We start from the raw sequence: 63,107 nt of genomic DNA, 5'->3' as shown, positions 1-63,107 counted from the left end.
CTCTCTCTCCCTTCATCGCTGAAATCATCTCTGAAATCAGTAAAAATATATTTAAAAAATAAAACTGAGTTTTTCTATTTTAAAATGTTTTGGGATAGTCAGGCCCACAAAAAATGACTTAAATTGGGAATTTTATTTCTCCTAGCTGGGGCACAATCCTTATATACCCTATGTCAGACACTCTTGATCCCCAACCCAATGGCCCTTTCTCTTGCCTCCAGAACCAATTTTGTCCAGGTTCAAAGGGTTTCCACAACCTAAGGGGCGGAATCTTGATTCTTTTAAGGCAATTACAATAATTCTATTCTCTCTGTGCATGGGACAACCCTCAACCAAACCACAATGGCCAGGGCAGGAATTCCATTCTCTGTGTCAAGAAGTGATTTAGAAATGGGCATTTAATGTCTTGTAGTAAGCAAGTAGGTAAAGTGCACCCAGGCGCCTCTGTGAAAAAGGAACACCTTGCCCTAACTGGTTTGGTTCAGTGGATAGAGCAATCGGCCTGTGTACTGAAGGGTCCCAGGTTCGATTCTGGTCAAGGGCATGTACCTTGGTTGCGGGCACATCCCCAGTAGGGGGTGTGCAGGAGGCAGCTGATCGATGTTTCTCTCTCATCGATGTTTCTAACTCTCTATCCCTCTCCTGTCCTCTCTGTAAAAAGCCAATAAAATATATATTTTTTTAAAATTAAAAAAAAAAAAATAAGGAACACCTTAGAGAGACACAGAATAATACACAATCTCTCCTCTTCTGGTCTTTGGACACTGTTGTGCACGTAGATGCCTGGAAATGTTGCCACAGCCTTGCTACACCAAAAAGGGTCCATCCTTGGGGGTGGGAATGGCTGCGGGGGGGGGGGGGGGGCGGACATGTAACACTTTAAACAATAAAGAATTTAAATTTAAAAAGAAAAGTCCATCCTGAGGACCAAAACTCGCAGCAGAAGATGGGTGGGCAGAAAAACATGGAAAGAACGAACCTGGGTCCCTGCGCACACCGCTGAGCTGCCGAATTCACCAGTCTCAGAATTGTCCTGCCCCGACTTCTTGTGAAATCTATTTTCCTTACTGTTTAAGACCAATTTAATTGCTCTTTAAAAAAACAAAACACAAAACTCTGAAGAATCCACAAATTCCAGTGAGTTCTTGATGACTATAAAGACCTTGTTATTCTCAAACTGGAGGCAGAGATTTTGCAAACTACACAAATAGTTGTAGCTGTACAGACGCACCCTAGTTCTGCTTCACGCTCTCCTGACCATCGAACAGTCCGAAAGAGAATGTGCAGATTTGCTTTTTTTGCATTGGTAGCCATGTTGAGAAATGTGATGAGTCCGCATTTGCTTCTTTAGTAGGATTTAAAGGCTGTAACATTCCTTTGCAACTCTTCACCCTTAGCTCCCTAAAACTCTTCTTTGAATGTGAATGTGTTTTCCAACTTTCCAACAAAGAGGCAAAGCCCATGGTAGGAACTGGGTGTGTTTCTTTTCTACTTGTGCCCCACCCCTGTGCAGACCCACTCACTTGTACCATGAGTATACAGGTGTCAACTCCTACAACTCTGAAGAAAGCTTTCTTCTAAATGCCACCCTTCTGTAATAAATAAACAAGTACAAAGTTAGGGACAATAAGATGGATTTATTTAAAAAGAAGACTACAAAATTTGACATGAAGAGAGATAAAAAAGACCCACAGAATTTCAATTGATAAATACAAAAATGATTGGCTATAAACAATGTAAAAATACATTTCCCAGTCCCAAAACAGAATATAAGTACAGCAATTATAAAATTGTTATGTTGTAAGCATTTCCCTTATGATTTTTAAAAACCATTCTAAACAGTTTATTTGTATAAAATATAACAATTTTATCATAGGTGTTAATTATTTTAACCTTGAGTTGAGTCTGCCTTTTCCTGTACGTAACCGTGGTTTTGGTCTCAAGTTCTCCTTGAACTTTTTTATTTACCACAATGGTCTTTTTACTCCTAATTTCTTCTACAATAGAAGATGGAGGCTAATCAGTCATAAGTCCCATAAAAATCAATGTGAGGAAAGGTTCCAGAGAGACCAAAAATGCCAGTGAATATATTATCCTTCTGAAAAGGCAAAGATTAAGTGGTCCCATGCCAAGAAAACAAATAGAAGTGAACCGTCACAACAACCAGGGCTTAAGCTTATGCCAGCTCTATGTGTGAAGCCAGCTGAGGACAAGGCCACCAAACCCAATGCAGGGGTGGGGACCCCGAGGTAGTGCAGATGGTTTGCTGTCAACTCTAGCTGGATTGAGGTGATATTTACAATGGCAATGGTACAGTAGTTTGATGTGAAATTTCAGAACTTGCCTACCATAAGCTGGCTATTTTTGAACCAGTCTTTATTCTTGAGACCAAGCCCCGGGCTATTTCTCCTCCCTTAGATGGCACACCCAGCAACATCAGCATCCATGACTGGTTTCCTTATCTCCCAAGCAGGTATTGGTGACATTGCCACTAGCATCCAAACTCTGATTCAAATAGGTAAGTGCTGCGTCACTAAGCCAGAGCAGAAGCTGTGCCTGGCCGTCAGGACTAATTTTTGAGAACCACATTAGCCACATTTATGTAGCTAAAACCTGTCTACAACAGGCAGATGAGAAGTTAAGAAAGGATGGGATCATTAAACGGCCTCATTGGAAACACGATTCCACTTTTTCAGGCAGAAAACCTAGGATGCCTAGCCGGGGGAACCTCCACCAAAGTCCTTCAGGACCTGACGCACAGGCTCAGCACCTTAACACCAAAGTCTTGAGTTAAAAATCTAGGAGGAGGACAAGAAAGATCTAGTCTGGGACCCAACAGCCGACAATTCTTCCCGATTATCAGAACTGGTTTGAAGTGTCTCTTGAGAATAGTAAGACTACTCCCTACACCATCAACAGTATTAACCTGGGCAAGATTCCCTAGATGTTCACTTTAAGGTCTCCTCCAAAGGGAAACTAGAGCAGTGCCTCTGTGGGAACAAAACCTTAAGGACCGTGCTAACACTCTAGGCAATAAAAGAGCCCAAGATCCTGGGCCCCCGAAAGGCACTGCCAGCAAGGAAGAGCCGGAGGCCCACCTCTGCTTGACGGGGAAGCAGTGTGCAGACCACCCTGGTCCGGAGACAGAAACGCGAGCATCTCAAACAGATGGAAAATCACAGGCTGGGTTTTTAAAACGGAAACTGGCTCCACAGAACACACCGAGGAGGACCTGCAGAACTGCTTCGATTTCAGTAGAAATAATCATGTGCCAATAGGAGAACGAACCCTCTCTCACTCACAGTATGAACTCACCTCTGCAGACACTTGGTAAGTGGCTGAAGCCTGCTCTTATAATTTCACTGTATTGCACAAAAAGTATGCCTTTATCATCTTTGGTCCTTAGGTGTGATATCAGTTTCTTCCATTTTTCTATGTGTTACATAAAAATCTTTTTTTTTTCCGCTTGATATCAATAACCACCAAAGTGCAGTATAAATATTGGGTTATTCATATAAAATACCAACATCTCCCATACGCTTTCTATTAGGCAACAAAAGAGCTTCTAACAATTGTCTTAAAATGTTACAATATAATTTTAAGGCCAAGGAAGATACCGTAAAGCCTAAGTATTATATTTTAAGGGAAAAACCAAGACCAATATTTAAAATTTAAATATACATTAAATTTTATCTAATCATCAAAAAACAACCTCATAGCTAAGTAAATTAACTTAAAAATGAAACAATATCTAAATGGATTAACTTAATCATGCTGTTTATGTAGCTATAAAGAATCATTTGAAAGCTAAGCCTAGTAACAATGACAGAATAATTTATCATCAGTGAGCTGTGATTTAAAGAAACTGCCCTCCCCACCCCAACCCCCAAATAATAGACTTCACAATACAAGTTTCAAATGTTATTAAAAAAAAACAAAAAAAAAAACCCTCTGGCCTGACTTGTGGTGACTGACATACTGTCCAATATTGACAACATTGCCTTCTGACGCTTCCCCTTGCTCTTCAAAAGTGGTTTAGCAATTACACAGATAGTACACGTGCTTCTGCCCGGGCTCGGGTACCACGCAGTCGCCGCCTTCCGTAACACCTGCTCCCTAGAGTCTTTAAGCATTAAGTGGTTCGGTGAGGGCCTCTGCCCTAACAGTGGCCTCAGGTTTTCTCTTCTGGGACTCCTGTCGTTTCTCATACGCCATAATGCCAAAGTCAGCCAGGAACATAAAACTTGCTAGAAATCCAAACACCTGAGGAGGAAAAAGTGGCAAAAATTAGATGAGGAATTTTATAATATACTCTCACATTGCCTACTTGGCTTTGAGAGAGTTTCATACGAGCAAGATGATTTCATCAACTTTATCTTAACTTCAGTGGTAAAGAAATGTTTAAGGTCACCAAAAAATGGAAAGAAGTTACCAAAAAAATAAAATAAAATTCCAGAATAATAGCTATTAATCAAAACCTCACAAATGCCCTGTCTTATAAAGTACATGTTCACTTGTGGGGTGCCAATCTATGAAAGTAAGGTTAATAGATGAAAAACAAAATCCTATAAAATGATACAAACACGGGATTATCAGTAATAGTTAAATGGACCCACAGATGAGATAAGGGACATAAGTGAGTAGGCAGCTGAGACAGTAAAAATGGAAAAAAATTATTAATGACAAAAAAACCCAGAAATTCTATTTTGAAGAAATAGAATTATCTACAAAATATATTTTCCAGTTAATTGTCACACTCTAATGACACAGCAACATGATGCCACTATTTACTTCCTCTTCCTTAAACCACTTCCTCATTATTGTACTTCTCGGATCGACATTCCGAGAATTCTGTCAAGAGACAGAAGACCTGGTTCAAATTTAGCTCTTCACTAGCAAAACGACGAGGGAAATGGGAGCCAAGTGCTCTATGAGAACGAGAAAATTGGCATAGGTAATGGCTAACGTCCCTTCCAACCCTAGCACCCCGTCTCCATGTGCTCTTCTCGCCTGATGGCATCTGCCCCCTCACTGGACTGGCTGATGCAGGACTAAAGGTAGACAGATGTCACTTTGTCTGTGAGGCCATCCCTGATCCCGGAGAGCTCCCGTCCATGCAGGGCCCTCTATGCTGTAGCATCCAGGTAGGTGACCTTCCAGCTCTTTTGCTGACATAATTCACACACACACAATTTTTAATGGATTCCCTCATTTAATTCTACAAAATGTTTCAGAATTTAAATAGTGCAAAAGGTAATTTTCAGCACATTATAAATAATGTTTTTAAACTGCCAGTCACTCTTGATCCAATGAAATCTAAATAATGTAACAATTTGACATATCATCTAATTTAAATAAATAAGCTCATTTTTAATAGCTGGGAATTTTATGCCATGCTTTTCCCCCCTAAACTCAACTTTTCCTCAACTTCCATTTCACTTCCTCCACAGGATTTATAGTAACACTAGAGGCCTGTTGCACAAACAGATTCGTGCAATAGGCCTTCCCTTCCCTTGGCTGCTGGCACCAGTTTTCCTCTGGCACCCGGGACCCAGGCCTTCACTCTGGCTGGGCTCTGGCCAGAGCCTCCCCCCACCGCCAGCCGTAAGGCCTTGCAGCTCCACTTGGCGCCAGGGCCATGAGGCCTCAAGGCTCCACTGGTCCCGGGGCCGTGAGGCCTCGCTGCTCAGCCAGCTTCGGGCCATTTGGTTTCGCTCCACCACTTGGAGCCTAGGTATGCAAATTAACCGCCATCTTTGTTGGTGGTTAATTTGCATATAGCCCTGATTAGCCAATGGGAAGCGTAGCAAAGGTACGGTCAATTACCCTTTTTGTCTTTTATTAGATAGGATATTTCTGTCCTTGAAAATATTTTCTTGACCATCCTATCCTCTTCCTCCCCTAAAAAAATATGTATATAAACTGAAATTGGCCATAAGGTTCTATTAAAACGTTTGGTTTTCTCTTTAATTGGTTCATGTCTTCATGGATAAATATTATTACTGCTAGAATGAGTCACAATGCTGCAATAATTTTGTTTTGTTTTTACCCATGTAAAGTGCTAAGAAACCGTGAATAGGTAGATATAGCCATGCAATTCTTGAACTCCTTTTAGTTGTTCTATCATAAAAAGTAGTTTTAATTATCTATTAGCTGACTACTCAATTACAATTTCAGTTTTTTCATGAACGAAGTATTAATTGGAAACTGTTCACATTCAGAGCTCTGGTACCAATTCAGGTCCATGATCCTTGAGCTGCAATTCTGAAATTCAGAAACAAAGCTCAACGTTTTCATGATTTGCTCGGCTCAAGATTAACACGGGGTAGAACTATTTACGATCTTTACCTGTTCCTTTTACTGTAAATATTCACATGCTTCAGAAATATTAACATGCTGGATTACAGGATATGTCTCAGGTCCTCTGAAGGTATTGTGGAATAAAGTTTATGTACAGCAATCTCTTTCTAAAGTCCAAAATATTCTGAATTCTAAAAAAAAAAATCTGCTTCCCCCTGCCAAGGATTTCATATAAAAATCTTATCTCTTTTATTAGGCTCAACTTTTGGATCATTTCTCCTGTGTAGTCTCTACACCTGGCATGCAGTGTTTTTGTTGAACCAAAAAGTGGAGAATAAGATAATAAAGTCGATTCTACCACTTGCATTAGCAGTAACATTCATATGTGGAGTAAATGGGTTTTTTATTAACAAAACTCAAGTTCTAAAGACAGGTTCTAGGCTCTTCAGGCTGTCATATTTAAAGCTATCCTTATTTACTGTTAGGTCTCCTATTCAAAATTACAATAAAAAATAAGTTAAAAGACAAACTACTCTCCCATACTGTATAACTTGTCAAGTACTTTCCAGATTCCGTATTTCTAATGAAATGAAAATAAGCAAAGATATAAATACAAGGTACTTACAATTGCAGCAATTTCAGCTGAGGTTTGGTCATGTGTGGAAACGAAAATGATGGACGCCAACAAAAACAGACATCCTATCCCCACAGTAATGTAAAAATCCTGTACATACATATAAAACACATAAGGAATACAGTAAGGTTAGGTTGACAGAAACAAATATTTTAATTTTTTACTCTCAAAAAAATTTAGAGATTTATTTTCCTTCACACAACCCAAATTTACATACTTTGAGATTTCTAACTTTTCAATAAACACCCTGTAAAGGAACATCATGTATGCTTTGGACAGGGCATATTCAGAGAATAATTACAAAATAATCTTTTTATGAAACAGTTCCCCAAAGGAGGGGTGTGTGTGTGTGTGTCCCTGAGTTTACCTTGACGCCCCCGTAGGGATCGTGCAGGAGGCAGCCAACGGATGTTTCTCTCTCATCCATGGTTCTCTCTATTCCTTCCCTTCCTCTCTCTTTAAAATCAATTTTAAAAATTTATCAAAGCCAAAGGACTTATTAAATCCTATATCTTACTTCCAGCAAAAGAAAGCATTTTTATTTCCTTTCAACGTATTATGTGCTAGGACGGCCTGAGAGGACTTTGGTGCTTTGAAAGCACTTTGGAAAAGAGAGACTCAAAAGAACTACCCATCGTTAACTAAAATCATGTCAATAGTAGGTTTTTTAGCCACTTAAACTTTCTGTAATAACATATTGTTTTCAATTATTCCAAGTGGGTAGGTAATCCAAAATGAGCTTGTATGATGGACTACCCACTACCATAAAAGCTTCCATATCTCATCACAATGAAGCTTACAACAATGGGGTTCTTCAGGGATTTCCAAGTGCTCTCTCAGCATCACCTCATAAGGCTCTCTCTCTCTCATATGCCAACTGAAAAATGTTTGACATACATACTTGATTCAGAGAAGAAATATACATGATAACCACTCCAAAGTGCTTAATCTGATACTTTGATTTTTCGAAAAGGCAATCTCCACTAAACCTAATATCGATAAAACTATCCAACAGAGAATTCCGATACCACTGTCAATTTGTTCACTTAACATTTATAAAAAATTAAAGAGGTTTTCTCTTTGCTTCTAAAAGAGGTGTTTTTCTGGGGCAGGGGGTTGAGATGGGAACTAAGGGGTCAATGGGAGAAAAAGGGGGACATATGTAATACTTTAAACAATAAAGTACTTTTAAAATACTTTTAAAAATAAGAGGTGTTTTTCTGCAGTTCTTTGTTATTTCTATCCCCTTGAATATTATTTCAAATCTACAAACATATATAAAACCCTATTCACTAATATTTGGATTACATTCAAAGAGGTATTTAAACAAGACAGCCATTTTGAGACAGAATAATGAACTATTCAATAAGCATGGGTTCTAGAGCCAGACTATCTAAGGTCAAATCCCAGTTACACTGCTTCCCAGCTATATGGCTTTGAATTAGTTACTTAACATCTGTGTGCCTTTGTTTTTTCATCTGCAAATGGAGGAAGTTACAGTATCTTCTTCAGTAGATGATTCTAAAGATTAGTGTTAATTCACTGGAAGTGCTTAGATCAGTGCCAGGCACATAGTGAATGTCCCATAGAAGCTGGCTATTGTTATTCTCCATAGAATCTGACCCACAATAGCATGGGACACAAAAAATTCTTTCTTGGTAAAAGATTACCCTTCCGCCCTAGACACACACTCAAAACGTTTTCTCTAGAACAGAAAACCTCCCTTACATAAAAATATATTTAAAGCCCTGACCGGTTTGGTTCAGTGGCTAGAGCGTAGGCCTGTGGACTGAAGGGTCCCAGGTTCGATTCCGGTCGGGAGCATGTGCCTTGGCTGCGGGCATGTCCCCAGTGGAGGGTGTACGGGGGGCAGCTGATGGATGTTTCTCTCTCATGGATGTTTCTAACTCTCTATCCCTCTCCCTTCCTCTCTGTAAAAAAATCAATAAAATATATTTTTTAAAATAAAAAAGATATATTTAAAATTTAAGTACATTAATATGCATACAGTAAAAGTGATTTTTAAACCATTGAAGCAAACATGAAATCCTTACATAGTTAGGTAAAAATCAGAATGTAACTCAATGATTACCTATTAAATTTTGGAGAAGAGAGAATCAAAAGAACTACCCAACATTAACTAAATAATCATGTCAAGAGTAGGTTTTTTAGCCACTTAAACTTTCTGTAATAACATATTTTAAATTTTAAAAATCACCTATTAAAAGAAACAAAAGATAGTAAAATATTTACAAAAGCTGTTTTAAGATAAAACAATTGAATTTTTTATTCCCTAGTATTAAGTCAGTATTTACTAGAAAATAATTTCTATAATCAAGTTTGATGTAATAAATATTTTACATTTAGTTTAGTTAGATCATTACACTAAATGGAAAACATACTATTGTTTCTTGTCAAAAAGATTAATGTTCTTAAATACTACTGATACAGCACTAAAGTAAAAACTGACATTTCTAAAAAGATTCTTATGGATAGTGATACTGTTTTGCTGTTGAGAGATAAGAAATGAAAAAGATGCGGGGTGTGTGTTTATGTTTTTATTGATTATAGAAAGGAAGGGAGAGGGAGAGAGATAAAAACATTAATAATGAGAGAGAATCATTGATCAGCTGCCTCCTGCACGCCCCCTACTGGGGATCGAGCTTGCAATGGGTCAGGGCACTTGACCGGGAATTGAACAGTGACCTCCTGGTTCATATGTTGACACTCAACCACTGGGCTACACTGGTCGGGTGATGTTTTTAATCTTTAATGTTTAAAATATAGATTTATACAAACAGCAAATCAATCAGCTAAGATATTAGTGAACTTTTCTCTTGTCCAACTCTCATATCTGTACTAAACATATCATAAACAAAAATTCTAAGGTATTCTCTGCATCCTCTTTTTAATATGTATTTCATGAAATGAATGGTGCCACTGTCATTGTTATATAGAAACTCCTGTGGTGATATCTGCCCTGACAGCATCTAAAGTTCCTAGAGCCACGCTGGACAGATAGTTCCGTTGGTTAGAGCACCTTCCCAATCCACCAAGGTGTGGGTTCTATCCCTAGTCAGAGTACACACAAGAATTAACCAATGAATTCATGAATAAGTGGAGCAAAAAAATCATTTCTCTCTCTCACTCAAAATATGTCAAAAGAAAAGTCTCATTAAAAAAAAAAAAGTTGCTATGCTAGGTAGGGCCTTGGTTCTAGTAAGATTCTGCTTAGGCCACATAATAGAATGCAGAGTGTGAGAGCTTTACTGGGGTCAAATCTCAATTTATTTCTACTGTAGCTATGTAATTTTGGTCAAGTTGCTAAACCACCTGCACCTATTAGTAAGTTTCCTCAAAGTAAAATGGAGCATTAAGGTGTGAGGACTCTAAACCACGTAGCATAGAAAGTGCCTGGCACTGACAGCAGCTACGATCAGGTAAGATGACAAAACAATCATAGACTGGTCATACCAAGAACTGTGTGTAGGCGCTCATCAAAGACTTGCTGGATTTGACTCAGACTCTACCTGTAGTTTTTCAAAGTTATTTTTTAACTGTTTGGTACAACTTTCTAAAAAAAAATTAAATCTAAAATAATTATTTGAAAAGAAGGTAATAGACTCCTACGGCACAAAATATGAGATACAAAAAGGTATATAGAAAAAACTAAATATCTTAGGTGTATAATCAACATATGACCCAATGCTTGCTTCTCATTAATTTAAACAAAAACATAATCATACTGCTTTGTATTTATTCTGTTATCTCTTATCTTTAATAGTTACAAATTTATCCTAATTTTTATTTCTCTCAGAGATGTGAATTCTTTCATATGTACAATTAATTCTTTTTTTTTTAATATTTTTTTTTAATTGATTTTTTACAGAGAGGAAGGGAGAGGAATAGAGAGTTAGAAACATCGATGAGAGAGAAACATCGATCAGCTGCCTTCTGCACACCCCCTACTGGGAATGTGCCGGCAACCAAGGTACATGCCCTTGACAGGAATCAAACCTGGGACCTTTCAGTCCGCAGGCCGATGCTCTATCCACTGAGCCAAACCAGTCAGGGCACAATTAATTCTTAATGAACCACTACTGATGATTCAAATGCTACTGCAGAAGTAAATTACTCAATTCTTTCTTTCTTTAATGCAGTACCTATGAGAATTAGCTCATCTGTCATCTCACAAATCCTTATATTATACCCAAATAAAAACACAGGGTCAGCAGACTAAGTCTTTAGAAAGTTCTGCATCTCTAATAAAAACCTTCTTAATTCACTTATAGACTTTTCCCCATAATAAAATCAAAAGAGCCCGGCGAGTGTGTCTCAGTGGTTGAGCGTTGACCCATGAACCAGGAGGTCACAGTTTGATTCTCAGTCAAGGCACATACCCAGGTTGTGGGCTCGATCCCAAGTAAGGAGCGTGCAAGAGGCAGCTGATCAATTCTCCAATTCTCTTTCATCATTGTTATTTCTTTCTCTTTCTCTTCCTCTTCCTCTTCCTCTTTCTCTTTCTCTTTCTCTTTCTCTTTCTCTTTCTCTTCTCTCTCTCTCCCTGAAATCAATAAAAATATTAATTATATATATGTGTGTGTGTGTGTGTGTGTGTGTACGCACACACACACACACACACACACATATATATAATGTGAATTAGGTTAAACCACCAGTCATTGTAAACTATGGGAAGTGTTTGTCACTTTCATTCTAATTTCACTTTCCCCTCCTATCATCCCATTTGGCAGGGAAAACTGAGTTCTCATGTTACTGAAGTTTGGAAGCGTTACTACTTTGTAAAATAAAACTATACCAAGATTCCAAAACAGCTATGTTGTTAGTACAGAGATTATATGTTTCATGCTTACCGAGGACTTGACTTTTCCAGCATCGACTCTGTCATAAACTGGAGTGCAGTACACTATCAGCATAAGGAGACAAAGGAGAAAGGCACTGCTGCTTACAAATTCAAAAAAGTAAAGTCCTCCGCACAAAGTGCACTGTGATACAACTTCTTCACAGATAAAGGCCAGCAAAGACAGCAACTGCAAAAGAAACACATTTCACTTTAGGCAGTGGTTCTCAACCTTCCTAATGCCGCGACCCTTTAATACAGTTCCTCATGTTGTGGTGACCCCCAACCATAAAATTATTTTCGGTGCTACTTCATAACTGTAATTTTGCTACTGTTATGAATCGTCATGTAAATATCTGATATGCAGGATGTATTTTCATTGTTCACGACCCACAGGTTGAGAACTGCTGCTAGTGTTTTCAGAGAAACCTTCAGTGTTCAGAAAACACCATCTGTTCACTCAAATATTTATCAAGTGGAGACCATGGCAAACAAGCTTACTGAATGGCTGATCTACACAGAACTTAGTCTGGTTGCTTTGAAGGGAAGATAGGTACACAAATGATTAATCAATTACCACGTGCTACAGAATATGGGAAATATAGGGTGTTGCTATAAAAACACACAGAAGTCCAGCCCAGGTGGCTGAGTGTCACCCTGTGCACCGAAAGGTTGCTGGTTCAATTCCCAGTCAGGGCACATACCTGGGATTGATCCCTAGTCAGGGCACCTACGCCAAGACAATGGATCGATGTTTCTTTCCCACATGGATGTTTCTCTCTCCCTTCCTCTCCCTTCCATGTCCTCCAGTGAGGATTTAAAAAAAAAATTAAAACACACAGACGAGCCATTAAACTTGGGAGGCCAGCAAAGGCTTCCTGAAGGAAAGCTGAGACCTGAAGGGCAGTTGAGTCCATTTGAGGGGTTAAAGACAGCAGAGAAGTTCCAGGCAGAGAAGCAAGACATACAAAGACTTAAGAGGTGAGAGAGCATAGCACCCTCCTTCCCCAATGCACACACATATATCCCACCAACCACAACTCCACTGTGAAGGTGAGTTGAGTCACCATGACTAAAGTGTCCAGTCTGAAGGAAGAAGATAGCAGCACAAAAATGATTAAATGAGACAAGAGGTAAGCAGAGGCCAGATCTAAATGTCCTCTTTAGTTTAAGGGATTTAAAGCAACGGATAACATGATCAGATTCTTGCTTTTAGTAGTTCTCACTAGCTGCAATATAGAGATAGGGCTGGAGACAGGACAAAACTTGGGCAGACATCTAGTCAGGAAACTCATGTGTGACATTCAGGAAGAGAGAGCACCCAGGGTAACTAGCAGTAGTAATGGAGAAGAAGAATGGCTAATCACTGGAAAATGCAGTAGAAGCCCTTATTAAACAGGATGAATAACAAGAGAGTAGGAAACAAGATAATACTGAAACATATGTACTGAAACATTTGAACTTAATATAAAACAGCACACTTATTCACCAATCATTTGAAGTGGGCCTTGTCTCTGATCTTGAGCCTACAAAATTGGAATTCCACATCATGTTTTTTGCATCAATCCCTTTCATCATTTATGACTACCACTCCCAGACTGATGGTATTTGAAGTGGAGCAAGATCTTGGACATTGATAATCAGAGTACAGAATCTTTCCAGAGTTGGACCAGCCTTTCACAGTTGTCTTGCTCTTAATTCCACAGCAAATATTTTAGTAACTTATTTTTCTGTCTTTCCAAAGCATACTTTAAAATATACTTTTATCGATTTCAGAGAGAAAGGGAGAGAGAGAGAGAGAGAGAGAGAGAGAGAGAAACATCAGTGATGAGCGAGAATCATTGACCAGCTGTCTCCTACTGGGGACCCAGACCGCAACCCGGGCATGTGCCCCTGACCAGAATTGAACCCAGGACACTTCAGTCTGACCATAAAAATTATAAGCAGTACAAACCATTATGGGAATAACATTAAGTCAACTGATGGCAGAGGTTAAGAGTAAAGAGAGCCCCAGCCAATGTGGCTCAGCTGGTTGGGCATCGTCCGTGCACTGAAAGGTTGCCAGTTTGATTCCGTCAGGGCGCATGCCGGGGTTGGGGGCTCCATACTCAGTTGGCGCGCATACAGGAGGCAGGTGATCAATGTTTCTCTCTCCCTCTCTCTTCCTCTCCCTAAACAAAATTTTTTAAAAATAACAATTAACACAGAGTGAAGAGTGATCCAGATGGGCTTACTGGCCATGGCTGTCTGGGATAGACAGGCATGGGTCAGAATGATTTCTTGCACTGAATGACGAATGGTTAACTCTGGTTGATTTGGCAACTCAATTAAATGGCAGTGGGTTTTAACAGTGCTCCCACTGTTGTACATTAGTATTAACATACTGATGCTTTCACTGCAGGAAGAAGGGTTTTGTTTTTCTTTTTAAGAGGCAAGGCTGTTGGGAAGAGAATAAATTCCATTTTAATTATGCTGTGTATGAGGGCTCTGTACAAGAGCTAGGATATATAGCTCAGAAGAGAGGTGTGAGGTGGAGATAAAGATGTGGGGCCTTGGCCAGTAGCTGAGTTGGTTAGAGTATCGTCCCAATACGCCAATGTTAAGGGCTCCATCCCTGGTGAGGGTACACACAAGAAGCAACCAATAATACCTAAATAAGGGAAATGACAAATTGATCTCTCTCTTTTTCTCACTCTCAAAAAAAAAAAAAAGTAAGATGTGGGAGTCAGCCAGTGAGATCACCTAGAATTAGGAGAACTCTGAAGAACCCAAAGATTTAAGGGATATGCAGAGGGGGAGACTCCAACAAAGGAGGAGGAGTCCAAGAGGTAATAGACCAAGAAAGAAGTATTTCTTTGAAGAGAAAGGAATCCAGAGGGCTGAATGCTACTTAGGAGTCAGGTAAGAACAAAACTGAAACACTTATCTTAGACTGAGCTGCAAGAAGGTTGCTGATGACATCAGCAAGACAACTTCAGTGTAGTCATACCGGAAGCTTAGGCTGCAGTACTGCATAGTGGGAAGTAAGGGGAAGTCAAGGCAGTGGAATACAGACAGCACAGGCAAGATGTGTGGTTTCAAGAGTGGCCAGATAGGGCAGTAGTAGATGAGGTCAAAGGGAAGGGAATTACAAGATGGGAGAGAACTGGGTGTGTTTAAATGCTTTTTCAGAAGAAATCAGTAAGATTGGTGTGTCTAAAGACAAGAAGAAAAAAGGCTCTTCAAAGGCAGGATTCAGAGCTCAGGTGTGGGACTAGCTCAGGGGTGGGCAAACTTTTTGACTCGAGGGCCACAATGGGTTCTTAAACTGGACCGGAGGGCCGGAACAAAAGCATGGATGGAGTGTTTGTGTGAACTAATATAAAGTCAAAGTAAACATCATTACATAAAAGGGTACTGTCTTTTTTTTTTTTAGTTTTATTCATTTCAAACGGGCTGGATCCGGCCCGCGGGCCGTACTTTGCCCACGGCTGGACTAGCTCCTCTCCAGAAATAAGAGCGAAGAAAGTGAAGGGAGTTTTACTTGGGCTGTTTGTGTGGGTTTTGAGGAAGCTGAGGGAGTTTCCTCCTGAGCTTTAAAACTATCAAAATAACTGATGACCCAAGTAGATGCCTATTGGGAAATGCCATCTCACCCAAGTCAGGACAATAGAAGCAACCAGATGTATTAAGGGCAACAAAACTGCTACCAGAGTGAACAGATACATTTCATAGTGTATAATAAAAATTTCACCCTATAAAACATTTCCATACAAAAGAAGTCAATGGTACAGCTACTCTGGAAAACAGTTTAGCAGTTTCTTTAAAAAACGAAGCATGCAACTGCCATGAACCCAGCAATTGTATTTCTGCATTCTGCATCCAACCAAGAGAAATGAAAACTTATGTTCGTGCAAAAATTGATACATGAAGGTTCATAACAATTTTATTCACAATAGCTCCAAACTAGAAACAATCCAGATGTCCTTCAATGGTTAAGCAAACTGTGGTAGGTACATCCACACTACAGAATACTACTTAGCAACAAAAAGGAACAAGTTTGACATATACCACAACCTAGATCAGTGGTCGGCAAACTCATTAGTCAACAGAGCCAAATATCAATAGTACAACGATTGAAATTTCTTTTGAGAGCCAAATATTTTAAACTTAAACTACATAGGTAGGTACACTGTTATTAACTTATTTAGGGTACTCCTAAGGTTTAGGAAGAGCCACACTCAAGGGGCCAAAGAGCCGCATGTGGCTCGCGAGCCGCAGTTTGCCGACCATGGACCTAGATGAATCTCCAGAGAATTATGCAAAGTGAAAAAAAATCCAATTTCAAAAGGTTATAGACTGAATGATTCTGTTTATAGCATTCCTCAAAAAACAAAGATTATAGAGATGGAGAACAAATTAGTGGTGCCCAGGGAAGAGAAGGGTGGTGTGGCTAAAGCAGAAGCATGAGGGAACCCCGTGGTGACGGGCAGTTCTGGATCTTGATTGCAGCAGTGCTTACAGGAAGCTACACACGAGATAAAACTGCATGAGAGTAACGCGCGCGCACACACACGCACACACACACGCACAAATACAGGAACTCCCTGTACATTTTTGGCAAGTTCCTGTGAATCTATAGTTACTTCAAAATAAAAGTTTTTTTAAAGAAGGTCAAATTTAAATTGGTATCTAAGCGTCTAAGGCAGCGGTTCTCAACCTGTGGGTTGCGACCCCTTTGGCGGTCGAACGACCCTTTCACAGGGGTCGCCTAAGACCATCCTGCATATCAGATATTTACATTACGATTCATAACAGTAGCAACATTACAGTTATGAAGTAGCAACAAAAATAATTTTATGGTTGGGTCACAATATGAAGAACTGTATTTAAAGGGCCAGAAGGTTGAGAACCACTGGCCTAAGGGATTTCCCCCTTCTACTGAGCAATACAAAATTCATCTATCCCCACAACTTCAAAGAATCTATAGAAAGACAAAAATAGATCCTACTGCTATATTTCCTGTCGTGAAGCATAAAACCATCCAGTATATCCCAAACAACTTCCTTCATACAGACGTTAGGTGAGGTATTTCCAATCACTAAACCACAGGATATAAAGGCCACACCAAGACAAACACCAGAAGGTCATTGTGTAAAGGTACTTCCTTAGTCTACTGGAATTAGTTACAGGATGAGTCTTTACATGTCTAGAGTATAATAAAATACTAATATTTTATGCCCTACTCTTGCCTCTATCTTAGGAGTTTTAGGAGTTTCTCTATGAGGAGTTTGCAAAATACACCTCAGTTGTATAAAAGCCAATTAATTATGAGAAGATAGCCTAAAACTCTAATTGGGGTTTTAGAATAGTTGAAGCATGTTTATTACAATAACTAGATTATCAGGAACACTCATCTGTGCAGGCTGACCAAAAAAGAAATCTTTTCTGTAGTATCAATACAGACTGCTGATCTAAGTCTTAGGAAGGAAAGGGCAGGATCCAGCTTGGCCAGAAGCAACCAGTGTCAAGTAATTACAAGTCCTGTTCCAAACTTATTATCAGAAGTCTTTCTTACTAAACCTAAGCCTCAGAGCAGTATTAAGAGTCGGGTTCTGCATGGGTGTCCTAAGAGACTGAAGGGGTACAATATCAAGTTTGGGCGTTTACTAGTGCCAGTTCCCATGTGAAGGCCAAGGAATTAGCACTATGAGCTATATTCAGTTTGAAATGTACTCCTGACTCCCCATCTCTAATGCTATTAAGCTTCCTTGATATCCCCCACAGCACTATACAGTGTGTAGTACAAAATGAAATGATCATTTCACAATATGTACAAGTAATGAATCATTATGTTGGACACCTGAAGCAAATATCATGTTACATTTCAATTATAGCTCAATAAAAATATAAAAAATAAAGTATATTTGAGTATTATGTATGCAGCACTATAATATGCATAGGAACATGTGATGACAGAGCAATCAGACCAATGTACAAGACAATAAGAACACGATATATTTTGTATTTCACAACTGAGTGTTCATTATATCTAAGTTCAGGAAATATCAGGAAAATGTTCACCTGGACTAAGTAGTTCAAGAAGGTTGGGTAGAAAAGCAAGACTCAGACCAGAGCCAAGAGACACACAGGGTCCAGGAGGGGGATAAACAAGAACAGATTCAGGAAAGCAAGAATTTGCCCAGCCAGTGTGGCTCAGTGCTTGAGCATCGACCTAGGAGCCAGGAGGTCACGGCTGATTCCCAGTCAGGGCACATGCCTGGGTTGTGGGCTCGATCCCCAGTAGGGGGAGTGCAGGAGGCAGCCAGTCGATCAATGATTCTCTCTCATCATTGATGTTTCTGTGTCTCTCTCCCTCTCCCTTACTCTCTGATATCAATATATATATATATATATATATATATATATATATATATATATATATATATATATATATATATATATAAAGAATTATCATGGCAAGCCCCAAAGGATAATAAGGCAACTGACCTAACTGGATGGGGAGTGTTGAGAAAAAAGGTTAAGGTGTTGGGTGTGGTTATGTGAAAATCATACCAGGGAGCATGGACTTCTAGATAAAGACAACTGGGGCTGCCTGCCTGGTTTAGCTGGATAGAAAACGAAAGGAACAGAGACTGGGTGGGGGCCTGAAGGAACACCAGACAAGCAAGTCAACAGGACATTTTGCACTTCTTAGGAAAACTCTTTTGAAAAGCAGTGATGCTGGGTGTTGTGAGAGTGTGAGGGGTGTAGTGTGGCTTGTTTTATTTTAGTCATATTTTTAGTTGATGTTTTTTGTAAGCAGACAATTATTTTAATTTTTTTTAAAAAGTGAGAGTTAAGGGAAGGAAGAATTTCTAAAAGTGGGTCGTCACCAACACTAAATACCAAAGTGGTTAAGGACAGTAAAAAGAAATAAGATCACTGAATTGGACAAGGAAATAGTGGTGAATGCAACCCGTAAGTTAAAAGGCTCAATTAGTATTGTCTGGTGAATTGTTTTGCTCTGAACAAAGTATTGCTTACTACATAGGAAGCTAACCCCCTAACGACAGGACACTAATGCTGCTCCTTCTAATGACATAAAATTTTACCCAAATATATTGAAGGGAATTATCAAGCTTTGGGAGCTGGGAGGGCCTTTGCAGAGCATGTAGTCTCCCACCCTCATGTTTACAAATGATGGAATTAATCTCTGACAGGTTAAGTCCCAAGTTAGCCTGGCACAGACAAGAACCCAGGTCTCCTGACTCCTACTCTGTACTTGTTCCCCCCATAAAACACTATTAAGTTCATTTAACGACTAAGTATGTTTGTGTAGGTTTTCCCTGTAAGGTTGGTTTTTTGAGGTTACATAGTCTTACGTATTTCCCCTTTTGCTGTTAAATCACACATTAAAACCAATTTCCCAGGGTCAGCACATCTGGGAAGTCTTCGTGACTAAAATATGGCCTTACAGTTCTAGTGATTTAAACATTCAGATAATTACTACCCTGTGACTCTCTCCATTTCAATTTCACTACCTTTCCTGAAACTTCAAGTCTTCCTTAAAATTAACAGTCATTGCATTAAATATTAATTCTCCATCACTTTGTTTAAAGTGGGTTACGAAAAAATTTCTTATAAAAAGAGCTTTTTAATGTTTGCCACTAATTATAAAACTCCATGTACAAAATTATGTTAATTTGTGAATTAATGAACTTGTAGTCAACATGCAAGGTTCAAGTAAACAAATCTGTCAGCCTGAAGTTAAGCTAGGCTTCCCTTGCCTTCGGCCAGGTGGGGAACCAGCCCGGGGCCACATAGGCTCTCGAAATCATTAGGTCTGGCCCTGCCAAGGCAACCGACAGTGGGACTCGAAATTCAATAAATCTAGGAGTTTTATGCATAGCAACACAAATTTATATTACGTGAATTATATTAAGTGAATGATGTTAGAAATATCCAAATGGGCCCCAACTGGTTTGGCTCCGTGGATAGAGCATCAGCCTGCGGACTGAAAGGTCCCAGGTTCGATTCTGGTCAAGGGCATTTACCTTGGTTGTGGGCACATCCCCAGTAGGGAGTGTGCAGGAGGCAGCTGAATTGGTGTTTCTCTCTCATCAATGTCTCTAACTCTCTATCCCTCTCCCTTCCTCTCTGTAAAAAATCAATAAAATATATTTTAAAAAAAAAAAAAGAAATATCCAAATGGCCCTTGGCAGAAAAAAGGTTCCCCACCCCTGCCTTACGCAAACTTTTACTCTGACAAAGGTTCAAAGGTAAAATTTGTTGACATTATGGATCTTCCTCAGGTAAAAATGGAGCATTTTAATTGAGTACATACCATTTTCACATTTAAATAATGAAAAGAGCACCAATATAAGATAAATTGCTTCTATTTAATAAATTTAAATCACTGGTGAATTCCCAATCCAATTGCTTGCTTGAAGAGTCATTATAATCACAGTACTGTACAGCCCTCAGGACATTCAACTGGTACCATAAACACAATGTCAGCTTGTTGCAGAGAGAATATTACACATATTTAGATCACTGCACCAGCTAGCTAGACAGGAATTAGGTTGTCAAAGGCCAATTCACCCCTTGAAACAAAAACAAACTCCTTCAAAAGTAACAACAACCAAAAACCTCACAAAAAAAATACTAGTACATGGGCATAAGGATCAATCTAAGGGTAGAGTAACCTGGTAATAAACTGAATGCATCAATTTATGTCTGCAATGACTCCTTATATTGAATTCCTAGCTGAACCTTTATTCTTCCTTCAGCTCTGGAGGATGCTTATGTTTTGAACAAGCCTTTGAAAAAATTAAGGTCATACCTGAATGATAGACAAAGCTGTACAACTCCAACTCAGAGTTACATGCATATAACTCAAGAGCTCGTCACATTCTGCTGTCTCTGAACTCCCCTTTTGAGTTTGCAGGCTCCACTCTCTGCCCCTTTGGGGTTCAGTTCTGTACCAGCATGCCCCACAGAGCCTCAGAAATTTGTAAAAAAAATCTTAAGGAGTGGAAAGAATCTCAAAGGAAATCCATTTCAATCTCCTAGGACTCTAATCTAGGATTCCTAAGTAAACGGGCTCTGGCTTTTAAGTTTTAAGCAAGGTTCCTTTCTCTTTGAGGTCTTTGAGAATCTGATAAGAAGTATGGGTTCAGAATCACATGCCCAAACACAAAAATGCACTACATTTTGACTAAAATGTCATGGGGCATGCAGGTCCCTTGTTAAAGTACCTCCTCTTCTGATTATGAATTTCTCCATTACAGTGCTTGGTTATTGGAACTCTGAAATTCTATTTCAAAATTTTTTTTTTAAATCCTCACCCAAGGATATTCTTCCATTGATCTTTAGAGAAAGTGGAAGAGAGAGGGAGACAGGGAGAAACATCTATGTGAGAGAAACACATAGATTGGTTGCCTCCTGCACGTGCCCCCCCAACCCCACCCCCAGCAGGGAAAGAGCCTGCAACTAAGGTACACGCCCTTGACTGGAATCGAACCTGGGACCCTTGGGTCCGTAGGCCGACGCTCTATCCACTGAGCCAAACTGGCTAGGGCATGAAATTCTATTTAATTTTTTAAAATAAATCATCCTATATAATTAAAAGGCTCATATGCAAATTGTCCCCACGGGCGGGAGTTCCACCGACTGGGAGTTAGACCACCAGGGGGCGGCACGGAACATGGTGGGCTTTGGTGCAGCCCTGGCAGCCGGCGGCAGTGGAGGCGCTGCCAGCCCCGATGGGCGCCGACGAGAGTGGGACCACAGTGGGATGGTGAAGCAGGTGAGCGGGCAGCGCCAGGCCAAGGCAGGTGTGAGCCGGGGCCCTGATCGCCCCGCCGGTCGTCCCACAGATCGGCCCTGATTGCCGGCCAGGCCTAGGGACCCTACCTGTGCATGAATTCCGTGCACTGGACCTCTAGTCTAAAATAAAACAACCTAAACACAGAATTTGAGTTAAGGCAAATAAGACTTTGCCTGCTGCCCCAGGCTGGATGACAGTTTTAATTTACTTGGGACTTTCTGTGTGACTCCTATAATGTACTGTTGGGAAGAGATAAGACATTATTAAAACAAACAAAGCAGGAACAAAAAGACAACCATAAGAATGAAATTAAGAAATATTGTTTAAAATGTATATTAAAGAAAGCATTCTTACAATATTACAAGTTCCCCATAAACAAACTAACAGAGTTCTAAAGAGACCTTAGTTTTTATTCTTTTCCTCTTTCTCCTTATGGATAATGGAGAACACGCAGGAATCGTCTAACAACCTGGCAAGGCAAATTCATCTTCCCCTCTTCTGTTAAATCCAGGTTAAATCTATCACCAAAATTTCTAGCTGTATTCTATTCCGAAGATACACAACTATAGTTTGTTACACTATAAATACGGTAGTGAAAAACTTTACTTGAGCTTTGTTATTTCTGATTAGGAAGGGAAAAAAAATAAAGGCAACTGAAAATAGATTTAATAATGGGCAACAGATGAGTATCGATGATGTCTTTTAAGCAGGAAGAATGCTTCAGATTAGTATTAATTCTTTTCTGCTCTAAAGAGTTCTACTCAAGTAGCTCTACTGCACAGAAACAGCTGAAATCTGAAAGTCATGTGAGAGCTGACAAGAGGAAAGCAGAAGGAAGCACTTCTGGGTAGGACTGAATAGCTGATGCAAGAAATAGGGAGCCCTGGGGCTTGAAGAACCTAAAAGGCCTACGAAGGAGGCTGGAGAGACAGAGCCAGAACCTCTAGGGATCCATAGGCCAAGCTACCACTTGCCTCTAAGTCTACGTGATTTCCCAATTACTGTAGTGCCCATTTCCTGCTATCCTATTCAATAAAAATAGGTCACCTGACTTCTAAGAACATAAGCTCTGGTTATCTGCGTTCTAAGAATTTAAGTTCCTCCCAAAGAAACTAATGGCTATTTTTACTTCGGATGGTTTTAGGAAAAACAACACCACACAAACCAACCTGTAAACATTCTAAGCAGCCTGATTTTCTGTCTTGCAGAAAACGTTGCTCATCGTTGGTTAAAACAAGACACAGGAGCTCAAAGTATGTAAACGGAATTGAAATTTAAATCGCAAAGGTGTTTTGATATTTTCGCTAATAGGTTTAAGGTACCTTCGCTGCCTACAGTAAAGTAAAATGCGATGAAATGGAAAACACGGTGCCCTAGTCCTGCTACCCGCCCTCAAACACAAAAAGCTGTCCTTTTGACTTTGTACTTCGTTCACACACAAAACTTTTGACAGGCAGCTTACGGAACACACACATCTCAGTGCCAGTGCGTGGCCACCACATTAAACTGACCCCATGGGCTCGCCCCAGGAAAACCGCAAGCACCAGGGAAAGATAAAAAAAAGCACTTTGTAGTCTAAATACAGGTCCTTTGGGAGATAACGCAGAGGAACAACAGCGGGGAGGAGAGACGAAGGTGGCTACAGAGTAAATGAGATAGTCCAAGTTACTTCTATCACCAAAATTTCCAGCTGTATTCTATTCTGAACATACACGACTATAGTTTGTTAAACTATAAGCAAGGTAATGAAAACTTTTACTTGAACTTTGCTATTTCTGATTAGGAAGAAAAAAAATAAAGGCAACTGAAAACAGATTTAATGGGCAGCAGATGAATATCGATGACGCCTTGTAAGCAGTAAGAACGCTTCCGATTAATATTAATTCTTTCCTGGACCCACCTAACTCGTTCAGCGGCCCTGCATCGCCGTCGGGGGCCCACCTAGGGACCAGGGGCCGCCCAGCGGGGGGTGGGGGGGTGGCGGCCGAAGGAACCGGGGTGTGGAAACGGCCGCTTCCTGAACCACCAGGATGAGAGGCGGCCGGGCCTCCCCAGCCCACAGGCCGAGGGCCCCGGGCCGAGCCCCTCCCCGCCCGGCTCGCCCACCCCGGCCGGGACTTACCAGCTGCAAGCCCTTGAGCACGCGCCGCGGCAGCCGGAGCCGGCCCAGGTTGCAGCAGGCGGCGAGGCCGCTCCGGGCGCCCCTGGCCGGGCCCGGGTCCTCCTCGGTGGTGGGGCGGTACACGGCTCCGTTCTCCATCGCCCAAGCCGGGAACACAGCGATCACAGCGGTGGCGGCGCGGACTTCACCGACTCCAGGCGTCCCAGGGCGGAGCCGTCACTTCCTGGGCCTCCGCACATCCGGCGGGCTCCGCCCCCTTTCCCGAGCCCCGCCCCCGTCGCCGCTGGGCCTTTCCCACCTCATCAAGCGCCGGGTAAAGATCTGGGGATCCCCGGCTGGGTTGCTCAGCTGAGAGCATCGGCTCCACAGGCCAAGGTTGTGGGTTCGATCCCCAGTTGGGAATGTACAAGAATCAACCAATGGCCGAAACCGGTTTGGCTCAGTGGATAGAGCGTCGGCCTGCGGACTGAAAGGTCCCAGGTTCGATTCTGGTCAAGGGCATGTACCTGGGTTGCGGGCACATCCCCAGTAGGAGATGTGCAGGAGGCAGCTGATCAATGTTTCTCTCTCATCGATGTTTCTAACTCTCTATCTCTCTCCCTTCCTCTCTGTAAAAAATCAATAAAATATATTAAAAAAAAAAAAGAATCAACCAATGAATGCATAAATAAGTGGAACAAATCAATGTTTCTTTCAGTCTCTCTCTAAAATCAATTAAATAATACAAATAAACAAAAGATCGGGGGAGAAAAATAAAAAGATCTTGGGAGAGGCTTTCACAGGAATAGCAGGTACACAGGTCCTAAGAACCAAATGAGCTTGGCTCATTCTGAAACCAAAGACTAAGCCAGGGAGAAGAGGAGATGAAATTGGAGATGTGGGCAAAGGCCAGATAATGTAGGGGCCTATCGGGGACCCTAAAGGGCAAGTGAAGAAGTTGAATTTGAGTTTAAGTGAAACGGGTTGTCTGGAAGGACTTTGAGGCATGTTACCTTCTGCATCTCTTAATTTATTTTAGGTTTATTCATCAACATCATTTAGTTTAATTTTTCTTGTTCAGCTGCTGCAGTCACATGTTAATTTTCTGTGAACTTATGGAAACTCATCAAGGAATGTAATTATATTTTAGCACCTGAAACTGATTAAATTACATGAGAGGCACACATATTTTCTCCATGTTAATATAATGTAGGTACTATCATTACTTCCATTTTACGGATGAAAAAAGTGAAGCCAAAAGTCTGAGGATCACATCCCAGATCAAACATCCAGGGGCAGTGGGGATGAAAGCCTAGGTACTTGGAATCTTGTGGTTAACAATTAAGCCAGCAAACCTCAACTTCGAACGCATCCTTCCATTAGGGACTCGAAATCCATGGAAGAGGGGAGGGGTAACTGCTGCCACCTGCCTCCACATTTATCTTCTCTCCCAAACCTCCCTTTCTTCTTCCAGAAACAAAACAAAAGCTCTCATTCAAATGAATAGAGACAAGTAGACATTACTTTGCAGGGGTTGTCTGCAGACAGCCAAAACTATCCTTCTGTCTTTGATTAAATGCATTCTAAATGTGCTGTGAGGCCAAGCAGTCACTGACTCTGTCCAATAAAATGAGGCCACTGTGTTTTCACCAAGGCTACAAGGATTCAGTCCTGTTGTTCTTCAAGTCATCACCATCCCAAATGAGACACTACTGATATCTGAAATTTACTTTGAAATTTATTTTAAAAAAATCAGATGGGTTGATGAATACAAATAGATAAAAGGATAGACTTGTGGTAAAGCAATAGCTTTTCTGTGAGTTTGAACATTGTCAAAATAAAACATCGAAAGAAAGTTATAAAGAAAAGAACACTTTGAGACCGAAGAGAAGATAAGCAAAGTCTCTCAACCCTTTTGGTTTGTTTAAGGTACACTAGGGCAATTCTTATAGGGGTCTCTGCTTTTGTTTGAATTTAGAAGAGGATAAAAATTTAGCCTGTGATTCACAAACTTCAGGGTGTATAAGAATCATCTGGGAGTTTAACTAAAAAGATTCTTAGAAATCCAGCCTGGCCATTGTGGTTCAGTGGTTGAGCGTTGACCTATGAACCAGGAGGTCACGGTTCGATACTCGGTCAGGGCACATGCCCAAGTTGCTGGCTCATTCCCCAGTGTGAGATGCAAAGGAGACAGCCAATCCATTACTCTCTCTCTCTCTCTCATCATTGATGCTTCTATCTTTCCCTCTTCCTTCCTCTCTGAAATCAGTAAAAATATATTTTAAAAAAGATAGAAAGAAACCCAATTCCAAAGGGTCTGAATTTGGGTAGGGCTTGAAACTCTTTTGTAACAAGCTCTCCAGATGATATTCGTGAGAAATCCATTCATATGAAGGAACACTCTATTTTAATGTGATCGGAATGAAAGTCAGTAGGTAGGAGACAGCAGATGTGCCATAACTTCCTTTGCCTTGATTGGTTTGGGGTACCCAAAATTTAGACACTAATATCCCTCCCAGTTTAAAAAAAAGTATGCATCACTTATTTTTTTTAATAAAATAAAAGGCCAAATAAAGAATGTAGGGCTTCATGAACAAACACTTGTATCAAGGAGCCCTTTTGATGGATGTGTCCATGCAGAAAACTAACATCTTCACTAATGAATAAACAACAATGAATAATTAAATGCTGGGACTTGCCACAGTGAAATGAGAAATCTTGTTTATAGAGAAAAGGTATATCAAATAGAAGAAAGATTCACTTAAGTTTTGAAGAACATTCATTTTTCTCCTTTAATATTAAATAACTAATATTGTTAAGTGCGAGAAAGAAAAGTCACAAAAAGCTTAGGAAAATATATTATGGTGAGATTTTATACATTCAAAAAATAATTTGGTACTACTTTTTCAGTTGAGATTTTAATTTTTCAATGGCTCATACTCAAAAATTTCACTGGCTCTTAGCAATATTAGCACAGATAGGTAACAATGTGGATACAAAATTGGGTCCTAAAGACTGTCGTACAATGAGACCATAGAAACTTCTATAAAGGACTATGTCTCAAAATAGAAAGTGATAGGTACCATAAGAGAGATACCAACTAAATGTTTTGGGAATTCACTGCAGAGAGGAATGACTTAGGATAAGAGGATCAGCATGAGTGGGGAAGAGCTTCAAACTGGGAGTTAAGGAATGGTTTGGACATGCAGAAACCGGAAGGGGTATTACAGGCAGAGGGGCAACATGAAGGAAGGTACTGAAAGTGCATATAGGCACAGATTATGGAGATTATTATTAAGGACAAGTAGGGAAGATCTGCTTAGGGTCAAACTTTGGAAGGCTTTCCTTTGCAGTTGAACAAGAAGGGTTTTGTGTAGGAAAGTGAAATGGCCCAAGATCTTCCTTGGGGATATTTTCCAGCAGACTTGTGTAGACTGATTACAAAGAGCCAGGTAGGGTTGTAAAAATTCAGGAAAGGGGGCATAGGGGTTTAATTTAGGCTTTAGTCATGGAAACAGAGGGGATGGTTCCAAGAAAAGCTATGGGTGATAAAATTAGTGAGCTTAGACTAGTTTGTTTGATCTGAATCACATGGCAGGCCTGTGAAACCATAGATTTCTGGACCTCACCCCCCGAGTTTCTGACTCAATAGATCTCTGATGGAACCTGGAAAATTGCATTTCTAACAAGTTCCCAAGTGCTGCTGGATTTGAGAACCACTGCTCTGGTATGACATAGGACATCGAAATAGCACTCAGTAATCCTTCACCTTAATCCCAGGTTTGAATCATATGTCTTAATAAAAGGAAGATGCAGAACGAAGATTAGGACTCACTGAGGTTGCAGTGCCAGAGGGCTTCAAGGGGAGTCCTCGGTTAATAATTTCAAATATGCACCCGGAGCATTGGAGGAGATGAAGCATGTGGGCCATACAAACGTGAAAGGGATGAACTTACAGAAAGAGGATTTAGGCTAGAACTTTGTGGGTGTGGGACAGAGGTGAAGAGGGGACAGAGAAATAAGAGTGTTTAGAGGGCTGGAGAAACAGCACACAAGGTAGTAGGCTTTTCAGTAGTCTACTAGTAATTACACTAATACATTTAGAGTAGATAGCTGAGTATGGGGGGGGGGGGCGGGGGCGGGGCGAGGGTTCCATGGAAAATAATCTCACAGATCGATCTGATCATGAATTCCTAACTGGACAGGTCATGGTGGGTAGTCATGCCACAGGCATATAACCTTTTAGTAAAAGGTTTATCTTTCTCTTACCCAAACCATGTCCATTGTATCTGTGCACCTGGGTTAACACATCTTTGAAACAACCACCCTCAAGAGAGCATATCATCTTAACTAACCTGTAATCCAATCCCCACCTTACTTTCTCCCACTTTCACGTCATCTTCGTTGTCCCCTCAATTTCAAATGCATAACAGAAGCTGCAAAGTTGTTATTCTCCAGAGCATTTGAGATCTTGCTCCTGCCTATTTGACCCAAATAAACTCATTTTCTCCACACTGGTTTGGATGTTGTTTTTTGGTTGTTTTTTAAAGATTTTTTTAAAATTGATTTTTGAGAGAGAGAAAGAAGGGGGAGGGAGAGAAACATCAATGGGCTGCCTCTTACAGGCCCCCTTATGGGGATAGGGAGAAGTAAGCCCAAAACCTGTGCATGTGCCCTGACCAGGAATCAAACCAGCAATCTTTCAAGTGCATGGGACTACACCAAACCACTGACAACTGAGCCACACCAGCCAGGGCAGGTTTGGACATTTTTTACATTGACAGTATGCCTGCCTCAATAATTTACTCATGGGACTAGTATTTAAATACTGGTATTGAAATTACCTGTATGTAAAATAAAATTCCTCCCCTGGCGGCAATAAACACATTTTTGTAAGACTTTTCCGTTTAGAAAGCACCCCCCATCCTCCATCTCATTTATGTTCACTTATAACTTCAGAGAGCTGAAGGAGAACACGGGATGTGTGATGTAAGGCAAAGAAAAAGTCTTGGTTTCTTTATCAACATTTCCAAACAACTCAGAGTGGACAAGGGTGCCAGAGAAACAAAGAGAACTTTGGATCAGAATTTTTCCAGGGGTTACAGTTTACCAAAGCTCCTCTCCTAACTAAATTAGCCTTGAGGATAAGCAAACAAAATTATCCATCTCATTTCATTTATACCACCAGAGGGCCACAATGGTAAAGGAATGTTCATAATGCCTTTTGTTCTAGGGTTTCTGCACTCGATGCGCGATCATTCCTGAGTAGTATTTGGGAGTAGGGAAAGACTATGAATCACTTAGTCTCCTTGCTTCTATGTTAGTTGTCATTTAGTCCAGTCTCATTATGTGTGAGAGATGTAATGAAGAAAGGTGGGATCTTCTGATTTCTTGGGGAAGTGAGGGTGGGGCCCAGTTTGGTATCTGGGTGACAGGGAATCCTGTCACCAGGCAACCCTAACACAAAGCCTTGTCATTTCTATATATAGAAAAGTCTTCAATTTTCCCTCAGTTGATTAAATATTATTTTTTGAAATGTGAAACATTGACAAAGGGTCCAAAAGTGAAAAAACATACAAAGAGGTACACACAAAGAAAACTTACCTACGGCTTTGGACAGTGGTTGGTTGGTGGGTGAGAGTTCTGATGAGGCACAAAGGGAACAACGGGGGTGCCAGTAATGTTGTTTTTCTTGATCATGGTGTTGGTTATATGTGATCACTGTGTGGTATTTCAAGCTATACTCCTGTAACTTCTACTTCTCTGTAATGTATACTTCAAAAAAAAAGCTTAAATTTCCTTGCAAAATTGGGACATAGGTTTTAGCTTAAATATGGTAAACACAAGGTTTTACATTAGTTAAAACGGAATCTCATATAAGGAACAATTACAGTTATTTCAAGTAACAACTCAATTATTAATTTCAAGGATTTTCTAATACAACTCCAATGTCATACAGAAAAAATGAGTTGGTCTAAACATGCAAACACAGCAGCCATAGCAAAGCAGAGCTCGATACACAGTCTACAATTTTCTTTCCTTCATTAGTTTCACTTAATCAAGTACTAGTTTAGAAATATTGGTCTTTACAACACCATGATTGTACAACCCTTTCTGGACTAAAGATTTTATCAATGGCATTTTTCATCTCATGCTTATCATGCATATGTTTTCCCATGCCCTGAACAAACTAAATTTTTTCCATATTGAAACAAATTATTACCCTCATATATTTTTAGCATTTATACTCGACTATTAGGAGCCAAATACTATTATAAAACTAAAAAGATTTTAAGGTTCTAATGAAAAGTATTATGTAAGCTGGTAGACGTTTTATCCTTCAACATTTTGTTGGAAAAAAAATCTTTGGAATATGTATTTTAAAGTACTAACAAAGCCCAATTTAAAGTATAGTAACCACATTTTCCAATTATCTGAAATGACTCAATAGGTCAAATGCACAAGTGTTCTTTAGGTGAACTTCAATAAAATGAAATTGTTCTTATGTTCTAAAACAAGCACTGAAAACTAAATATTGAATAGAACTACTAACAGGTGTTCTGACCTCTAAGAGAGTAGCTATGTGTCAGTGCATTGGCCAAGCTTTTAAAAACAGCTTCTGTGCATTAATTAATGATAAAAGGCTGTATTTTTATCTACTAGGAATGCTGACACAGGATTCTGCAGATCAAGACATGTGGGGAAGATGTGTTGATCAAAGTAAACTCCCAATTTAAGCAAACTTACCAGGATACTGAATCTCATGTATTCAGTCTCTTAGAAACAGGTAGAAAAATCAGAATACTTAATAATCCTATTTAGTCAAACACTTTAAAAAAACAAATTTAAATATAAGAGAATGCAACAAGGTATTTGAACCTGAATGCAGAGAATAAATACTTTATTAACTGATTACAATTGAAAGTCACAAACAAAAAAGGGGTGTATTAAGGCAGAGCCATATATATATACATATATATATGACATACATATATATGACATATATATATAGACAAATCCAAAGACTGTTACCGCTTTACATTAATAACCTCTGCATTTTTCTTTTACACATTTAGGCAGTGTGCTTTCTTTTCTTCTCACAGAAATGAATCTTGACCAATATTTTAAATTGTATTTTGATAACAACTTATAGGATCATTGATTTAGACAATGACTAGTGTATCAAATGCTATCTGATAGTTTTCTCAGCATATTCCATTTGTGGTGGTATATTTATGTTGGTGTGGAAAATTTGATAATCATCTTCTTTTTTCCAGTAAAACTAACACATAATTTTAAAAAATGATTTTGGATAGTCTTAACTAAAATAAGCTTGGACTTCCAAGTCAGTCAAATGCCCAAAGCATATTGTTTTCTGCCCTTCCCTAAACCTTCCTGTATGTTTTAAGTAGCCTTTAGAATATGATCACATGGTTTAATTTCAGATCTATAAATTTTGAGGTTTTCAAAATCCAAACTTACTTCCTTATGCAAAGTGGCAATGCAAATAGCAATCCTACATAGTGAAGAATCATTTTTCTTCTGTATAGCTTCCTTTTATAAAAATGGGCAACCACAAAAAAAAAAAAAAAAGATAAGTTTAGTCCATCTGACAAAGCACTGCAGCTCCCTAATTCCACTCTTGAAGGAAAAGGCAGAGGCAAGTTTACATTATCCCAGAAAACTGAATAAATGGCTTTATTTGGTATCTTCAAGAAGCTTCTCCTTCCGTAGGGGATGTTGGTGATGTAGGAGAAACTGTGACTGGTTTTCGTGTAATTCTGTCCAGTTCCGCATGAACATCTGATAGGACAGGCTTCTGGCCTACATTGAAGAAAAAGAAATGCGATTTAGATATAAGTAATAGTATCTTTTATAGCAATGTCTCTTCATTCAAGAAACTGCCAAAGGTTTCATTAATTTTATCTAGCATACTAAAGTAAAAAATATATATAAACGAAGCCACTTTAAAATGGAGTCAGAGCTCTGGTCCCAGAGGATGCCTCCAACCTTTGAAATATTAAAATAGGGCAAAATAACCTTTGACTGGGCCTAAAGCAGCACTGTATCCCAAACAACTGTGTGCAAAGACAACAAGAAATCAGATTGTTATAGCTACAGACTGAAAATTAAAAACATTCTTTAGAATTAGCATCCCTATGTTAGCTTATCTGTACTTATAGAATTGCCTTCTTCTAGAAGCTGACATAATTGAGCAGTTGATGGAATTGTTCCCCTTCCCTTTCTCATAAATATTCCTGATCCCCCTGGCCTTTGTCTCCTAAAACTATTTAGGTTCCTGCCTGAATTAGTGCTTCCTGAATAGCTATTCTATGTGACACGGCACCAGAGTTAAGTGAGGGTTTTTCAAAATGCTGACACGCTGAGCTCAAAAGGTTCGCCATCACTGTCCTAGACCCTGGAATCTTCAGAAACACTGGGACTGTTCTAATAAAAAAGATGGACAATAACAAATATTGAAGAGAATGTGGAGAAATTGGGACCCTCATACCTTGCTTTGGGCAATGTACGTTCATAGCAGTATTATTCATAACTAGAGGCCCAATGCACGAAATTCGTGCATGGGTTGGGTGCCTAGGCCTGGTCGATGATCAGGGCAGATTTGTGGGGGGATCAGCAGGGTGCTCAGGGGGGGCCCACCCGATGGCACCCGCCTTGGCTGGCCTGGGGCCTGCAGGCTGGGAACAGCTCCTACGTTGAGCATCTGCCCCTGGTGGTCAGTGCACGTCATAGGGACCGGTCGTTCCACTGTTTGGTTGATTTGTATATTAGGCTTTTATTATATAGATAGCCCCAAAGTGGTAATAATATAAATGTCCATCAACTGATGAATGGATAAATAAAGTGTGACATATCCATACAATGGAATTTTATTCAGCAGTAAAAAAGAAATAAAATATTGAAATATTGAAACATAAAAGAACCTTGAAAACATTATGTTAAAGAAGCCATATTCATATGAAATCTCCTGATCAGCAAGTCCACAGAAGCAGAAATCAGATTAGTGTTACCTAGGACTTGGGGCTCCAGGGGAGGGAAGGAATAACTGCTAATAGGTTGGAGGTTTCTTTCTGGGGAGATGAAAATATTCTAAAATCAGATTATAGTGATGGTTTGCATAACTCTAACTATACGAACACTACTGAACTGTACACTTTAAAAGAGTGAGTTTCACTTCACAGTATGTAAATTATATCTCCATAAAACTGTTTTATAAAAAAAAAAAAAAAAAAAAGCTCCAGTAACTATACCTGACTTTTTGGCAGATGGTGGTAAACCACTGCTTCCACCTCCAGCCCCAGTTCCAGGGCTGCCACCACCAACACTGGGGCCTCCTGGAGAACCAGTCTTTTTACTCAGCAAACTATTGAAGAAATTGGCCAGGACACCTTCACTTGTAGCTCCAGCTATAGAACAAAAAACAAAAACATCAGGTTTTTCTACAAATTATTATTTTAGTAATCACACATAGAAAACGAATAATAGGCTTGAAATTTAAGAGCTGTATGTTCCAAATTCAGGTCTAGTTTGATCTTAGAGGCTGGGTAACTTCTCTGATCTACTCATATAGAACAAAATATAAATAACCTTTAAAAATGCAAGATAATTATTTAAAAATTAGAATGTTATTTTAAAAAGGCCAAAGGCCTATTAAACAGATATTAGTTGCTATATATCTCGGCTTTGAAAGGGGTACTTAAAAATATAACGTTGAAAAATATCTGCCCCAAGTACTATAAAAAGTTATCTAATTCTCCTATATGATTATGCATAGTTTTTCATGTTATTTGCAGGTAACCTATTATAAAAATATGAATTTCTTCAATAACCTACCATAGGAGAATAATTAAATAAACACAAAGCTATCATAAAGCTTCCATCATAGAAATAACATATTAAGACTATACTGTAAAATGGTTTTCAGTCTAACTATGAGATTATATCTATAGAGACAAAGATTAGAAGCTATTGCACAAAAACCACTATGGTAAAAGGGGATTTTAGGTAGATTTCTTTCTACTGAAAACATATTGTGTTGTTTTCTCCAAGAAAAAAAGAAATGTACCTTTCATGTTTGGATCAATTTTTTTTGACCCAGCAGGGATGGGTGACACGCTGGCAACATTGGATGACACTGATCTGTTTGGTGTTCGAGGGGAGCCTCCTGGGACTCTTGGTGAAGCATCCTATGTAATAGGAAAGCCATAATTATAAAAACGAGAAACTTTCAACTTCACAAAAGTTCTTATTATAAACTAGGGGCCCGATGCACGAAATTCGTGCAAGGGCCTTGGCCCCAGTCCCTGCCCACCACCGCTGCTGCCGCAGCGGGGGGGCCTCTCCCGTGGCTCCCGCCCACTGCGGCTTTGTCCAGATGGAAGAACATCCAGAAAGATGTGTGGTCTAATTAGCAAATTACGCTTTTATTATTATAGAAGATAGAAATTACTTTGCAACTGTACCCCATCTGTTCTTTTACACTGCAAACCACTGACAAAAACATTTAGCAATCGTGTCCTCTGTTAAGGACAGAAAAAAGACCTGTCTTTTTCTTTGCTGTGGCCTTCCACAATTTATGAAAAGCACCTGGTAATTAAATCCCAATGTTTTTAGCTCCTCTGATTCAAACAGCCCCTCTGTTCAAACTGCAAGACAAGATAAGCTACTCTCAAGGCTACATTCTTGCATTCCCCCTTCTCCATGCTGTTTTTACAATTCAGGTATAATTCACACCAAGGAGTCTCTAGTTAGTAGACAGTTCCCTCGCTCTCCTCCCCTTCAAACAAGCCTCTTTTGAACTCTTCATAACTTTTGCTCTAAGCATGCTTTACAGCAGTAGTTCCCAACGTGGGGCACATGCTCTACAGGGGGACAATTTGACTGTTAAGGGGGGCAATTTGAGAATGAATTATTAACAGTGAATTTTTTGCATATCTTATGGTTCTAGGGGCCTCATATATAGTATATAAATATATATTGGAACATATTTATGCATTTCAGTTCTCTATGTTTTGAAACTTTATTTGCTATTTTTTCATATCACTTCATATTATTATTTGTTTTTAACAATTTCTTAGTGATTTCTTCCTCGGTACTTCAACTGTCCTTTCATTCTTTTATTTTTTTCTTTCATGGGTGCCATGTTCTTTGGAAGCTTGTTTAGACCAAGTTAATGGCCTTTTAGGCTTCTTCCACGTTAACAGGAGTTCACTTTTTGAATAATAAGAATTATATGTCACGGGGGGGGCAGCAGGAGTTTAGAGATGCTTAGGTGGGGCATGGCCAAAAAGGTTGAGAACCACCGTTTTACAGGCTTGGGGAAAAATCAGATAAGACACCTCCCTAAAACATCTGTCCCCATCTCCTAAAAAACAAACTATATTTTCAAGACAACCTCCTTGATGTCTACTCAACTTCAACCCAAAATCCTCCTCCCTTTCTTGACACCTAGCAACAGCAGCCATTACTATTTAAAAGGGGAAGGTGCTTTTTGTTTCTTGCCTGTATTGATTAGCAATGCACCAGGCCTTTCCCTTCTGGGAAAGTAAAATAAATTTCCTCTCTGCATCTCCTTTTGGTTGTAAATTCCTTCACTGGCCAAACCCTAACATCTTCATTATTAGAAAATACCAGAGACCCATCACATTTTAGAATACTAATTTTCCCTTCAATGGAAAAAGAAAACGTATTGAGTACTGAAGGGTGGTTACTGGCATAAGTTTGAGAGTCAGATCTGGGTTCCAATGTGGACTTACAGCCTACCAGCTGCATAATGTTAGGGAAGCCAATGTCCTTCAAAGCTTCCATTTCCCCCAGTACAAAATGGGGCTAATAATAGTTCCTGCCTCATAGGGCTGTTGTGAGGATTTATAAAATAACACATAAAAATGGTTCAAAACTGATGCATGACAAACACTGCAAAATAGATCTTTACCATTTAAGTCATCTAAAAGGGAGCAAAATTTATCTTTAAAAAATCTCACAAATTCCAGAAGAATTCTTAATTCATGTTTATATTAAAGCACACCCATATGAGACATGTATATGCTTTAAAAAATAAAGAACTAAAGCAGTATGCACTGCATTTTAATAGTTTTGTCAAAATCTGTAATACTGACCACAGGCCGCCCAGCTGCAGTTGGTGGTTGCTTTGCTAAAAGGGTCTGAAAAACACAAAAGAATTCTAGGTTAGATACTCATATAACATGTACTAGTATGATTGTATTTTCTTCTACTTCTTTTTTTAATCCTCACCCGAGGATATTTTTTCATTGATTTTAGAGAGAGTGGAAGAGAGAGGGAAAGACAGAGAGAAGCATTGATGTGAGAGAAGCACATCTATTGGTTGCCTCCTGCACACCCCCTGACCAGGGCCCGGGCCGGGGAGGAGCCTGCAACCCAGTTACGTGCCCTTGACCAGAATCGAACCCGGGACCCTTTAGTCCGCAGGCCAACGCTAATCCACTGAGCCAAACTGGCTAGGGCTGTATTGTATTTTTAAAGAAACTACATAGAATAACAGTTTATCCAGTAACCACACTAAGTCTGTTTATGATGTAATTTCATACCTGTAGCTTCATAAGAAATACTTGGTCATCTTCTGCCATAATTTCCTTCTCATGGACAAACTGAAATGAGCAATGAGCAATGCATAAATGAGCAAGTCTGGAAGCAGGGATATTTGCAACTTATTTTTCCTAATTATACAGCAGACAGAAGAGCCATCACATTCTTATTTCAGGGAAACCAGGAGCAAGTTTTCATGCACACATGGTCTATTTTCCACCAGTTGCCAGAGTGATCCTTTTAAAAGGTTAGATCAGATTACATCACTCCTCTACTCAAACACCCCCTCCAAGCACTTTCCATCCCACTAAGAATGAAATCCAAAGTCCTTTCTGCAGCCCCAGTGAGGCCCCAAAGACCTTAACTCTGCCTTTCATCTCCTAACCCCTTGGGCATTCCTGCCTCAGGCATGTGCACTTCCAGTTCCCTTTGCCTTCACCACGCTCCCCTCTTACCGCAGACATTCCCTAACCATTTTAACAACAGCATGCCTCTGGTCCCTGTCCTGTTTCTCCCCTCTGCTTCACTTGCATAGCACTTCTGACCACTTGAGAGATGGCCCATGTATTGGTTTACTGTTACATCACACCCTCCTAGTTAACACCTAGTGCCTAAACAATGGCTCAATAAAAACAACTAAAACAAATCCCAATTTGTTGGTAAAAGAAAAACTGGGGAAAACCATTGCTTTTTGATGTGTGCATTTCTTTAATAGACAGCCAAACCAAATACCACATCAACTGATTTTTCATTTGACATTACTTTTCTTTTTTTGATTACCCACAAACAGAAGACAGCTGCCAAATGTAAATGGATTCTTAAGTAAGACTCTTAATGTATGTTAGATCAAAATTACTTTTTCTTGAAATATACAAATTCAAAGTTAGTGAGAAGTACTATATACAACTTTTCAGAAATGTCTATAATACCTAACTATAGAACACCATGAACTGCTTAACATGAAATTAAGATATATGAAGAAAAGTACCTTCTGGAACCCAATTTAATGGTCATAAGAGTGATATGTAATAGTCAAGACTAAATCTGAACTCTAGGTTAGAAAGTTCACAGCTTCTACCAATTCAAACTATTCAAGATCTACATCTCACTCATACTAATCTCTGATTTCCATTAAAATATGAACTCTGAACTAATATTTTCTAATATAAACATGCCAAAGGCTAAGTCATGACTCAGTAACTGAATAGCTGATTTATGTTCTGATAAAACAGATCTTTATTTTGAATGATACATTACCAACACCCAAATTACACTTGGAAACCCAAATTACACTTTTATCTTTCTACCTTACAATCTTAAAATTATGAACTTCCCCGTCAGTTTAAATGCATAAGTATTGAGATTATGTGTGTATATACTAAAACTGTTACCTTTCGAACAGGTGGTTTAGTTATAATGTCTTCAAAATTATCTTCTGCTTTTAATGTTTGAAAATTTTCGTGTAATATTCCTATTTTCTTATCATTATCCCACCCCGCTGGACTGGAAAGAAACACACATGAGAAATTTTCAAGCATTTATATAGTTATTCTTTTCATTTAAGCCATGATCAGATTAAAAGGAACATTTTATGAAAATAAATTTGACCAATTATGGAAAACCAATCAGCTTTTTAAATTATAGGGCTCAAGTTACAGTTTACTAAATCACCTCCCAATTTTATTCAGATAACTTTTTAAAATCATGTCTCAATTATATATTGGATGCTTTATGTTATATCATAACCAATTAAAGAGTAAGCAGATATACTGATATATACACTCAATAGATAGCAATAACATGGCCTTTCGAAGAGGGCTCAGGCCAGCAGTAAATCTAAAAGACAATGATAAATAGGTCAAGGAAGGTTACAAATAAAACAGTCTAGGGACAGATTCTCACCTACTCATCATGGAAAGGTCTCTACTGGTCTCACCTCAAAACTGAAAATGATGACTCACCATCAAACTGTAGCAACAATACATGATAAAATAATATATTTAAGAGCATACTTACATAAATACTGCATCTTTTTCCACCACAACAGCAGGAATCTTATACGGAAATCCATATAGTTTCTGAACGATGTATTTATATACTAAATCTGTATTTTTGTTTTCTTTTACTGAAGTGTAAATAAGTGCTGCACCATCTGAATAGAACCATTAAAGAAATTTCTGGACAAATTCCACAAATAGGTCATAAAGTTCTTGTTCTCAGCCTAACATTCACAGCTACATGATTTATTCGTTTCAAAAATAATTTCTAAAGGTGTATTATATATGGTCATCGAAGATTTCAAAAGTATAAAATACTTAAATGCAGGCTAAAAGGCAAATAAAACATTTTATAATAAGCTATAATAAAATAAAACCAAAAGTCTCATTAGTCCAAAAAAGAAAAGGTAAATTTAGTAATACTGACACTACTACTACCTATATTTAAAGCACATGAAGAGGCAATTTCTTTTTTAAACTTCATGGAGGGGTATTATTTATCAACAACCGTTTTGTTTGCCTTTTCAACAAAAATGGTTTGCACAAGTACCTCTTACGATTTTTACTAGTTCCAAGGAATGAGGACTTTGGGGACACAGCTCCAGAGACCCACAAAAAAGAGAAGATGAACCAATAGGTATTACCAGGAAGTTTTCAGAAATGATCCAAGGTAAAGTAGATTTCATGGCTAAAACTTGAGCTAAGACAATCTCACATGATATATTAATTAAAGCAGATCATAACTTTTACCCAAACAACATAAATCAAAAGAGGCCTGTGAAAAAAAGGGTCAGTGTGACTACTGACAATGCGGTCAGAGAGGCTATCAGAAACTCTATGACCACTGGCCATGATGTCCTGAAAGAGATGGTAACTTATGCCAGAGGAAATGCTGGGAGTGGGCTGACTTCTGATCTGAGACATTCATATTTGCTAGGACATGAACCTGAAAGTGGTATTGCTAAATACTACTTAACATAAATCTTGGTAGAAATAAATATCATAGTCTTAAGTAAAAGCTTAATTGTGTAAATTTTTCATTAATGATCTTCCTCATGTGAATCCATTTATAATTTGAAAGATGTCTACAGCTGAAAAATTTGCATTGCAATTAAAATTTTAAAAATAAAGATGATTTTGAACTGTTGCCCTCACTCACAGACACACACACACACCTCACTATTAAGTCAACTAGCTCTACTAAAAGGTCTGTAATTATCTCGGTGGACAGCTTACTTCCTGATCACATTTCTGTATGTACATTTTCAAATAGAGCATTAATACATCTTAAAAGAGACTGTTCTCAAATTTTGTAATCTTCAAAGATAAAAAGGGCTTTATATACCTACTTCAATTACTTTCACTTTTTGTTCTCTTTTTAAAGACTCTTTATATAGACTAATGCCCTTTAATTCAACCTGACTCAACCATTATGTGACATGAGAAAGGGCCACGGAGAAAACAAAGTACTGAAGGAAAAAGGAAAGGGAAACTACCAGGGTTGAGTGATCTTATTCATTATTCAGCTAGGTTTTCTATTAAGTGGTCCTTAAATTAAATGTCCATTAACGAAAATGAAAAACTACTGATACTATAAATACATGTATATTATTTATTATTCTTACCTACTCCTATTATCATTTCTTCACTTTTCAGACCCAAAAGCTTTGGTTGCGGAATGAAACCACAAACTATCTGGTGCACAACTCTCTCCTTTTGGTGCACTCAAGCTGTGGTGAAGTTTTTGACAGTAAATTCTCTTAAAAACATTCACTCCTAACCCTCACTTTATCCTCCTTTTAGTTGTACATGTTATTAATTGGCTCATCTAATCCTTGTAACCTAGACAAGATTCCTTATGATAGGTTTTCTAACCTTGTGATCATCAAAATCACCAGAAAGCTTTTCAAAAGTATAGATTCTCGCCCTAACCAGTTTGGCTCAGTGGACAGAGTGCTGGCCTGCGAACTGAAGGGTCCCAGGTTCGATTCCGGTCAAGGGCATGTACCTTGGTTGCAGGCACATCCCAGTAGGAGGTGTGCAGGAGGCAGCTCATCGATGTTTCTCTCTCATCGATGTTTCTAACTCTCTATCCCTCTCTCTTCCTCTCTGTAAAAAATCAATAAAATGTATTTTTTAAAAAAGTACAGATTCTCTAGCTGACCTTGTAATGTTCCCAATTAGTAAGTCTTAGATGGCACAGCCAGATTTTGAAACCACTACTTTAGATATGTGGAGATAACATACCAAACATATTAAAAGTAAGAACAAACGAACCTAAATGTTGATCTTGCCCCACCACCCACCCAATAAATGAATACCACTTTGGGGGGGCGGGGGGGCAACTGGTTTCATTTATTCAGACTCTAAAACAGAATGTCAATAGTGTAATGGCCAGCTAAAAGATTATTAATTATACTAAGAGTATTGAATTATTCTATTTATAACTGGGAATTGAACTTTAAAAAAAAGATAATAATACATACTAGGGTTCATAACAGTTTCATCTCAGCATTTTAGGATATAAACACATTGGTGGTATAAATACAACTTTTTAATCAGAATGATTACAATGCATACTCATTAAAACTTTCCAAATAAGACTAATATTTATTTTTCTTTAGTACTTTAAACACAGCAAATCAAATTTATATACTTTAATATTTGCTTTTATATCTCAAAATACCCAGATATAAATGATTTGAGAACTAAAATGATATTTCCAGCCAGAGGCAGAAGGAATAAAGCTTATGGAATTTCTAAAGTCCCATCAATTTAATTCCTTTCCTTAAAAACAAACAAACAAACAGGTAAGGTACATTAAGGTACATTGCACTAATCAATATATTAAAAGGATACACTGTAAACAAAACTTCCGGATATGTGACTGAATAAAATCAAAATGTTCATCTTTGTAGTCATGTTCTTTCTCCAATACACTAATGGCATCACACTGTTGGGTTAAAATAATTTAAAAAAACAATATGTTAACTTTAATCAAGTTTAAATACAATGATTTAAACAGTTCAATTTTGGGTGGGGGAATATCACAAAACTACCACTTTGAACAGTAGCACCTAAAATAGCAATTACTCCTATTTGTCTAGAGACATTTAGTTGGAATCTTAAGACTAATAAATAATTTTATTTCTTTAAAAAAAAGCACTGAATTCAAAGCTATACTGAATGTGGCGAAAACACTATAGAGAAAGTTTTAGTACAGAACAAGACAAGTTTATAATACTTGTTAATTCAACTACTTATGTCCTAGAACAAAGTTTTTAAGATCTAAAATCTATTCTAGTTCTATAAAACACTATGTTCCCAGGGAGTCTGCATCTCTCACTATTTCCTCTTTGTTCCTCTGTTTATCTGATAACTCTGTTGACCTTCATTTCTCCTCTGGTGCCTTTTCACTCTCACCACAATTTCACCAATAGCAAAAAAGGGGGGGATTACAGGCTATTTTTTAAATGTCACCTGTACAATCAATGAAACAAATTCTAAATTCTACTTGCTACAGAAAAATGTTACAGAAAAAAAGGCATGTTCAAATATTTCACCAAAACCTTTCTGTATTGAAGGTATAAAATCTAAAAATAAACACTCAATAATGCTCATTATACCTAATATTAGTTTGGGGTCAAATTTGACATGTAAAGAAATCTTTAAATGAAATAAGAGGGTCTGGACCTAAGGCAAGAAGCTTAGTCTCTCTGAATCTCAATGTCTAGTTTTTAAGCCCAGTGGAACTACCATTCTTCATCCACTCCAGCACACACATTCTCCCATCCCCCTACATATTTTAAAAGCTCTTAAACTGAAGAACATCTGATGGTGCTTTAGATTCTGTGAAATATAGTAGATGATCTCTTCTGGCTTGAAAGTTTTATGCATCTATGACATTAATGATTCAGGTTCCTTTAAGCTTAACAGTTTTCTCCTTTGAAAATTTATGAAGCAAGTTGTTGTATAATTGGCAGGAAAATATCTGCCAGTAAACAACTCTTTGCCAAACATAACAAAAACAAACCACACACAAGAGGACCCTAGTGTGACAGTTTAAAAATCGTTTTAAAGAAAAGATATGAGTAACAATTAACTAAAGCAGGATCATCATTTGAAAAGTAGATAACAGACGTGATTTAAATGCTACCCTTCCCCAATTGTTATTGATAAATTTTGTAGTTTTTAAAGTAAAATTTAAGGTAGATTAAAATTTTTTAAATTATTTTTATCCCAAAGATGAATAAATTCCATACCCTCCTTCAATTATATTTGCAAATTTTATGTATTACAAAAAAAAATAATAATTTTACATCTCGAAAGGGTTTATTTGTTCTGTCATTTTCTTAACTATTCCATGACTTACAGACAATAAAGGCATACTACTTAGGACCAAATGGTGAGAAGATTAAACTTTATATATAAATAATTTTTAAAGGAAATTTGACTTTATTATAAAGTGTATATAATGACAGATTAAATGAACAGAATTTTGATTTTAGCAATCCTCTCAGAACCTCTTTAATAAATAAGTAAAAAGCCCCTGATAACTGCATATTAACTTTACATAATGAGTGCTTAAAAGCCTGTTTTATTTTAGGTGTTAAAAGTAGATGTTTAAAAGTCTATTTTATTTTAAGTATATAATCTTCTGATATTAGGATATTAGTATTCCAATATTTAATGTGCAAATTTATAAAAATTAATAATTAACTTATCATCTTACCTGTCTTTATTTCTTTAAACTGACTGTATAATAAAGTCTAATTGGAATTTGAAAAATGATATTCAATCACAAAGAGAATATCCAAAGTAACGTTTTCTTTCAAAGAAACTATGATCAAGATCATAAAACCAACATGTAAATATCATTCAATTATTTTAAACTATTATTTATATTTAAGAAAAATTATCTAGGAAAAATAATGTGTCGACTCCAAAAGGGGTCTGGGAAACAGAACAGTTGTTCATCCTGGGTTAATATCAGTAACAGAATCTCTAGGAAGCAAACTAACCTTTGTGCAAACTACTAGTACTGGAATGCCCAAGTTGTGTGTAAGTGTATCCGCACCCAGGGGTAAAACCACACTGTCGTCTTTGTCTTCCTGTGACATGGTATTTCTTCTCTGAGGAGAAGCTGGGAAATCTTCTCCTGGCTCTACATATTCTTGAAAGTCTCTAATCACTGAAAATCAAAGTAAATAATTTAATACATAGTTTAGAAATTGCTTTATTTCAGCAGGTAGCTTTTTCTACCATAATCTAAATATATATTTTACTAGAGTTTATACTTGGTCTTGTGTAAAAGAAACAAAAAGGGTTTGTGAAAACTATTTCAAGGACAGTACAGATACACTGATCCCACATTAATTATTAGGAGGCAGAGTACAAGACTGACTGGCTCCAAAGAGTGGGATTCAACATAGGCTTGGTTTAGTTTGTGCAAATTACTTCAGGCAAGTCACAATCTAGCTTTGTCTATCTTCTCTAATTCACAAATACTAAAAAAGGATAAAAGAAAAATATATGTGTGAGAAAGGGGGAATTCCACAATTTAAATGACAATCCTAGATGATTTTCTAAATATTAGCTTCCTTCTCTAAACTCTTTAATCAGATCTTCTCCTTTTTACATAGGTGCAATCTTGGGCCACATTCATTCTTTAACCCTGGTGAGAATTAATGAGGTGTTATCAGCACTGATAAATTTTTACAACTCATTTGCAAGGTTGTCAAAATCTTCACTTAAAACAAGGTGAATGTATCAAGAGCCTAAACAATATATACTTTGACTCAGTAATTATTCTTTGAGGAATTCTCAAAGAAACCACCAAAACCGGTTTGCCTCAGTGGATAGAGCGTCGGCCTGCGGACTGAAAAGTCCCGGGTTCGATTCCGGTCAAGGGCATGTACCTGGGCTGCGGGCACATCCCCCATGGGAGATGTGCAGGAGGCAGCTGGTCGATGTTTCTCTCCCATCGATGTTTCTAACTATCTATCTCTCTCCCTTCCTCTCTGTAAAAAATCAATAAAATATATTTAAAAAAAAAAAGAAACCACCAGTGATTCCTATATAAGACTGGGATTCCCATATAAGACTGCTTCTCATGTTTAAAAGCAAAACAAATCTGGAAACAAATTATCCACAGCATAGGATTAAAACAGTATATGAGGGAATATTATACAGAGATATAAAGGAAGAAAATATCTTAAACTTACATGGTGTCAAGGAAGAGGGAATCCTGAACACTTGAGTGCAATTCCTCCAAGAACAAAGGGACATGCATTTACCCTTAGCAACTTTGGTAGCTACTACCCTTCAAATCAAAGGCTGAAATCTAACAGTGCTTCTCAAGTTTTTAGCGTGCACTCGAGTTTCTGATTTAGTAGTCTGGGGTGCGGCCTAAGAATGTGTATTTTCTGACTAGCTCCTGGCTGTACTGATACTGATGCTGGTAGTCCTGGGACCACTGCTGTAGTATAAATTTGAAGAGGGGGGGATGAAAACGCAAGGCAATGGCCAACAGGAAAGAAAGGTATAGATTAAGAACAGCTGGACATCTTTTTCAATGATTTAGGACATATATTCTCTTAAGTTTTCTGTTTCCTTGCATATAAATTACAGTAAGTGTCAATTCTCCCCAAAAAGTTATCATGAACTAACAATAACAAAGAAAAGCAGTATTCCATCTGTATATTTTCTTAAGCATAGTACAACATTGACAAAAGAAGCGCTATTGGTGAAATTCAGAACTGTGGAAACTGGTTTACAGTTGGAAATGACCCACATCATTTTCATAATTTCCATGAAAACTTCCAATTTACATGGGCATGTACAAAATATATTATGTACTTTGTGAATAAAACTAGCTTAACATCTTTATACAGGGTATCCCCCCCAAAAAATATATATTCACTTTGAATAATTGTAAAGGCAGTGTTTATTAAAATACATTTCATTTTCAAGATGTAATAGAATCTACAGATACTGTGTATATACTTTTTTTGGAACACCCTATATTTAGGTTAACATCTTTTTGGACATATTTCATTTTGACAAGGTTGATAAGATTGTTCTGCTCATCAAGAAGTGAACTGCTGAAAATGAGCAGCTGAAGAAAGATTCAAATTTTTTAAATCTTGAAAACAACTTTTCAAAATGAACACATATGGCCTTTTGGCAAAGGAGCTAAGGCACCTCTAAGAAAGAGTCTGCCATTATGTAGACGTTTTGAATTTAAAATTACATTAAAATCTAGCATAGCATTTAAACTGAATTTCAAAAACAACTCACATTGTATTTCTTTCATTAAACTTTATTCAAAGTAAAAAATTCCCAAAAATTATGATTGCCAGTTAGGAAATTTGTTTTTGAAATCTATATTAATATTTATAAACTACTCACACTTTTGTTCCATTTCTTTCATTTCTTCAGGAGGAATTTTCAATTTGTCAATATGTTCTCTAACAACACTTGCCCATTTCTGTAAAGAATCCAAAGCAGTCCAAGGCTTTGACATATCAACAACCAGCATAATTAGAGTGTCCTTCAGAGAAATGGCATCCAGTGAAAATTTAAGGAGGCCCTTGTGATACAGATCTCCATCTAAGATCCACACATTACATCTTGTTTGATCTACAACAGACAAAGGAAAGTTACCAAGGCAACAGGATTAAGTTATTTCATCATCCAACTAACAATACTTTGTATTTTAGATCATCTAAACAGGAGATGCCTCTTTTGACAAAGTTCAACTACTTAGGTCATATCTACCAATTTAGTAAAAGCCTATCAAATATTCAGGGAAATGATTTTACTGCCAACATGGCACACCAGCATCCTCTACTTCATATTTCTTAATCCCAAACCACAGACTGAATAACATGTTGCTATTCTTACCATCAGCAGATAGAGCCATGCATATTCAAGATATTATATATAAAAATGAGAAGGCAAGTGATCTATAGAAGAAAAAAATGGTTGATCAGATAAGAAAAGCAGGGAGATGACATCTTTATGTCAAAAAATGAAAAGGAGATAAAGGGGAGTCAGCAAACAATCATGGGATACTATTATTCATCATGTGAGGGAAAATGAACTGAAAATTGATATTCTTCAATGAGAGCAAGAAAGCTGGTCTGCACACCAGAATACATTAAGATGTTTAAAAGTATCACTATATCAATCCCAATCCCAAACCAATACACATATGCCTAAACATAACTATTTACTGACTGGCATGACATAGTAGGACTCTTAGTGAAAAACGGCACACTCAAGACTAATATGAGCAGCAGTGCACCTTGGAAAGACTTCAGAAAACTTAGGTTACAAATAGATGATATTCACCATCCCTGTCTTCATCATGAACATTTAAGTACAAATATTCCAATCCTCTTCCTTTCTTGTACTCTTCTATTCCCTGAATTTTTCTTATTAAGCTTGTTTTCCCAGCTCCATCTTCACCTGTAAAAAAAGAACAAATCCTTTAAATTATAATATGGAACACACACACACACACACACACACACACACACACACAAGCTCTAGTGCTAAGTGAAAAACCTAATTGGAACTAGCTTCAACCAGAAGAGTAATTTGATGAAAAATAATCAGGAAACCATAGAGTTGCCTCCAGGATTTTCTCTCCCAGTGTCTGTTCCTCTTGTTAAGTCTCTGGTTCTATCCTATTATAAATGGCTTCCTCTGTGGGTATTTTTCAGGAAGCTCAACTCTTATGTCATCACAGTTTAATCTACAAGGAACAAAATACTCTCTTTCAGCTTTCAGTTTGAAGAATCTCAGGTGAACGCTCTTAAAAGTATTAATAGCAGCCCTAACTGGTTTGGCTCAGTGGATAGAGCATCAGACTGCGGACTGAAGGGTCCCAGGTTCAATTCTGGTCAAGGGCATGTACCTTGGTTGCAGGCACAACCCCAGTAGGGAGTGTGCAGGAGGCAGTTGAGTGATGTTTCTCTCTCATCGATGTTTCTAACTGTCTATCCTTCTCCCTTCCTCTCTGTAAAAAGTCAATAAAATATATTTTAAAAAATACTCAAAAAATATTAATAACAAAACACTCATATGATTTAAAGTTGGCACAAGTTTTAAAAGTTTAAAACTAGGCTAGCTATCCAATGTTTTGGTGAGGATTTTTTTTAATTGTGACTTTAAATACTATATGTTAATATAGTTTAAATACTATATGTTCATAAATTTATTTAATTATTAGCAATATTATGTTAATAGTAGGTTCTTGGATCTAAGGACTTATTTCTGGAGATTCATGAGTTCTCTGAGAATTTTAAAATTGTTTTCATTTTCATGTTAAGTTTTTAAAAAATTATATATATTTTAGATCTTCTGAATGACCATCTTTATATCTAAATGCTGCAACAAGACTGCAGTACCCACCTCTGCACTGGTATTTATAACCCTACTGTGCCAAGCTGGGACAGAACAAGCATGCCAAACTAAAAAAAAGTGTCACAGAGCTGTCAGTTCTATATTCAGTTGTACTGGCCAGACTGGTTCTTTTTATGAACCATTTTCCAACACTTCATAGCAATAAATAGCTTTAAATAGACCATAAAGAACTTTTCATTAAATGAGTACTTATTTTTTAGTACTATTATTGTAGTATACAATTAAAACGGCCCATCAAAATAACAGATTGGGTTGAAAACAGTAATATGCATGATAATGACAATGATTCCTATGATGATCCATAATGCTTAAAAATGGAAATAATAAAGTAAATCAAGGAAAAGTAAAATACATAAGTATTTATGTCTACTATTAAACCCAAATGGCATTTAATTTCAGTAAAACATTTATTTTATACATATATATATATTTTTTTTAATCCTCACCCAAGAAGTGAGGATATTTTTTCTGTCGATTTTTAGAGAGTGGAAGAGAACAGGGAGGGGAAGAGAGAAACAATGATGTGGGATTGGTTGCCTCCAGGTCTAGGGGCAGGGATAGAACCTGCAACCCAGGTACGTGCCCTTGACTGAGAATCAAACCTGTGACCATCCAGTGTGCAGGCTGACGCTCTAACCTCTTAGCACACCGGCCAGGACAGTTCTATAGTTTTAATGGAATTTAATTTATAATTCATTTTAGTTTTGTAATTGTTCAAGAACTATAAACAAAAAGAATTTAAAGAATTTATATCTATTCACCTCAATAGGCATGAAAATTAGACATAAAAATAACTTAAGTCACTGGGTAAGGAGGTCTATGAAAACCTTTTACAGGGAGTCTGACTAGGCAGAGTAGAAGCTCCTTATGGCAGTGAAACTATTCTGTATAGACTATAATGTTAACTACATGTCATTATACATTTGTGAAAACCCATATGATGTACACCATCATGAGAGAACCCTCTTGTAAACTATGGACTGCAGGTGATAACTGAAAGGTTAAAGTGGATAGGGTCTGTCTAACAATAACAAGTCAAAGTGAGTTCATTGATTGTAATAAATGTGACACTGTGTGGGATATCGATAATGGGGGAAGTTTTGCAAATGTGGGGACAGGGAATATTCAGAAACTCTCTGTGCTTCCCACTCAATTTTGCTGTGAACCTAAACCTGCTCTAAAAAATAAAGTTTATTAACTTAAAAAGTACCTGAGCCTGTTCTAGAAAAAAAGAAGAATCAAGATTTTTCTTATGGCAGGTTACTTTCCTGAAAGGAATCCTCTGAGTTAAAATGACACCAACTGAAAAAATTATTCTCCCACAGAAACAATATTATGTACTGTAAGCAAAAATTTAGTGCCCAGACTTATGATAGAAGCTTACAACAACAATACAATGTTCAACAGGAATTTTCTAAAGTATATATAGATCCATAAAAATAGGCAGTAATTACATGAAACTTCATTTAATTTGACACAAGAATAAAAACCATAATATCAGCTAGAAATAATCACTGATAATTTGGTTATCTCTATTGGTGATACCATGAGTGATTCTTTAAATAAGAAGTTTGCATCTTCCTTCTAGTTGATCTAATTCCAATTTTAAAGGTTTAATAGGCTCAGAACAGATTCTGAGCCCAATTCACGACGTCAAAAATATTGTCAATCTTAACCACATATGCTCACTATTTTAAGTTCTTGCAACCAGCACTAGAGCATAGATATTTCCTTTTTCTAAGGACTGAATATAAGATACTCTTGAGACCAGAGTACTTGTTTTTCATCATTCATTTTACTGGACTTATGGTTCTCAAAAATGTATCAGACTCACCCGGGGGGGCTGGTTAAAACACACACACTGGGGGCCTCACCTCCTGAGGTTCTGATTCAGTAAGCCTGGGGTGGGGCCTGAGAATCTCCATTTCTAACAATTTCCCAGTGTCGAGAACCAGTGCACTAGACATTTACTACACTAAGCCAAGCACCAGGAATACAAATATCCTTATGTCAAAGTCACTATCCTCTAGGACAGTGATGGCGAACCTATGACACGCGTGTCAGAGGTGACACGCGAACTCATTTTTTTGGTTGATTTTTCTTTGTTAAATGGCATTTAAATATATAAAATAAATATCAAAAATATAAGTCTTTGTTTTACTATGGTTGCAAATATCAAAAAGTTTCTATATGTGACACGGCACCAGAGTTAAGTTTGGGTTTTTCAAAATGCTGACACGCCGAGCTCAAAAGGTTCGCCATCACTGCTCTAGGAGCTCATAAATTCGAGAGAGAAAACAAACAGGAGATGATTTCAAGATACTGTCATTAGGATCACACTAGAGATTAGTGACAAACTAGGAAGCCAGCCCTAAGGGAGTATTCTGGTTTTGCTTGGAACTCAGAAAGGGCTTTGAAGAGAAGGTAACACTTTAGCCAAATCTTGTACTGTAGTGTTAATGAGCCATGGAAGAGTTAGCCTAAGTAAGGAAAGCTTATACAGAGGCTGGAGGCAAACAAGTGTCCTTCTAGAAAGGACAAATAATTTGCATGCATGAAATTTAAAATGTAAGGGGAAAAGAAGCCAGAAAGTGAAAACAAATAGGGGATGCAGATCATCAAGGGCATGTTATGCCAAGCTGAGATGGTTAAACTTTATCCTGAAGATAATGGGAAGCCACTGGCAGTGTTTCGGTATTTTAGAAAGACCACTATGGCAAAAGTGTGAAAAACTGACTGACAAGGGTAGGTTTAGGAGTAAGGAGACTAGATAAGAGACTATTATTGGAGTCCTCCACGAAATGAGGTAGGTCTGAACTAAGCTATTAGCCTGGGAGTGGGGACAGCTGCACTCGAAGGCTGACTTGATTGGGAGTGAGCAGAGATGAGAAAGGCATAGAAGTCAGACAAGACTCTCCATTTTTACAGCTTCAGTAACACTCCCCTCTCCTATTCTACCACTTACTCTGATGAGGTTGGACCTAAGTCTTCCCTGCACATTGCTCTTTCATCCCCACCCCACATTTGTGTTCCCCAGGGTTCCTTCTTCAGTCCTCTACTCTTCTCGCTGCACATGGAACTCCAGGAGGATCTCCACGCATGACTTCAATACCACCTATAACCTAGTGACCCACAGATTTCCTTCCAGCCCCAGCCTCTTCTGAACTGCTTGCCGGCTGTAACTACTTGGGTGTCCCATAAATACCTCAAATCTCAACATGCACAAAAGCAGTATCGTTATCTTGCCACCTTTCCCCAACACACTCACTTATACAATTATTAACCTAAGACTCCAACCTCAAGGCCTTTCTAGCCACTGTTTCCTCTACCTAGAACATGCTCTCTTCAGAAATTTGTATGTTGCTTAACCTTCTTCCTACCTTCCACCAACCATCACTTCCTCAGGCAGGCTGTCCCTAACCACCCGATTTAAAATCCCAACTGCCCAACATTCCTATAAGCCTTCCTATATGTTTTACTTTTTTTTTCCATTGAACTTACGAACATAATACGTATTTTACTTACGTATTTCCCCTACCCCCCAAAGCTCCAGAGGAACAGGCATTTTGTGTTTTCTTTGCTGCTGCAGCCCCAGTGCCCAGAGAGTGCCTGTGACTAAATCAGCTTTAGTGGCCAAACCATTTAAGAAAAAAGTCACTGAATTCCAAGTTATTTATAAAACAGCACATAGTGCCTAATAGTTTGAAGGGTTAAAAAAAAACACTACATATGTATTTCATTGTATGCAATTAATATACCTTTCAAGTGGCAAGTAGGGCAATGGAGCCTGAGTGATTTCAAACACTGATGAAAGAATTCATCAGCCGATTGTCAATCAACTGTAAGAAAGCTTTATCTTCAGTTCCTTGGCCTTCAGCTGGCAGTGAAACAGACATACCAGCTTTACATGTGCCAGCCAAATAGTTAATGATCTGTAAACATACACTTCCACAAATAGAGAGTTCCTACTTAAACAAGCTAATACAAAAGTCCTTCTATAAAGTAAATAACCCTTTAGTGATGATGTTAAAATTATTCTCTAAATATCTTTAAATGTTTTTATCTAAATTTGCACTTATATTAAATTTTCTTAAAGAAGGATATCTTTAAAAAAAATCAAAACATTTCATTAGATCAAATTCTATTCTAATAAAGCCATTTTCACGCCCTCATCCCAGTATTGGGAAACTTTTCCTATAAAGAACTAGGTAGCAAATATTTTCGGCTTTGCAGGTTACATAAGGTCTCTGTCACATATTCATCTTTGTGTTCTTCCTCCACCCCCCCCCCCCCCCCCGAAACTCTTAAAAATGTGAATAAACAAATCCCATTCTTAGCTTGCTGGCCACATAAAAATAGCATACAGGCCAAAGCCTGTCCCAGTAGATAGACCAAAGGAGGAAAAGCTTGTTAATCAGATTACAGTGAAATTCTCCACAGCAAATAAACCTGTATTCCAAATTATGTGTCTGAACCCAGTCCAAATTAGTCACTCTCTGTGAGCCAAGTATAAGATCCAAGTACTTCAGTTTTATCATAAAGCAATAACAGCCATCAAGTCTCACTTCTTCCCTCAAATTTGAAAGCCAAATTGATTACAAAAGAAAATCTCCTTAGTCACCAAAACAGTGTAGGAGTAAAGGTGTGCTCATAATACTGTTTTATCTCCCCAACAGATCTCTAATTCAACAACAAGATGTAATGTCCATAAACTTTACAATGATAGTTATCAAACAGATTAAAAACAAGAAGATTAAGAAGATATAATTTCTAACTACAACATTGTACCATTATTTGAAGAACCTGGACAAGTCAGGTATTTCCATTTGTTCCCCCCACCATCCTATGGTGATGGCTTTAAAGTTCTATAACTATTATTATTCATTGCTTCTTGATCAATGATACATTAGAAATAAAATTCCTTTACAAGTCAATGGTGTTTTAAAAAGACGTAAAAACATTAGCCATGTAAAAATGGGCAGTCAAAGCAAAAACACTTCAGTATACAATACATTAATAAGTTTCTTGAACACTTCAATGTATGCCACTGTTTGAAGTGTTTTACAAACATCTCATATAATCCTCATGATAATCCTAAAAGGTAAATATTATAGTCTGAAAGATTAAGCAACTTGCTAAAGAAAGGTTATGAACTGAATCCAGTAATGCTCCTAAACCCTATGGCACTACCATTGTTCCTAGAGCAGCTTCTAGTCTTGACCAGCTCAAGATTAGCAGGGATGACAAAAGGTAAAATTAAGCAGTACTCTGCCTTCCTTTTCTCCGTTTCCTCCCCTGTTATCCTGAAGGCTCAAGTACTATACTCTTCTTGCTCCGCACAGGTTTGTGTGCCTGATGCCTGCATTCTACACAGAGCTTTTCACATTTCCTTACCTCTGTTGGATACATTATGATTCATAGCATCTTGATAATCATAATCAGAACAGAGAGAATTCTAGCCTGCCATATTCCTTCTTTATCCAAGTGAGATACCAACATTGTAAAGTTGACATTTTTGATTTGGCCTTGCATGATGTAAAGTAAATTATCCTATTTTATCTGAAAGCTCTGATGACAAAAGCTATGAGGAGTCTTCACTGGAACTACTTTTGAGCTAAGACCTGCATGGCCTCCCATAGGTTATCTGGATGACCCAGGCAACATGGGGGCTTTGGTCTGCTCCCCATTTCACAAAGAATGTCCCCTCCCTTGTCTCAGTCAGCAAGACTGGGAGAGGCTGTTGTTAACTAGCTACATACAGCATCTGCACCCAGTGGTGCAGATAAACATTTATGCATGGCTATTCAAGACTACATCCTTCCAATACGTTAAGGAGTGCCTATATAATGGAAAGTTAGACCAGTGGTTGGCAAACTGTGGCTCGCGAGCCACATGCGGCTCTTTGGCCCCTTGAGTGTGGCTCTTCCACAAAATACCACGTGCGGGTGCGTACGTACAGTGCGATTGAAATTTCGTGGCCCATGCGCAGAAGTCGGTATTTTGTGGAAGAGCCACACTCAAGGGGCCAAAGAGCCACATGTGGCTCGCAAGCCGCAGTTTGCCCACCACTGAGTTAGACGAACCCAATTTTTAATCCTAGCTCAGCTAGGGCTCAAAATCCTCTTCTGTAAAACAGTGAACATGCTGCATAATAAAACACTTATCAGAACACCCAAGTAACAGGAATACCAGTAATACATGTTTCCATCCCATTGGCTGGCCAAGGCCCTACCTTTGAATACTATCATTCAGCAATCCACATTACATAAAAAAATAAGAACTTGTACTTTACCATTTTCCTCACGCTCAGACTGACTAGACATGAACTGGAAACTACTGTTTAATTCAACAAACATTTACGAAGGCCAATAAATGCTAATCCCAATGGTTATTAACAGTTCCTATGCTCCCAAAGGTCAAAGTCATACTAAAGCAATAATGCTTAATCAACAAATTTGATACATATTCTACAATTAAATTGACTTCAAATTAAGTTGGCAATTTTTAACCTACCTACCAGATAGGCAAAGATTAAAATGAATAATGCTCAGCATTGCCAATTATGCTAGACAAATACTCTCAAATACTGATGGTGGGAATGTAAATGGTACAATGTTCCCAGAAGACTGTTTGGTAATATATACTAGTATAACGGCTTAAAAGATATATACTTTTGACCTAGCAATTCAACTTACAGGAATTTATCCCAAAGAATACTGAGCAAATAGAAAATAAAGTATAACAATAAATAATCTACCAATCAATTATTATTATGGCATAGCCATAGATGTTATTCAGTCACTGGAAGGGAGAAATCCATATCTACTGCCATTTAAAAACAACCCTGATTCATAAAATAAATTTTAAAAATCTGATTTCAAAACAGTATATAAGGTATCAATGAGCCTGTTTTGTTTAAATACACACATAGAAAAAATGAAGTGATTATCTCTAGATGACGGGATCATACATTATTTTGATTTCTTTGTCAAATTTTTCTCTCTAGCAAAAAATATGTAACACTTATATAATTTAAAATAATGAGTCCTAATTTTGAGATGAAGATGTTTTAGACATACTTTCTTTTAATTCTTTTAATCCCACGAAGTCTGAAAGAACCTCAATGAGCATGTCAAGAGGTTATTATTTGCCCACAATCCCCCAGCTTCAAATGGTAGGAAGGCTAACTACCAGACCTGGTAAGTCTAGGTAAGGACTCCACCAAACCTGAGCTGCCATGGTCCTTTTCACCAAGTTTTTACTGCATCATGTTCCTTTGTCCACAACCACCAGTGCTTTCTCCTCCCTACTCTACTTAGCAAAATTTTATTCAGATACCACCATTTCATCAAAATAATATGTGACCCTTTTACCAATTATTTCATGCTGATATATTTGATTTTTACTATTTTGAATCTTTTCCCACAGGAGTTTATAAGCTCCTGGAGGGTAGGGACCAAGTCCTAGCCCTAGTTTTCCCCATATGACTCAGCAAAGTATTTTATGCACAGCACGTTCTGATGAATGTTTGATGAATAAATGAATAAAGAGGTAACCTGTGAGGTCTTTCTAACAGCCACTGTTCTGGTTTTACAAATAAAATAAAGCCCAAAAAGGTTAGTTCATGGTCACTCACTAATTAATAAAAGATAGAGTCCAATGCTGAATTTGGGTCCTTTCTTTTTCCTAACTCAAAGCTCTTCTCAGTTTTGCATTTTCAAAGTTCTTTTGCTGACATTCTCTCATGTGGATTTCACACCAGCTGAATTACCACTCTACCTTGATGGTCTTTAATCCCAGCTTCTCACAAGATTAACAGTTTCAGACTGAACAATCTCATCTTTAGAGTCAGGCCTCACAAAGAAAACCAACCACTTCTCCCCCTAGCTTGTTTGGCTCAGTGGATAGAGCGTGTGGGCCTTGGGACTGAAGGGTCCTGGGTTCAATTCTGGTCAAGAGCATATGCCTGGTTTGTGGGCTCAGTCCCCAGTAAGGGGCGTGCAGGAGGCAGCCAATCAATGCTTCTCTCTCATCATTGTTTCTATTTCTCCCTCTCCTTTACTCTCTAAAATCAATAAAAATATATTTTTTTTAAAAAGAAAACCATCCACTTCTCCACAAGTCACTTCTCTAAACAGATCTCTAGTTCCACCATGTATGTATATGTTGAGGTTTCCTACTTACAATACTTCAAGCATAATAGAAGCTAGTTTTATTCCTAAATAAGAAAAAAGACCGTTTCAAACATACTTCCTGATGATGTTCAGCATTATGTGGGATTTTTTGGCTGCACACTACCCTGAACTAGTGCCTTCAGGGAAAAATCTAGAGACTCTAGATTTCTTCCCGGTGTGGAATCAAACAGCCCACAACTACAAGGAAATACTTTATTAATATGATAATTCTTCAAAATGTTTCTTTAAATATATTTAATAACTCAAAAGCTTTAGAATTTAAAAATATTTGACTGTCAGGTCAGACGTTAGAGATCACTAAATCCAAATATCTTTTTAAAGTCTTTATTGTTGGAAGTTTTATAGATTTAAATCCAAATATCTTAATTTACAGATGATAAAGATAAAACATACATGATTTACCAAAGGGCCAGCTAGTTTTCATTAATCCATGCTACCTCAAATCTGAAAGTGATATTGATGACCTATATCTATAAGCCAGGGGTCCAGGTCTCCATAAGTTATCTTAGTAGACAATGAATTCAATTAATCTAAAGCAAAGAGATTTTTTGCAATGAAACTGATACAACAGAAGAATCAGATTAAATTCCTTAATAACTGCTAAACACCTTCTTAGGTTTCCTACACAGAAAGCTCTCTTTTCCTCTAGGGAGCTAGTCCAGCGTATAGGTTAAGAATGCTGACTCTGGGTCCAGGCAGCACAATTTAGAATTCTTACGTTGCCTCTTTCTGGCTGTGTAACCCTATGGCAATTTACTTAACAGCTCTGTGTCTACTTCCTGATGTTTAAAGGAATAATCAGAGTATGTAAACAATCATACATGGCTAGTACATGTAAGTATTCTATTAATATTAGTCATTATTATAATTATTATTTCCCTTAGGGAGTTTTCTTATCAAAACATGGGAAAGTAACCAAGATATAAAGAAAGTACTCTTAAAAGCAGCTATTAAAATGTAATTACGATCACTGTAGTAAAATATTGATTAAACATGAAGGGTAAAATTGAAAAAATAGCCCCTAAAAGGACAATTTATGAGTCAAATACTACTTAATAAACATGCACAAACACACAAAAAACATGCAGAAGAAGTTTTGCCTTTAATGTTCAAAAACAAACTTTGCTGAAGCTCTTTCTCAATGGTTAAACACTAATGTCACAGTGTTTGGGGGTTTTGATAGGGGTCAGGCCTCAGTAGTTAAATGACTGCTTAACCACAAGTGCCACAGCCAGAGTGATGTCTCTTACTAAGCTACATCCTAGAATTCCACAAATATTTGGATTTCAATTTCACTCAAAGATAGCCCCTTTTTTAAATCCTCACCTGAGGATATTTTTTCCACTGATTTTTAGAGAAAATGGAAGGGAGAGAGAAAGCGGGGAAGAGAAACATCGATGTTAGAGAGACACATCAGTTGGTTGTCTCCCATACACACCCTGACTGGGGGCCTGGGATCAAACCTGTAACCTAGGTACTACCCTTGACCAGAATCGAACCCGACACCCTTTGGTTCAAGGGCCAATGCTCTAACCATTGAGCAACTGGCCAGGGCCAAAGACAGCCTTTTCTTTTTTAAAAAATATATTTTATTGATTTTTTACAGAGAGGAAAGGAGAGGGATAGAGAGTTAGAAACATCAATGAGAGAGAAACATCGATCAGCTGCCTCCTACACACTCCCTACTGGGATGTGCCCGAAACCAAGGTACATGCCCTTGACCAGAATCGAACCTGGGACCCTTGAGTCTGCAGGCCAACGCTCTATCCACTGAGCCAAACCAATTAGGGCAAAGACAGCCTTTTAAAGTTAAGCAGTAGGAAGAGTACATAGCACTCTCCCTTGCAGGAACTTCTATCAAGTTGGAAAGTCATGCCAGAGTCACAGAACACAAGATCTCTATAGCTATGTGACCTTGGCTCACTTAAAAGGTCTCTAAAATTCATCACCTCATCCAAAAACTGGCGCTAACGTCTATCTCCCAGATTTGGGGGGGAGGGGGCTGGATGTAGGGGGAACAAGGAGAATGAGGAGGTAAACTAAGATTTATATGAAAATGCTTCGAGAACAGCTCACACATTGCCAATCCTGACCCTTTTCTCCCATAGGCAATGAATGGGAGAGGAGGACAAGTAGCAAGCTAAGGTTAAACTGCAATTTGTGTCTAGGATACATTAAGCTTTGATCATCATTCCTATTCTAGGTTGTTTCTGGAAATGTAAAACCTTGTTATAGTCTCAGATTTGTTTTTTAAATGTGGGACTCCAGATATGCCCATAATTCATGAAAGGCATATTAGGGTCAATCATCCTCCTGCCTAGCAGCTTCAAACTCATAACAAAGAAAACCACAATCCCTATTGATATATTTTTTCCCTCAACCAGCACAGACTGAATGCTGCCAGAGTAAAATGTCTTTTAAGAAATCTTTAGGGGTATTTTAGGAAATTAATCCTATTTCTACAATCAGTATAAAAATCTATTAGCTTCTTCCAAAACTAAAAAGACTTTGATGAAAATCCCAATAGTACTCAAATAAAAATTTTGCATTTCAAGCTCATATAACTTGATATTAAATGGAGCTTTATAAACTATTAAGCTCATAAAAAGGAAATTTAATCTATCCTAAGTATGGAGGAATGGAAGAGTCTGGGGCCTCTAAATACACTCAGTCCCATGCACTGACCCAGAGTCAAAAGCAGGGTGTTTTTTTTAAAGCATGCTAAAAAAAAAAAAAAAAAAAAAACATGGTGCAACTTCAGTGCAAATCAGAAACATCAAGAAAGGAACAAAACTGTCACTTTTGTTTCATGACAAACAGAACCATCCAAGTAATATCTAATGCACAGGAATAACTGGGAGGAACGTATAAAATAAAAACAAAATTCAGGAATCTTATCTTTACAATGACAATATTTGAAAAGAAGTCTTATTTAACTTTAATTAAATATAATTCACTTCAATGAAGTCATTGTCTTAAGTCCACTCTAATATACTAACCAACAGTAATTTAAATTAGTAAATTTCAAAATATTTTCTGGATTTTTTTATTTATTTTTGCTTTTGGATCCTAGTCTATCCTTGCCATATAAATATCACTGATGCAGGCACTAATTCAATTTTTTTTGAAAAGAGTTCTGAGAAAATATTTTCTAATCCACTTAAAACAAATCCACCATCAAAAGTGACTGTGCTGTTATAACTTGACCTGACCCTAGGAGGTAGGCATTATTATTTCTACAACATCCATTTTAAAGATGAAGAAACTGAGGTTTATAGATGTAAAAACTTGCTTAAGATCACTCAGCTAGTAAGGTGAAAACTAATTTTCCAACTAGCTACGTGTAACCTTTAAAAGAACAGAACTTCGATAATCACATCCTAGCGTGGCAGCAGTTCATGCGAAAGAAGTAATCTGCTTCTATCGAAACACACCTATTAAAAGCAGACCCTGTCAAATAGGTTTGACTTGTTTCCTATTTTTGCATGTACATAGCAGAAATGTCTGGAGACATCAACGCCAAACTTTTAAAATTTAACCATCATCTTCTAAGCCAGAACCTCACATGTGAAAATAGGGAAGAAATATCGCACATAAATGACTCAGGAGCCACGCCTGTGAAAAATGAAGCTGAATTGTTGTCCCTCGCTGTCCTCTACCCCACCCCCAGAATCAATCAAGAAACAAAATACACAACTTCCAGAGAACAGGAGAGACAGAACAAGCAGGAGAATTGAGCCATTAGACCAGGCTCCTCGGTCCATCCCTTTGGCCCGAGGGGCTGAGCTCTAAAGGTGCTCTACTGCCATTTATAAATTTCACAATTGTGACGGTTAGAAAGGCGGCTGCAACATGAGCCCACATTGTCCGCGAAAAAGCTGAAGGAGAACATTTTATCCCGACTCCCAGGTCCCATTTCTAGCTTCTCTGTCAATTATACAAAGAGGCGGCTATTAAAGATTAATGGCATGCATGCCATTTGCACTGGAGCTCTCTCCAGAACGAGCCTCCTGCTACCGATTTTTGTGATGAGAGGGAAAAGGTCCTTATTTTCTAGATAAACCTCAAGCCACTGGAACCGCTCCGATAGGCTGCTGGTTTCTGTCCTTGCCAGAGGTGGCTGCTCGGGCCTCCCACATGCAGAGGAGGTGGCAGAGCTCGGGAAGGGCGGGTCCCCGCAGGTCCCGGGGCCGGGGGCCGGGTTCTCCGCTCCCCCCAGCTGTCAGCCACAGGTCGGCGGCGGGGCGAGGCGGGGCCAGGGTCCACAGTCCGCACAAAGCGAGCCGGCGGGCGGCGGGCGGACCGGACCCGGCGGGATGGGGGCCGGCGGGGCGGGGTGGAGGGAGGCGAGGAGGTGCAGGGCGGGGGGGGACACTTACCCAGCAGCAGGACGTTCTTCCCCGCGGGGAGCTTGGATCGCGAGCGGGTGGAGACCTCGCTGAGGATGCAGGACCTAACGGGGAGCAAGGCGCACGCTGAGGCCGGGGGCTGAGGCCACCGCGCGGGAGGGAGGGATGGACACGGCCTCGGCGCGCCTGGGCGGGGGCTGCGGAGGACGCGGTGGCCTGGGCCCAGCGCCGAGCTCGGGCGGGCACGGATCGGGAGTGCTAGCGGGGACCCAGGGAGGGGTGGGGTCCTTACCAAAGGTTCTGCCCGTCCTCGTCGTCGCCTGCTGCAGCGCCGCCGTTGCCCGAGGTTAGCTCGTTGGCCAAGGAGCCGCCCGTGTAAGTCGAGGCTAATCCCGGCGGAGAAGAGCCGAAGGAGCTGACTCGCCCCACAGCCGCCATTTTGGTCGGGAATCACACCACTCCCGGCAAAGCTGAATGAGCGAGGCGGCCGCGGCGGCGGCGGCGGCGGGAACCCGGATATGGAGCGTTCGGCGCACGGGAGCGGGGCGTGGCCTGTGGGGGCGGGGTCCGGGCTCTGCAGGGACTGAAGGGAGGGTGCGAGCCCGGACTGCGCGTGCGCCACAGGCTGGCGGGCGCAGAGGGGGATGTGCGTGCGCGTGCGCGTGCGCCGCGTACGGCCGAGGAGCCCGATCGGTGCTGCAGCCCCGGCTCCGCTGATCTCAGCACGTTGAACTGCTTCGCGCCTCCCCGCTCGCAGCGGAGTGGGGTGTGTCAAGTGAACAGTGCTCCCTCCCATTCTTCAGTTGGGTCCACCAACCCCGCAGCCGGCGTGGGATTCCTGCGCTGCCATTGCCGTTCCACCGTTCAGGCTCAGCGCCTACCGGGAAATGGGCCGCTCCGCTGCAAAAGAGGCCGCTGTGGTGTAGCCCGGGGTCTGCAGGGTTGTTTTAACCCCCGGTTTCTGGGCTCTTCGCCTTCTCAGGTGGCAACGTGTTCCTCAAACCTTTGTTCCCCCATCAGGAGCAGATTCCCCCAGCTCCTAAGCAGCTGCGTGACAAAAAAAAAAAAGTGTGTTGTCGAGACTTGTTTTAATGGCCAGGATTTTTGCAGGAGACGCTCCTGATGATATTCGAAAAGATCCACTAGGTGAGTTATTCATCCATCCATCCATCCATCCAGTCAACAGACGTTTTATTCAACACTTAACAACGGCAGGCGCAGTTGGTACCGGGAATACACAGATGGAAAAAAAGTAACCTAAAATAGCTGTAAAATAACCCTCTTTTCCATCGAAACTTTACTGGTTAAAAATATTTGAATGTCGAGCCCCATGTCCAGAAAGAGTTGTCGGTCAAAGGCTCTATTCTAGGACACCTTGTCAGAGCAGTTGCTTAAAATAATCTGGCCTTTGTACATTTTCACCGTCAACTTGCATTTGAAGATTACCTGGTAATGTATGACCTCATCAGTTCCGTTAGGCTAGTGAGAAAACCCACAGCTAGAGGCTGCTTGCTATACATTAACATTGCGGTTAGCCTGAAAGGCTTTGGAAGCTGGCAAATCAGAGTTCAGTCTTAGCTCAATCAGTTACTGGCCATGTAACCTTAGACAAGTCCCTTAACTTCTCTGAGTCTCAGTTTCCTTAGTTGTACGATGGGGATAAAAGGACCTAGAATTGTTAGGAAGATTAAGATGATTCGGTAAAATGGCTTAGACCAGTGACTGACACATTTTAAGTGCTCAGTACATGTTTATGATTAATAACTGATGTTTACCTTTCAAACCAGTAATATCTGACCAAACCCTGGAACTGAAGGGCCCAATGAACTCCTGCAGCTAAAACTCTTCATTTTTTGTTTGTTTGTTTGTATGATTAGGAAAGGAACCAGAACCCTGTCTTGGAATCCCAGGCTTTCTATGGTGACAAGCAGGATGGGGACTCCCAGAGGGGACCTGGGACTTGAAGTCACTGTTGTAAAGAACTGTATACTGCACTTGGCCCCTCAGAGTCGATGCACTGTCTATACTTTATTCCCTCAGTCATCTTTTTTCCTAAGCATTTCCCCCTCAATTTTGTTCATATACAGAGTTGTCAGTTCCATATCATATTTACTTATTCTGGGAAGTATTAATTTTATAACAGTGTCAGGCCGCTAATGCCCCATGACTTCTAGATGCCCAGCTACCTACTTATATTGAGGTCAAAGTGGTGTTCCTTGTGGTTTTATAATATCCCTATCCAGCATTATTCCATTAAGATAGCTGGCAAGAGCCCAGCCAGCGTGGTTCAGTGGTTGAGCATCAGCCTATGAACCAGGAGGTCACAGTTCAATTCCCGGGTACATGCCCGGGGTTATGGGCTCAATCCCCAGTGTGGGGCGTGCAGGAAGCAGCTGATCAATGATTCTCTCTCATCATTGATGTTTCTCTCTCTCTCTCTCTCTCTCTCTCTTCCTCTCTGAAATCAATAAAAATAATAATAAATAAAAGAATAATCCATACTTTTACACTGAAAGCAATCCCTCCATTTTTGCACTAAATTCCGTCTCCTGTCCTCAACTCAAGGACATTGCTCCAACAATTCTTCCCCTTCTTTCTCTATATAATCATTTATTGATCTCCACTGGATCATTTCCATTAGCATACAAATATGCTATTAATTCTCCCATCTTAAAAAAACTTTTTTTCTCTTAACCCTACTCCTTAACTAGTTACTGCTACATTTTCCCCACTCCCTTTAACAGCAGAACTTTTTAAAATAGTTGTCTTTATTGACTATCTTCAATTTTCTCCCCCCTTGCCCTTATAACCCACTTCAATCAGACTTTTGCCCTATGAT

At 38.8% G+C, this 63,107-nt stretch overlaps 2 protein-coding genes across 2 annotated transcripts; both read right to left on the bottom strand.

The window, feature by feature from the left end:
* Positions 1 to 1,617: 1,617 nt before the first annotated feature.
* CMTM6 (CKLF like MARVEL transmembrane domain containing 6) lies at positions 1,618 to 23,927 on the bottom strand. The gene is made up of 4 exons (XM_070391819.1): positions 23,729 to 23,927; positions 11,809 to 11,985; positions 6,926 to 7,024; positions 1,618 to 4,263 (listed from the first exon to the last, which is right to left on the bottom strand). Exons 1-4 carry the CDS (start codon positions 23,864 to 23,866, stop codon positions 4,126 to 4,128), a joined length of 552 nt encoding a protein of 183 aa, XP_070247920.1. The 5' UTR covers positions 23,867 to 23,927; the 3' UTR covers positions 1,618 to 4,125.
* A 6,664-nt stretch (positions 23,928 to 30,591) lies between these two features.
* DYNC1LI1 (dynein cytoplasmic 1 light intermediate chain 1) lies at positions 30,592 to 60,770 on the bottom strand. Its single transcript, XM_070391818.1, has 13 exons — positions 60,561 to 60,770; positions 60,299 to 60,372; positions 46,648 to 46,764; positions 45,703 to 45,933; positions 43,314 to 43,483; positions 41,152 to 41,245; positions 38,312 to 38,447; positions 37,687 to 37,798; positions 36,298 to 36,357; positions 35,848 to 35,892; positions 33,795 to 33,915; positions 32,980 to 33,135; positions 30,592 to 31,531 (listed from the first exon to the last, which is right to left on the bottom strand). The coding sequence occupies exons 1-13, from the start codon at positions 60,704 to 60,706 to the stop codon at positions 31,419 to 31,421; spliced, it is 1,575 nt and encodes a 524-aa protein (XP_070247919.1). The 5' UTR covers positions 60,707 to 60,770; the 3' UTR covers positions 30,592 to 31,418.
* Between the last annotated feature and the right edge of the window lie 2,337 nt (positions 60,771 to 63,107).

The sequence above is a fragment of the Myotis yumanensis genome, unplaced genomic scaffold, assembly GCF_028538775.1.
Source record: "Myotis yumanensis isolate MYYU_CA2020_CCGP unplaced genomic scaffold, mMyoYum1.0.hap1 SCAF_14, whole genome shotgun sequence".
Classification (NCBI taxonomy): Eukaryota; Metazoa; Chordata; class Mammalia; order Chiroptera; family Vespertilionidae; genus Myotis; species Myotis yumanensis.
The sequence above is the reverse complement of the archived record's forward strand: the minus strand, read 5'-3'. Positions and strand labels throughout refer to the sequence as shown.

Excerpts from the sequence above, each read along its gene's own strand:
- CMTM6 (XM_070391819.1), bottom strand. The coding sequence starts at position 23,866 with ATGGAGAACGGAGCCGTGTACCGCCCCACCACCGAGGAGGACCCGGGC. Across the intron at positions 11,986-23,728 it reads TGCTCAAGGGCTTGCAGCTG|TTGCTGTCTTTGCTGGCCTT; the intron begins GTAAGTCCCGGC and ends TTTCTTTTGCAG. Across the intron at positions 7,025-11,808 it reads CTGGAAAAGTCAAGTCCTCG|GATTTTTACATTACTGTGGG; the intron begins GTAAGCATGAAA and ends ATGTATGTACAG.
- DYNC1LI1 (XM_070391818.1), bottom strand. The coding sequence starts at position 60,706 with ATGGCGGCTGTGGGGCGAGTCAGCTCCTTCGGCTCTTCTCCGCCGGGA. Across the intron at positions 46,765-60,298 it reads GAAGAACGTCCTGCTGCTGG|GTGAAGATGGAGCTGGGAAA; the intron begins GTAAGTGTCCCC and ends CTTTTTTTACAG. Across the intron at positions 37,799-38,311 it reads GAAAAAGATGCAGTATTTAT|TCCAGCGGGGTGGGATAATG; the intron begins GTAAGTATGCTC and ends GTTTCTTTCCAG.